We start from the raw sequence: 72,089 nt of genomic DNA, 5'->3' as shown, positions 1-72,089 counted from the left end.
TCTTAATCATTGCTATCATATTTGCTTCCATCACCTCCCCTGGCAGCCTGTTCCAGGCACCGACCACTCTCTGTGTGAAAATACTTACATTGTAAATAGAGTCATAGAGTCACACAGCACAGAAATAGGCCTTTTGGCCCAACTGATTCATGCCAATCAAGATGCCCATCCAAGCTAGTCGCATTTTCCCACTAAATCTCCTTTAAACTTTCCCCTTCTTACCTTAAACCTATGCCCTCTGTTATTTGGCATTTCCACCCTGGGAAAAAGACTCTGACCTACCTATCTCTCTCATAATTTTATACACTCCTATCAGGTCACACCTCAGCCTTCAACATTCCAGAGAAAACAATCCAAGTTTGTCCAACCTCTCCTTATAGCTAATCCAGGCAACACTCTGATGAATCTCTTCTGCACCCTGTCCAAAGACTCCACATCGTTTATGTGATGGGGCTACCAGAACTCCACACAATACTCCAGATGTGGCTTTACTAAAATTTTATATGGATGCAACATGACTTGTCAACTTTTATCCTCAACACCCCAACAGATGAGGGCAAGCATGCCATATGCCTTCTTTATTACCCTATCCACTTGTGCTGCCACATTCAGGGAGCTATGGGCTTTCATTCCAAGATCCCTCTTTACACCAGTGCTCTTAAGGGTCCTGCCTTTAACTGTATGCTTTCCTCTTACATTTGACCTTGCAAAGTGTAACACCTCACACTTGTCCAGATTAAACTCCACCTGCCATTTCTCTGCCCACATTTCCAACTGGTCTATATCCTGCTGAATCCTTTGACAATTTTCCTCACTATCCACCACTCCACCAGTTTTTGTGTCTGCAGTCTGCAAACTTTCTAATTAACCCACCTCCGTTTTTGTCCTGAACTTATCACAAACAACACTGATCCCTGTGGAACACCATCGGTCACAGACCTCCAGTCTGAATAACACCCTCCACCACTACCCCTCCACCAACTCACCAAGGATCCCATGTGTCTTAATCTTCTGGATCAGCTTGCTATGAGGCATTATGTGGCATTCTGCAGGAAGACCTTCGCCCACACTCTTGTGCCTGGGCTGCTCTCCCTGTGGAGTTCAAGTTCACGTTGATCCTCAACCCTCTCGCCACAGGATCTTTTCAGTTGGCCACAGAAGGTCACTGTTGTGTCTCACAACCTGCTGGACGCAACACTCCTCTGTAAATCTCACAGTTGACGTTCCAATGCTTCATGCCTCTTTTGCAAACAGCATTACAATGTCGCACAAAGCTACTTCAATGCCAAAAGAATGACATGAAGCATTTTAGGCCTCACTCTTTTTCCAGATGGGATGTAGGATAACAGCAATAGGAATTAGGATTCATATGGGATTCGGCAGGATCCTTTTCCTTCTGGGCACTCTATAGTCTCACACTTATGCCATGCTTTTCATAAACCTGTGTAGCCGATTAAGTATTTTTGAAGTGTAGTTATTTATAGGGTAGGAAATACCTGACCCAAATTTCTGCACCCACAAACAACAATTTGGTAATGACCACGTTGTCTTTTCTTCAGTTTTATTAGCTGAGACTAGAGTTGTAATTCATCTGCTCTTCCCGACAGAGTGCCCTCTCAAAAGAGCAGGGAGGGCCTCAATTTCATGTCACATTCATCATTTCTGACAGTGTAGCATTCCCTCAGTACTCCATTTATAGCATCAAAATAGGGTTTTCCATTTAAGTGTCTGCAAATTGAACTCAAACCCACAACCTGCTGACACAAGAGATTCACAGCTATTCCTGCAATAGATTTCTGATTGGTGGCTCCTGCTGGAAAGTAGGCAAGCTTGATCAGACTACACTGTTGTGAAGTGGTCTGCTGGTCTGTGCTCACTTTTTAAATTGACAACCTTGAAACCAAACCCCAAGCACTGTCCTCAGATCCACTACCCTCAGTAACTGTGAACACGTCCACTTCTAACACCTTAACCCACACCCGGTCACCCCAACACTGGTTAAGCAATGCAAAATTTTAAAAGTCCTATTCTCCTGTTCAAACCCCTCCATATCCTCAGTGCTCCCGTCTCCGTGATTACCCCCAACTCTACAATCTTTTGTGGAGGAACTGCTGGAGGAACTCAATGGGTCAGGCAGCATCTGTGGTGGGAAATAGACAGTTGACGTTTCAGGTCGCGACCTTTCAGGTCAGACTGAAAGAAATAGAGGAGAGAACATTCTGTGTTCCTCCAGTCCCGGCTTCTTGTGTTTCTGCATGCTCCTCAGCTCCTTCACTGGTTCTTCCAGCAGCTCAGGTCCCAACATTTGAAGCTCCCTCCCTAAACCCACGCCCTTGTCCTGCAAGATATTCCTTAAAACCTACCAATTGTGCTCACCTAATCTATCGAATTATGTTCCTGTGAAGCATCTGGGCATATTTCAAAGGCGATATTTTTATACACACAAATTATTGATGATGCTGAAGGTGGGAGAGGAAGGGGAACATTTCAAGAGGAGTGGTTGGGGAATGAGGAATTTTGTTAGCTCCCTGTCCTAATGTGTGTATGTGATATATGCGCCCAGTGTTTGCTTCAATAAATCCAATCAGTCTCTTGCGGAAGAAAAAGCAGCAAGGATTGTGGTTTGCAGACTCTGTCTAGAAAAACAAGCTTTCCTGGTTTATTTTTAGACTGCCTGACCTTTTTAAGTGAGTGTTTTTCATTACTACATTCCTCTTGTCTGGGAGCAGAGCTCTCCTGTTACACAGCCTGTCAGCACTGTTTCATACTGGAGGGGAACAGATGTGAATTTCTTTGTACAGCCTGTTTGGGAGGAAGTTTATTGCCGAAAAGATCCATATGATCCAATCAGTTCAAGAGGAATAAGTGAGTGCTTTTGTACAAGGGGAAATAATTAAGCAAAAAGGCAATTAGTTACCTCAGACCTGCCTCCGAACACTTGCTTTAATTTAGGTAAATCCTGGTCTGGCTCAGACTGTGAAACAGGGCGGAGCACAGCTGGTTTGCACTGGGTGTTACATCCTTGTGGATGAAGACTGGGTAATTTCCACCACCAAATTAAGTAACGGTAATAAGGGATTGATTTATGCAGTGAATGGGAACCTTGACCTTTCACCTCAGGCAAACTGGGTTCAAATGCAACTGACTGGCAGGGAGAGGTTGGTTTTTCATTTATTGCTTGTTCCTGGCACCCTGTCCTGAAACAGCCACCTCCGCGGCGGCAATAAAAATGGAAAACACCGGGAAGAATTCATCAGGTCAGGCAGCAATTGTGGAGAACAAAATGGAGGTAAAGTTTCAGGTCCACAATTTTCCATCAGTGCAGTTCTGATGGAAGCTCATTGACCTAAGGTTTAACTTCCTCTCCCTCCACAGGTGCTGCCTGACCTGCTGAGTACTTCTGGTGCTTTTAACCCCACTTCCATCACTGAAACAGGTTCCTTGATCCTCTGGGATACTTCTTGACTGCCCGATTTTTGGAAGAGAATCACTGCATGCTGGGCCAGGTGCTGTATTGTTGCAGGTGTGAGGCACACATGCAGGTGGATGCAATTCTAGAAGCAAATTGGCTGCATTTGCAACAGCTGCCACCAAGCAACATCCTGTTTACACCAGGCCCACTTAGATGGCAGACCCGTAAGCAAATCCTATGGCACTGATACCAGGAACACAGACTGGGGAGCAGTGCTGCTAACAGTGCAGGGTAGCAATGTGATATCTGTATGAAGGATTACTTCGCCTGGTTCATTCCCTTCCCCCACCTGATTACATTTGCCTTTCACCCCTCCCTTATCTGGTTCCACATCAGCTTCCTTATCAGGTTGCAGCATCCACAGTGCCTTGTGCTCTGAAGAAGGCCTTTGTAAGCAACATACAGGATGCTGGAGGAACTCAGCCAATCAGGTAGCACCTATGGAGGGAAATGGACAGTTGATGTTTCGGGCCAAGACCCTTCATCCGTACTTTGTAAGGTTGGCCAGTTGTGACCTAACTCTGCCTTGAACTAATGACTGAGGTTCAAAATGATCAAGTCAGCCTTCTCATTCAGAGGCCAACACCTTCTCCTGTGCATCCACCAAACTCATGAATTCCCCCACTGGCAGGTGCAGTGGTGTTGATTTACTTAGTGAGGATGGGGAAACTCCTGCTACAGACCCGTTAGAGCCCTTTGGAATTGGAGCAAGCCAGTCAAGTTTCTCACTCCACTCATTTAACTCATAGCTGGTCTGTTGCTTTACATCTGGCGGTGGAAAGAGTTAATTTTATAGGTTGAAGATCCTTCATCAGAACTGACGAAGGGGCTTTCACCTGAAATGTTAACTCTGTTCCTCTCTCCTCAGATACTGCCTGAGCTGCTGAGTGTTTCCAGCACTTTCTGTCTGTGTTTCAGATTTCCAGCATCTGCGTTTTTTTGATTTTTGCCGTGCCCGAAGAAGTTCTATCAATTTCAGATTTGGAGGTTTTCATTGGTTCTTGGCCTTAACAGCTGTTTGAACCCAGGAGTACAAGAAAATAGGAGAAGGAGTAGGGCCCCTCAAACCTGCCCCACCATTCAATGTGATCATGGCTGATCCATGCTGCCCTCAACTCCTGTTCTGTGTAATTTCTCCATTTCCCTTAATTCCTTGATCTATCAAATATTTATCCAACTCCACTTTCAATACTTCTAATGATCCAACTTCCACCACCCGCCGGGGCAGAGAATTCTAGAGATTCACCACCCTCTGTGAGAAGAAATTTCTACGTACCTCGGTTTTAAGTGATCATGTATCTATGTTCCCTTGTACAAGACTCTTGCACTAGTGAAAACATCCCAATATCTACCCTGTCATGCACCCTTAGAATCTTATATGTTTGAATAAAGTCACCCCTCATTCTTCTAAACTCCAGGATGTTTTCATTTACATCTTCTGCCCTGGCTTATCACACTATGACTGTCAGTTTCCCCCTCACTATCCTATGCACTGCTCTCTCCTTTCCTCCTGTTGAACTTCCTGTTATTGGACCCTTCCCTTCTCCTAGTTAGTTTTACTTCATGCACTCACATAGTGGGCAGAGAGTTCCAGATTCCCACTCCCTCTGAGGGAAGGAGTGCTTCGCAGCATCACCCTGAACAATCCAGCTCTGACCTTAAGGCTAAGGCCCCTTTTCTTTCCCACCAGAGGAAATGGTTTCCCTTGCTAACTGCCCTATCAACATACTTAATCACTTGAAGCAGCTCAATCAGATCTTCTCTTAATCTTCTGACTCAGGGGAAAACAAGCCTCATCTCCGCCCTTCACCATAACCAGAACTCTGCACAGCTGTAACTTAACCTCTTCCCCCTTACGACACAGGTCCACGTTCCATTGAGCTTTTATGTACCTGACTCAACAATCTTTAATAATTTCTCTACTTGGATGCTTAATTCATGCTCCTCCATGGAGCCTGGTTTGTGACCATTTAGAAAATATTCTGATTTTGGGTCCAATGTTTTCCCACCTTTGCCAACAGTGAATCTCATCCAGCACAGTGCTATCAATGTCCTGCAAGCACCATTTACTGCATGACCCATTTTGGGTGTTGTCAGCAAATTAGGGGCCTTGCATTCCAACAAAGTCATTTATAACTATGGTGAAAATCAGTGGCCTCAATACAGATAACTGGGGGCCTTGCTAGTCCCTTCCTGCTAAACGGAATACATATCCTTTATCCTTATCTCTCACCGCTCAGTAATTGCCTATCCATGTCATAAGGTCAGCTCCAACTCCACGTGCATTCATGTTGTTTCAGAGTATTTTGTCGGGAACTTTATTGAGCAGTTTCTGGAAAGCCGCATAATACCAAACTCCCTTATCTATGCCGGTAGTATCTCCTTAAAGCATTCAGCTAAGTCTTTATACAGATGCATGTTGGCTTCCCCTGACCAGCTCACACTTGTCCATAAAAATGGCTGGTGGGGGAAATTGAAATACCAGTCATGAGTAGTGAGATTGGGCCATATTATTAGAACAGGGAAAAGAAGACTGCTCTCATTCTTCTGCATATCCCTCAATAGCAAGATGGTCCTGCCCCAATGAGGAGCTCAGACCTGTTAGGTCTCACTGAGGAGAACATTAGTGAGCCAGTAAGTCTTATTTACACCACAGCCTCTGTACCACCCCTCTTAAAAAGACCAGGATGAAATGGTGTGGTGGTTTGCAACACCTCACCTTTTGCCAGGTCCTCCCGGTGTTGATACTAATGAGATTAAAGGGTGGAGGACACATTTGCCTTTGACTGCTAGCACTAAACACATGTTAGGATATGGTCTGCACATTCCACTCAGTGGGAACTGAACTTGCTGAGCTCAGCATAATGAACAAATGGGCTTCCTGTATGTCCTTGGAGCAAGCTCCAAATGGATTCCCCCCAACACTCCTGTAACCCAAACACAAATGCCTTCTGCATCAAATCCAGTGATACATTTTCAAAATATTTTTGGTTAATCTTTTCTGTCCCAAAAGGCAACAACATATTTTGTGTCAGCTCTTGACTTGAGACCTGAGAACGGGTTGAACAATGGTGAATACCTACATTGAGGTGGCAGCAAATGTGTTGTTGGTTCTCAGTACTAAACTGGAACTGCATGTCCAAAAAAATCCCCTGGTCAGTGGATCAATACGTGGCATAGAAGTTGCAGCGTACCGTACACTGCTTTCAAAATTTGATCCCTTTACTGACACAAGTGCAGACCGGGTTTAGAAAATCAACAGAACTGCAGATGCTGAAAATCTGCAATAAAACAGAAAATGCCAGAAACACTAAGCATATCAGGCAGCGACTATGGAGAGAGAAACTGTGTTAATGTTCAGGTCAGAGAACCTTCGTCAGAAAGGTTTGTGAGGAAGGGTCTCCAACATGGAATGTTAACTCTGTGTCTCTCTCCACAGACGCTGCCTGAACTGCTGAGTGTTTCCAGCAAGTTTCATTTTATTAAAGTGTTTTTAGTGCCACTGACCTGGCATAGAGTTACAGGCAATAGCTGCCAATGAATGATTCAATATTCCTTTCCATTCAACGTTTGGTTCTGCTGAACTTACTCTGCGCTATGGAAGTGTTTTTAACCACATAGGGATATAATTGACCTGGGTGCCCATAAACAAATATGGCAAGGAATGCAAAATTTCAGGTAAAGGAAGCTCCGTAGATAATGTTGAGCATTAACTGTAAGCTCTTGCAGTGAAGAGGAATGTTCTGCAAGTGGTAAACGTGTTTATCTATCTCTTCATTAGTCCAGAAGACTAAAGTTAGTCTTGACATAGTATTGAGACGCAATAAAACAGGTCAGCTTTGGAGCATTTGGCAGCTGTAGTAAATTTTGATCTCGACCACTAAGAGTTCTGACCTTATGAACGACTTCAGCAAATGTGCCGTTACCACTGAATGCCAGGAACTGAAGTAACAAAGACAGATTATCTTTGTTGGAAAACAAGCCAACAATCTCAGCGGAATGGAATGAATTCGGCAGAGAAGATGGATGCCCACCTCAAAGCCTTATAGCCTTTGTGGCATCAGGCGTGGGTAGCTCTTTGAAATGCTGATTCATACTCATCGTATTTCCTGACCTTTGAGGAAGAGCAACTCCATCTCTGCCGGTTTTTAGCTGGTTATAAGAACATGCAGAAGAGCCTGGGGGTGAAGTATGTCTTTGGTCACATTGAATGTGAGAATATTGAGCATCAGTTGCAGTCACGCATTTGTTCCAAGCAGCCCAGACAGATTTCTTCCCTTTCCTCTCCCCTGCAGCTGGGGAAGATCAGAAGTGCCTAATTCTGTCCATCACTCTGTGGTAGTCTCATCCCCTATGTTACCAGCCTTACGTTAATTGTTTAGTGGCAAGTAATGACAATGGTATCTCAATGTGAGTCTCAAATTTTAGAGTAATAGATTTGTACAGCACAGCCCCTTCATGTCCATGCTGACCATCAGGTACCCGTCGATACTAATCTCCTTTTCTGATGGACCTGGGTTGTGCTTCAATTAAAGTGTTTTTAGTGCCACTGATCAGACATAGAGTTACAGGCAATAGCTACCAATGAATGATTCAATGTGCTTTTCCATTCAACATTTGGTTCTGCTGAACGTACTCTGCACTATGGAAGTGTTTTTAACCACATAGGGATATAACTGAACTGGGTGCCAAATGTGACTCAATTTACATGAATATCACATGTTCATGGGATGCCAAATCATGACTGAGTTTAAAAAAATCATATACCTACCATTACCAATCAAGTACTTGGTTGACTAAGTTGCTAAAATCTAAAGATGGCAAACAAGTATTGATGATGAATGGGTAACAAACATTCAGAAAACAAAGTATTCTTTTTCACAGCTTGCACTCTAGTAGGATAGTTTCAGAACAAAGGGGGTGGGGGAGGATTTTAATTCGATAAAATGATGAAAGTCCCATTCACCAAGTACTGATGATGCTAAAACTCACTTTACTAAATCCACAAGGTCCATCTAGCTCAGTAAATAGCCTTCTTGGATCCAAGACCACCTTCCCATGAGCTAAAACTCTCCAAGTTCAATGTCCTCACAGCATAGAGAGAGCAGTGGTAGTACAATATGGAAGTTGCAATGCCATAACATCATGGTGACATCACAACCCTCTTCATCACCCTTCAGATGCAAAATTTGTTAACAGCAGCTGCAACTTCCTATCATCCAAGCCAATATCAAGTCCCAGATTCCAGACAGAAGGAAGCACTTCCGTGACTTCTTACAGACCTACCTTTCCAGCATTCCAAAATCAAATTTCCAATGATGAGGGATCTTGACCTGAAACATTGACTGTTTATTTCCCTCCATTGATGCTGCCTGACCTGTTGAGCTCCTCCAGCATTTTGTGTGTGTTTTTCCAACATTAATTTAGTGTTTTTCTTTTCAGCATTATGTAAATGTAGATGTGTTTGTTAGGTGGTGATAGAGTCTCAGAAACAGACCTTTTGGCCCATTGAGTCTGTGCTGACCATTGACCACCCATTTACACTAAACCTACATTAATCCCATTTTATTCTCTGCACATTCCCATCAACTGCCCTCAGATTGTACAACTCACCTACACGCAATGGGCAATTCGCGGCGACCAATTAGCCTCCCAATCTGCACCTCTTTGGGATGCGGCAGGAAACCGGAGCACCTGGGGGAAACCCACATGGTCACAGGGAGAACATGCAAACTCCACACAGCACCAGATTGGTCAGGATTGAACCAGGGTCTCCGAAGCTGTGAGGCAGCAACTGAACCAGCTGCATCACTGTGCCACCCTATGTGAACGTTATGTTTTCTGAATTTGTTCATGGAATACAGGTTTGATCAGCGAAGCAGCATTCGGTACTGGAAGTACAAAACAGACAAGGCTGGAGATACTCAACAGGTCAGGCAGCATCTGTGGAGAGAGACACAGAGTCAATATTTCAAATTGATGAGCTTCCACCAGAACTGGTCAAGGTTCTGTTGAGAGGTTGAAATGTTGACTCTGTCTCTCTTTCCACTGATGCTGCCTGACCTGCTGAGTATCTCCAGCCTTGTCTGTCTTTATTTCAGATGTACAGTGGCTGCAGCTGTTTAGCTTTTCATTCATGACCTGATCCCAGTTACCGTGAGGGCATTAAGAATCGGCTGCATGCGATTAGATTTTACGTAGACCAAACGAGGAGGCTGAGGCAAGTTTCTTTAAGAACCTTAATGAAGTAAATGGGTGTTTAGAAGCATCATTTGTGGTTGCTTTCCCAGTGCCAACCCACTAACAACCACACTCACTGAATTCAGTTTCACATCTTGACCTAGTGAAATCTGAACTCATGACCTCTGGCAAGTATCAGAACCTAGTCGTTATGGTACTGTACTAATGGCCTGGAAGTTGTTATTTTATTTCATGCAATTTTGCCTGCATTCATTATGCTGATTAAAAAACTTATCAAAGGAGTTATTGAAGTGAAATAATTGCTATGTTTATTTAGTGCTCCTCATGTGCCTTGCGGGACAACCCCTTTTGAACAAAGTCCTTTTGAAATGTAGCCTCGATTGTAATGCACTATATTGCCCAGTGCACAGTACACAGACAGGTGTACAGAAGCTGTGCACTGTGCAGTGGTGGCATGGAAAACCTTTCCATCCACCTGAGAAAGTAGATGAGCCTTGGTTTCAGGTCTTCCCTCCTGCGATGCAACCATCCCTCAATAATGCACTGAAGCAGTGGACGGGAATTTTGTACCTGATAACCTGGAGTGGGACTTGAACTCCGAACTTGCCTTGACTGACAAATGCTTTGATTGATTGTTTTGGTGGTGTACAGATGGTTAAAATGAACACAACATGAGAAGTAGAACCAGGAGTAGACCATATGCATTGCCATTCAATAAGATCTTTGCCTCAACTTCACTTCCCTCCCTATTCTCCATGAACCTTGATTCTAATACAATATCATGCCTCAAAATGTATAATATGTGCAATAAAGTTTTGCCTCAATTGGGTGGAATTGCCTCGTTGCATGTTTGAACATAAATGGGAAGCAACTCTTGCACTTATTTGTGGCAATGCATAACGTAAGAAAGCCAGGCTTAGGATTCTTTTCGTGCTGCTCTCTCCCCCCAGTTGTATTGCCTTTTGTTGGCCAAGCAGGAGCGAGTGGTGAAACACACTGATGGTATCGGAAGATTCACTGGGAGTGATAGCTGCCTAGTGTCTCGAATCTTCTCTCAAAATATAAATCTTAGTCAGGATTTCACTGGTAAATGCCATTCCAAATGAAATTGCCAGCATTTACGAGAAGCAAGTCTTATCTTGGAAGTCCTGAGCACCAGATCAATCAGTTTTTTCCCCCACTGGACTCCACATGACTTTTGCTGAGCCCACCCAGGTTGGGTACAATGAGGAGTTTCTCTCAGACCTGTTCCAGGTTAGTTCTAGCTTAGGATCTGTAGCTCCTGTTAATTTCCATGGCGATTGTAGGGCAGTTGACAAAACTGGGGAAGACACATTCCTTTTTACCTATTATTTAAATTTAGATTAATGATTGCAATTATAAGTTTTTAGATGTTTCTGCATGTGAACCTAAAATTAGGAGCAGAAATGAGCCACTTGACCCCGGTTCACCATTTAATAAGATCGTGGCTGTTCTGACTGTAACCCCAATTTCACATTCCCATCTATCCACTGTAACTTTTCACTCCATTACTCAACAATCTTTCTACCTCAATATTCAGAGTTCAAGTTTTTTGTCATAGGTATACATACACAGGGTATAAATGCTGTGAAAATTAGCTTCTCGCAGCAGCAGCATTGTACATTATAAACATGAAAAACATAAGTTAACAAACTTAAATAAACATAAATTATACATGACTTACACAACAAAATAAACATAACAACATTAGTGCAGGTTGAAGTGAGAGAAAGAAATATAGCCAACAGTAGTGTTAGGGCTTTTCAGGTCAATTCAAGAACCTGATGGCAGTGGGGAAGAAGCTGTTGCTGAACCTTGCGGTGTGGGTCTTTAACTCCTGTAACTCCTGCCTGATGGCAGCATCAAGAAGAGGGCATGGCCTGGACGGTGGGGGTCCCTGATGATGGATGCCACCTTCCTGAGACATCGCCTCCTGTAGATGTCCTCAGTGGTGGGGAAAGCGGTACCTGTGATGGAACTGGCTGAATCCACATCTTTCTGTAGCCTTTTGCATTCCTGTACACTGGAGTTTCCATGGCAGACCATGGTGCAACCACTCAGTCAGTCTACTTCCACCGCCTTCAAGGAAGAGAGTACCAGAGGTTCACAACCATCTGAGGGTAAAACATCAGCCTTGGTTCTAGGCTCTGCAAATGGGTAGACCCTTCTTTTTAAACAGCGACCCACTAGTTCTAGATTGTCCCTTGAGGAGAAGCATGTTCTTGGCACTCTCTCTGTCAGAATCTTTTAGATAATATTTTCCATATATTTTAAAAATATGAAATCTTGTTTTTTTATATATGCACAGGTTGAAACTCTCTAGATCGGCAACTCGTGTGGTCCAGCATGTTTTGAATCTGTAGTACAGATCTGCACTAATTAACTAATTCTAGTTAAAATCTAAAATTAACTAAGATCTGTACTAATCTGTAGCTAATTAACCTACCAGTGCAAGTTTCGTGATCTCAGCCAACAGTTTTTCCGACTTACGGAAATTTCAGGTTATGGTCAGTTCTTGTTACCCTTATATGATCTGGGAGTGTCTGTACTTAAAAAGAACAGTTGTCCTGCTCAGTGGGGGCTGATCAGGGGCAATTTCTGTGATCCTAATGGTGCCAGACCAGGCAGTTTCAATTTGTTGTACTTTTAATAGTTATTTGTGGCTGGGAGCTCCCCCTGTGCATCACTGGGACCCCTTCCGCCATGCAAGCCTCTTCTCTGGATATTTTATGTCAGTAAGGTTGTCCCTAAGTACTGGTCCTGGGAGACAAAGGACAGTGTCCTATTTGCTGATGGGCCAATAAGATTCAGTTTATTGCTTGCTTCACCACTGGGCTGAGTCAGGGTCACTTTGATGAACAGTCAACCTGCAAAATATTAATTCCATTGGTGCAGTCTGACCTCTTGACCTCCAAATAATCATGCTCTCTTCTGATTCTTCTTGACCTGTGACCTGTAATTAAGCTGGAGAGGAGGCAGTAAAGATTCACAAGAACATTGCCAGGACAGGAGGGCTTGAATTATAAGGAGAGGCTGAATAGGCTAGGACTGTTTTCCTTTGAGCGAAAGAGGCTAAGGAGTGACATTAGAGAGGTTTATAAAATCAAGAAAGGCCTAGATAGGGTGGACGGTCATGGTCTTTTTCCCAGGATAAACCTAGAGGCAATAAGTTTAAGGTGAGAGGGAAAAGATTTAAAAGGACCTGAGGGGCAAGTTTTTCCACACAGAGGGAGGTGGGAGAATGAGACTAGCTCTGGTAGACAACTTGGTCCACATGGTTAAGTTGGGCTGACTGGCCATTTTCCGTGCTATGTGACTCTATGATCCTATGAGCTGAAAGCAATCCAATTGTACAATCACAGAATAGTTACAGCACCAAAGGAGGCCACTGGGTCCATCACAACTGCAAGTAAACCATGCCACTGCAAGTACAGTAGGTGACAGTAACCATCGCTAACTTGGGCATTACAAAGCCGTTACACTGACTGCAGGAGAAGGAAGGATGCTGTTTAAGCAGTACTGAAGACAGGTATAAGCCTTTGATAAAATCCTACAGAAGGTCTGAATATCAGACCAAAGACCCTTCCTCAGAACTGAGAAAGAGAGAAAGTCTGGGCAGCACAGGAGGTGGAGGGTGATGATGGGTGGTTGGGTGGAATAATGTAGTCGTTAAAAGGACAGTTGAGATCCTTTGTGTGATGTGGTGTTAAAATTGCAAAGTCATAGAACATAGAACAGTAAAAGAAACAGGCATTTCGGCCCATGGTGTCTGTGCCAGCCATGAAGCCAATCCAAACTAATCTCATCTGCCTGCACATGGTCTCTATCCCTCCATATGCTGCCTGTTCATGTGCCTGTCTAAATGTCTCTTAAATGTCTGCTTCCACTGCTTCCCCAGAATTATATTCCAGGCAGCTACCACTCTCTGTGTAAATAAAACTTGCCTGGTAAATCTCCTTTAAATTGTCTCCTTCTCACCTTAAAGCTATGTCCTCTAATATTTGAAATTTCCATTCTGTGAAAAAGACTCTATCTACCCTATTTATGCCTCTCCTAATTTAATACACTCTATCAGGTCACCCCTCAGCCCCTGACATGCCAGAGAAAACAATCTGAGTTTCTCCAACCTCTCCTTATAGCTACTACTCTCTAATCCAGGCAACATCCTGGTGAACCTCTTCTGCTCCCTCTCCAAAACCTCCACATCTTTCCTGTAATGTGGCAATGCAGTAAGTCTGGCCTATCGGGATATGCCCAGCAGGGATGGCAAAAGTAGCTTGCCCTGATACAAACAGCAAGAAAGTGCAAGTTATCTAAAGTTGTAGAAGTCAATATTGAGTGGTTAGTGAAAGTTTCTGTTTTGATAAATTTGGGGAATCAGCATCAAGGCACTAGATTTATTATTTTCCAGGCAGAAAGCAATACGTTCACTATTTTGCAGGGCTGTTGATAGATATTGCATCAAATCACACATCCTGTCACCTTGTCCCACATAAGTGCAAGCTCCAATTTGTATCAATCTCAGCCTCAAGTACATCCAGATCTTATTTTTTGAAGATAAAAATGGTCCATTTTTCAGCTTGTTCTGCCTTTTCAGCTGCAGTTGAGTGTCTGGTCAGTTGGACCCTGTGCAAACAAAAGATTTAGTGAAACAGAAACTTACAACGTTCTGCTGTAAAATGGTGTCAGCCATCAGGAAAAATCCAGCAGATTCCACCAGGATTTCCCAACAGAACAAGTTAAAGATGCCCTCTTGTTTTATCCCTGGCTTATTTGTTGCTGTGAAGAACTGTCTCAGTGGGGAATAGTGAATACGAATTTACATAATTTGGTCTGTATGATTGACCTACAGAAGGAATCTTTACAAATCCCATCTTGATTCAGATAATGATACTATTTCAGAACTCCTGGTTGACATCATCCTTGTTGATTACAGCTTATGCTAATAAGAGGGTTAAGGGTTCTTTCTCACCCATGTTTGTCATTCCAGTGTAAATATCAGTGGATCTATATGTGACCATGATTAGGGGGGGCAAGGACTAACTGTAGGGTGCTTCGAGTATTTGCCAGAAATGCTTTAATTTCCTCGTGAGCAGTTCCATGGCAACTCAACGAAGCTGGAACTAATTTCTGAATCAGTTCACACCGCATGGAGTGCGAGACAAGTTGCTGATTCCTGAGAAAACTCTGTAACATCATTATGTTTTGTACTTTGCATGGAGTTCTGCAGAAATGATAGCCAAAAGGTCAATGTTGTAGTTAATACCATCCTCCTTCAGCTTAACACATCAAGGTATTCTGCTATGCCTTCCTCCATCTTGGCCTCTTCTAGATCTCCTCAACCACTCCATGTGATAGCAAGCTCCACGTTCAAGCTACTCGTTGGTTAGAGAGCTTTCTCTTGACTTCCACTAGTGATCTTATAGCAGCTGCTTAGTACTTATAACTCTTGTGAAATCTCATGCAAGTGAAAACATCTTCTCTGTATCTATCCTTGTAAACCCCTTCATAATTTTAAAGTATATTTGATAAGGTATCACTCAACATCCAGTGAAACAACTGCAATCTTTCCTGATATTTATGAACTTAAAAGTTTTGTTATTGTTCTAAATCTTTATTGCACCCTCACTTGTTTCTATTCTTTCTTTACTATAAAAGCTAGAACTCTGCACAAAGCCCAAAATGCTTGCCACATCAATTTTTGTTTCTGAACCTTCACCCTCTCAATTTCCCTTGCAAAGGCAACAAAAGCAAGGAGAAAGTATGGACAATAGAACTTTTTGCTGTTTTCCCTTGTCAACAGGTTTTCACTGGGTGAAATTACAGCTGGATAAGCATCCCTCCTTCTGCAGGAGGTAATATATTGCAACCAGAATGTGCTTCATCAACCATTTTGCTAAAGAACCAACTGAATTCTGTCAAGATGATAAGTAGAGTAGAGATGGACCAATAAGTCTTTCCTTGTCATTTTTCAGATCTACATTAGTAAGTGAGAGGACGATTGTTTGGTGAGTGTTACCCTCTTTTTTCAGCTCTTACTAAATGACTCATTTTCATCTCACTAATGTGGATGCTCCAAATGTGTTCAGCAACAGTCACAACATGTCCAAAGTCCTGACTTTAACCACAACCTCTATTATCAGTGCTAGCCCAATTTTCCATGTCTTAATGCAATATTGAAGTTTTGCCTATCCTTACTGAACCCATGTTTCCCACAGGACCAAACACAATGTTTATCCTTATCCAGCTTCTATGTTTAAGTCAGCCAATTAGCATCCAGCTCATTCAAGAACATTTTATTAACAGGATTGATTAAGCATTGGATCTCTCCAGCAGAGAAGCACAAACACAATGGGCCCTACTGTTGTGAGAACAGGTTCTTTGGTGTTGCAAAGGTAGAGGACTCTGGACACAATCTTTGGAGTTTTTCAATGATGATTTAATCACAAAGACAAACGTGGGAACAGAATGAATGGGAATGGATGCACACATGCACAGGGGTGATCGTGAAACACAGGGGAAGTCGCAACAGGGTGAAGTGCACACACACACGGCAAATTGGTTACCAATGATATGAAGTGCCACTGCTTTCCAATACTGTTTCACGTTTTTCCGGTGGCTGGAGCCCTCCGTGAACCAGGCGTGCAGTTTTTGTTCAGGGTCGAGGGAGTCGAAGGGTTGGCGCCCTGAGATATCCTGCACCAAAGTGACTATGTCGGGTACCGCGAAAGTGAGTGGGGGGCCGCTGTGTTCAAGTGTCGGTAGTCCACTGTCATGTGCCAAGTCCCGTTCTTTTTGCAGATGGGCCAAATGGGGCTATTAAGAGGGAAGCTGTGGGTCTAATGACTCCCTCCCGCAGCAGGGCTTGAATGGACTCTGATGTCTTGGTGTCCCCCGGCGCCCTATACTGCTGACTGCAGATGACCTTGGAGGGGGGGGGAACAATAACCGGTTCCCACTTGGCCACCCTGACTACCACCGTAGCCTTGGCGACTCCAAAAGTGAACTTGCCCCAGTTGGTGTGTAGGGACTGTCCCTTTAAGACATTAATCCCCAGTATGCATTCCGTGGAGTCTGTGATTAAAACAGTTACAGTTCGAGGAGGTTGGTTCCTAATGGCCATGCGGACCCTGACTTCCTTCGTGGACAAAAGAGAACCTCCCAACCCCTCTATCTGCATCTATGCCCCCTTCCACGCGGCGGGGTTCCCTGGGACGATGGTGTGCTGGGCACCCATGTTGACAAGTGCCATCCACCTCTGCACGTTCCCCTTTCCCCAGTGTACCGCTACGGGTATGTGTGGACTCAGGACCCCCAGGCGTGGAAGGGTGACAGAACAGACGCGCTGGGGACCCCGGCCTTCATCCTATGGGAGGGGGGTGGAGGTCTGCCACCCTGTGGGTGAGGGTTCCTGCTGGTGGGACTGGGACATTTCCTGTTGCAGCAGGTCCCAGAGCTGAGCCCGGAGGACAGGGAAGGCTGTTTCAGGTAGGGGAGGGGCAGAGGCAGTGGCAGTATCAGTGTCTGCGGGGGCAGCCCATGTGGTCCAGTGGTTGGGGGTACCCCCTGTGTTAGACTTGGACCCAGGGTGGTCGTGGGTCTTCCCCTGGCTGGGCTTTCCCCCACAGAGCTCCTTCCATGGTGCGTGGAGAGCAGAGGTTGGGACCCCATCTATGCTAGCACGGTCCACCCCTGTGCGCAACAGGTCCCAGTACAACTGTTTGCATGTGAGACAAGAGGTGGTGTCCCCAGCCCTCATCTCCACTCTACAGACCTTGGTGGGTGCCGCCCGCTGCATGTACTCTAGCCCTTCCAGGAGAGTGATGGCTTCCCGTACGGTCTTCCCACCAGCCGGTCCCATGAGGGGCAGGACCACTGGCCTCAGGTCGGGGCGCGTGGTGGCAACCAGGTACCCCGCTAGCGCACTGGTCATTGTGGTATTCTCTAACAACTCGAGGTCACCCATCCCCGCATAAATGCCAGTCACTAGTGCCCATTCCCTGATGACTCTGGTGCCCTCACTAACTGTGCTCCACTGTGGTCGCCCGTATAAATCCCACTCGAGGAAGGTAGGGTACCAGGCCCTCATGGCAGCCACTACCCAATCCCACAGGGTAGCGGTATCCCCGATCTCCCCCCTCCCCCGGTGGCGCCCGCAGGCCATTATTAATGCTCTGTTGGTCCGACAAGCTCCCCAGGCACTTGCTTCCTGGTGAGAGGAGCTCACACTGGGGGCCCCCTCATCCCACGGCTGGAGTAGCCATGCAGCCAGCTGTTCACCCGACTGCCGGTGGTACTGATCCACCAGCTGGGTAAGGTCCTTAACAGAAGTCCAGGGTCTCCGTGGTCTCGGAGGGACCGCGGGCACCTACCCCTGCGGAGGTCCCATTCTGACTCTCTTCCCTTCTGTGGCGGAACTGGGACCACATGGTGACGGGTCGAGCCTGCAGGGGCTCAGGTGCGGGGGGTGGGGGGTGCGCAGGTGTGATGGAGCTCAGGATCTTTGGGTACCCCCTTCTCATCATTGACCATCCATATGTCCCCATCCCCCAGTCACACGTCCAGCTTGTCACCACACTGGACCAAGGCTTGGATTTTAAATGGGTCTGGCTGCCAGCCAGACCTGCGGGCAGCCTGTGCCTGCTGCATTTGAATTGGTCGGCAGGCGACCTTGGTACCCTTGGCCTCAAGGTCATTGGCCCGGGTCTGGGCAGTCTGAACCGCCTCCTGCAGTGTACAACATCGCTGCTGGAGCGTCTCCATCTCTTCTCCCTCTGGAGACATGTACTCTGCAACTGGCTAGTAATCCCAACCTGGCATCTCAGGAGGGACGCCAGGAGCCAGAAGGCACCCCTTTGACTCCCTTTGGCTCTGGGGAACCCCGACTTCTGGAGGAGGGCCACCACATGGTGCCCTAGTTTCTCACCACGTGGATCTAACTGCTCAGCTCAGTCCACTGGCTTACCGTGGTCTGCCAGCAAGCTGGCCAAGCTCCCAAATCCCTCACTCTCATCAGACCACCTGGGAACCCTCTCCTCCGTGCCTGCACTCGCCTTCTTTCCCCTGTTCCAGAACATCCTACCCACGTCTGTGTCCAGCTGAGAACTTTAAGACCCTGCTCGCAGCACCAAATGTTGTGAGGAAAGGTTCTTTGGGGTCTCAAAGGTAGAAGACTCGAGACATGTCTTTGGAGTTTTTCAAAAATGATCTAATCACAAAGACAAACACCAGAACAGAATGAATGGGAATGGATGCACACACGCACATGGGTGATGGCAAAACGCGGGGGGAAGTCACAATGGGGGTGAAGTGCGCACACACACACACGACGAACTGGTTACCAATGATCAGGGAAAACACAATACGATGCCTGAACACCCTGACTCTGAACAAGCATCGGCTCTATGCTACCGGGAAGCTACTTAGGATACTCCTAAACCCCTGTGGAAGTGCACACTCTTACCAATGGTCCCTTCAGCATGGTTTCAACTCCTGCAGCAATCAAAAAAAAGAGGGAGAACCATGCACATGTGGCATTCTTTATAGTGCTGGAGAGCTGGGTGGAGTCAGTTCAGGTAATTCAACAGGTCTAATAGGTCATGGCCAGGTACAACAGGTGTGTGCAGGAGCCAATGGTCAAGAGTGTGCACTAATGAGTGGGTGGAGCCAAACCTTGATTGACAGTGATGTCACTTTCGACCAGTGCTCAATGGTGTCACGTGACAGCCATGACCTTTCACACTGCACCTACTTTAACGTAATACATTAACATGACTTGGTAACCTTTCCTCTTACTTGGTAAAGTGCTTTGCAATTTTACCTCTTGTTTTCTCGCCTGATACTTTGAATTGACTGCTCTGTTTTCTCCTATAGAACTGTTGATTGCAGTCAAAGTGGGAAGACTAATGCAATGGCTATCAATATGAATCAGCACTGGTGATAAGTTGTCGACCTGAAACATTATTTCAGATGCCCTTTCCACAGATGCTGCCTTGTCTACTGAGTATTCCCAGCATTTCCTGCTTTTATTTCAGATCTCCAACATCTGCAGTTTATCAAAACTCAAAATAACTGCAGGTGCTGGAAATTTGAAATAAAACAGAAAATGCTGGAAATATTTATCAGGTCTGGAAGCATCTGTGGATAGAGATACAGGATTAATGTTAATTCTGTTTCTGCAACTGTTTGTTTTTCTTTCATGACAGCTCAATGTTTCTGTTACTGGGCTGATATTCTATCCATACAGCTGCAGACCCTGTTATTACTTGGATGTCAATTATTACTTGGATGTCAATTAACCCTGTTATTACTTGGATGACAAACCTATTATGAAACATCTTATCAAATGCTTTTTGGAAGTCCATGTTGCACATTAACTGCATTTCCTCTTTCACCCACTTAGTTACTTCATCAAAAAGCTCTACCAAGTTAGTTCACACATTTTGCCTTCAATAAATACATGCTGATTTTCTGTAATCAACCCACATATGTCCAAGTGACAAATGCTATTCCTGGGTAATGTTGCTGCAACTATCCTCACTGTCTGGTTGAGCTGCAGTTACCGGATGTGTCCCTACACCCTTTTTTTGAGTGTTCCAGTCCTCAAGCATCTTTAGATGTTTGAATGATATCTGCAATTTCTTCCCTGCCTTCTCTCAGCAACCTCAGATAGAACATAGAACACTACAGCACAGGAACAGGCCCTTCAGCCCACAATGTTGTGCCGAACCAATTACAATTAGGAATAAAATGTCCAACTAAACTAATCCCTTCTGCCTACACAATGTCCATATCCTAGCATTTCCCTCACATTCATGTGCCTATCTAAGAGCTCTTTGAATGCCCCTATCATATTTGCCTGCACCACCACCCCAGGCAGTGCATTCCAGGGACCCACCACTCACTGTGTAAAAAACTTGCCCTGCACATATCCTTTGAATTTACCCTCATCACCTTAACTACATGCCCTCTGGTATTAGACATTTCAACCCTGGGGAAAAGATACCGGCTGTCTACTCTATCTATGCCTCTCATAATCTATCTCTCAGATCTCCCCTCAGCCTCCGCCGCTTCAGAGAGAACAACCCAAGTTTGTCCAACCTATCCTCACAGCACACGCCCTCTAATCCAGGCAGTATCCTGGTAAACCTCTTCTGCACCCCCTCCAAAGCCTCCACATCCTTCCTATAATGGGACAACCAAAACTGAATGCAATACTCGAGATGCGGCCTAACTAAAGTTTTATAAAACTGCAGCATAACTTCCTGACTCTTGAATTCAATGCCTTGACTAATAAAGGCAAGCATGCCAAATGCCTTCTTTACCACCCTGTGTAGCCACTTTCAGGGAGCTATGAACTTGGACCCCAAGATCTCTCTGTTCATCAACACTGTTAAGGGTCTTGCCATTAACAGTGCACTGTCTCTTTACGTTTGATCTCCCACTGTGCAACACTTCACATTTGGCTGGGTTGAACTCCATCTGCCATTTCTCCGCCCATACCTGCAACTGATCTATATCCCACTGTATCCTCTGCCAGTCTCCTACGCTATCCACAGCACCACCAATCTTCGTATCATCTGCAAACTTACAAACCATCCATGTACATTTTCATCCAGGTCATTTATCTCCATCACAAACAGCAGAAGTCCCAGTACGGATCCCTGTGGAACACCACTAGTCACAGACCTCCAGGTAGAATAAGTCCCATTGACCACTACCCTCTGTCTCCTATGGGCAAGCCAGTTCTGAATCCAAACGGCCAATTCACCGTGGATCCCATGCATCCAGTCTGGGCCAGGCAACCTTTACATATATATTCATTTAAGGGATGTGGGCTTTGCAGGATGATCCAGCTTTTAATTACCCATCCCTAGCTGCCATTGAGAAGGCGGTGGTGATCTGCCTTCTTGAACCACTGCAGTCCTTGAGATGTGGGTGTTAGGGAGGGATTTCCAGGATCTTGACCCAGCAATCGTGAAGGAACAGCGATATATTTCCAAGTCGGGATGGTGAGTGGCTTGGAGGGCAACTTCCAAGTAGTGGTATTCCCACACCTTTGTCCTTCTAGCTGGTTGATGTTGTGGGTTTGGAATGTGTTATCTGAAGAATCTTGGTAAGTTGCTGCAGTGCATCCTGTAGATGGTACAAACTGCTGCTACTGTGCGTCGGTGGTGGAGAGTGAATAGTTGTGGATGAGGTACCTATCGAGCGGGCTGCTGTGTCCTGTATTATTCACTTTATTCACTTCAAGTGCAGTTAGCCTTTCTAGTATTTCTTCATTACCAATTTTCAACCCATCCAGAATCTCACCTACATCTCAGCAGGCCAGGCAGCATCCATGGAGAAAAGCAGGCCGTCAACGTTTCGGGTCGGGACCTGAAGAAGTGTCCCGACCCGAAACGTTGACCGCCTGCTTTTCTCCACGGATGCTGCCTGGCCTGCTGAGTTCCTCCAGCATCATCGTGTTTTTCATCTAGATTCCAGCATCTGCAGTCCTTTGTTTCTCAACTACATCTTCCTTTGCTAAACCTCCTCGGTGAAGACTGATGTAAAGCACTCATTTAGGTCCTCAACCCTTCCTTTGCCGCTATGAAGACATTTCCTTTCTCATCTTGGAGGGGCACCACCGCTCATCTTAAAACCCTATCCGGCTCACGTGCCTCCAGAGTATATCTTTGACAGGGTGAAATAATAGGGCGGTTAAGATAAGATTAAGATCCTTTGACTGTGTAATGTGTTGCTAATGTTGTATAGTCTGTGTCATGTTCTATTGTCAGACAAACATTACACACACTGTACATCATGCACAGACTAAATAACATTGGCAACAATTACACAGACAAGAAAGCTTAGAGTCATAGAGTCCTGTAGTTGTACAGCACACAAATGGGTTCCTCAGCTCAACTCATCCATGCCGACTGTGATGTCTAATAATGTTAATCCCATTTTTAATCTTATCTGAACTGCCCCGTCGCTTCACCCTGTCAGAGAAATTGGAGACATAAGATACTGCGGATGCTGGGATCTGGAGCAAAGAGTGAACTGCTCGAAGAACTCAGTGGATCTATGGAGACAAAGGGATGGTCGGCATTTTGGGTTGAGACCCTGCACTTTGCTCTCAGAGAAATTCCCTTTATTCCACCCCTTACCCTCTTCCACCTTCTCTGCTGCCCAGACTAACTTGTTTCTCTTTAGCAGTTCTGACGAAGTGTTCAGAACCTAGAACGTGAACTTCTTCTCTTTCCGCAGACGACGCCTGACCTGCCGGGTATTTCCAGCGTTCTCTGTTTCCAGTTCTTGTTTTAATACGTCTGTTGTGCTTATGTACATGTGCTGTGATGCTATGTAAATCTCTCCAAGAGACATGGCTGAAGGAAGTTAAGGAGTGAAATTACCAAAGGGTGAAGAAAGTTGGATGTTGAATGAGGGGCTCATTGAGACAGAGGGGAAAGGACAAAGTGTGTGAGGTAATAAAGGTCTATGGCAGAGCCACAGTGCAGGGTAAAGAATGAATCATCAACTGCGTCTCAGAATGAACGATTTGCGAAAACCTGATGCAACATATAAGCAGGATACATTCTCGGAAGAGATTCCTCTTTATGCATGTATAAATTAGTAAACTTTAGGGATAATACATGGTTTAGATTTTTTGGATTGGTTTGTTTATGATGTGGTTTATATGCCTTTCACTGTCTGTTTGGATTCTGTGTCTAGTCATGTATCTGTGATATTAATTATCTTTAAGCTAACATAATGAATGTGTTTACTTGCACTGAGTGACATAATCTGCCAAAAGTATTGTCCCACACTGAAAGTACAAAGCTTGGTGTTCTGCTGAGCTCCCTAAGGGAGGCAAAGAGTGCAATATTCCACCAGTAAAATTTCCTGTTGGTTGACAGCAAATAAGCCACACCTAATTGGTTTTGATCTTTCAAATCAGATTTTGGGAACCAGCTTTCAATTTGCTAACTCCGGGGTCTGGAGATCTGTGGATTCATAGATCCAGTTCTACTGGGAAGCTGGGGAATTTATGCCACGGATTTAACAGCAGAGATGCTGGAATCTGGCTCATGAACATCCGTTTCCCAGAATATGACTGAGTAGAAAAACAGCAGTAAAGACCGAAGTGAGTCCCACCTTGTTTATAAAGAACTGGATGAGTAAAATCAATATAAAGTGTCATTAAGTGTGAATGGTGTGGTTTAATCTCATGCTAAAGGAATGCAATTAGCAGGCAGGTGATTGTCTGTGAAAACACTGATGTGGTTTCTTTAGTGAATTAGGAATGTTTTATGATAAATTGATGATTGGCAGTGTTAGTGCAAGGGCCACCTGCAGTTTCTAGGGAGCAGCTAACTCCAACCCTGTCCCACAGCCATGTCCCACCTCATTACTTTTTCCTGTTAGTTTCCTTGCCCTTAGTCTCATCTTTGTCATAACCTTGCATTGTGCTCAATCGTCAGATGGGGGATAAAGCAACCTGTGGTAAGAAATAAACTTAAAATAACCACTTGTGGCGACTCACCGTCTAGTCGGGTGAACCGGCTCGGCAGTCGGGTTGCGCGGTGTCGGAGCGATGAGGCCCAAGATGGCGGCGGGCCTCATCTTTCCGAGCGACGGGGAGAACCTGCGCACGGGAAAGTCCTGATGATGTAGGACTTACGTCATTGCCGGTTGTTTTGGGCGGGAACATTCTCCCTTAAAGGGCCCGACGCAAGGCGGGAAAATAAACCAGTTCTGTTTGGCAATCCTCCGAGTAGAGTCTTGTTTTATTCCGCGGTAGCAACCGCTACACACTAGTCAATTTTACAACTGGATATATTTATCAGCTGTGTTCTAATGACAACATCTTTTATCTTTTAGTCAAAAGGTTGTAGGTTTCATTGAATCATAGAATCGTATAGCACAGAAATGGGCCTTTCTGGCCCACCTCATGAATGCCGACTTTGATGCCTCTCAATGTTAGTCCTGTTTATAAGATAAGATAACTTTATTAGCCATATGTACATTGAAACACACAGTGAAATGCATCTTTGCGTAGAGCGTTTTGGGGGGCAGCCCGCAAGTGTCGCCACGCTTCTGGCACCAACATAGCATGCCTACAACTTCCTAACCTGTACGTCTTTGGAATGTGGGAGGAAACCGGAGCACCCGGAGGAAACCCATGCAGACACGGGGAGAACATACAACCTCCTTACAGACAGAGGCCGGAATTGAACTTGGGTCGCTGGTGCTGTAAAGCGTTATGCTAACTGCTACACTACCGTGCCTGCATTAGGCCCATATCCCTCGACTCCCATGTAAGTACCTGTCCAGATGCCTTTTAAACATTGTAATTGTATTCACCTCTACCAGCTCCTCTGGCAGCTTGTTCCAGATAACCATCACCCTCTGTGTGAAAAACTTGCCCCTCACGTCCCCTTTAAATCTCTCCAAGAGCATAGGTGCTTATATGATGCTTTGTGCCTGTGATGCTGCTGCAAGTAAGTTTTTCACTGCACCTCTGTATACATGTACTTGTGCAGATGACAATAAACTCGACTTTGACCTTGACTTTGAGTTACAAGAGTCATTCAGCACTGATGCTGGCCCTTCAGCCCCCCCCCCCACATCTATGCTGACCATCATGCCCATCTGTACTAATCCCACTTGCCTGCATTAATTCCATATCCACCTATGCCCTGCTCATCCAACCACCTGATCAGATGCCTCCTAAATGTTGTTACTGTTCCTGCCTCCACCACCTCCTCTGACAGCTCATTCCAGATACCAACTACTCGTTGTGTGAAAAACTTTCCCCTCAGATCCCCTTTAAACCTCCTCCCTCTCACCATAAACATATGTCCCCTAGTTTTAGACTGCCTACCCAGAGAAAAAAGGCTGTGACCATCCACTTTTTCTGCCTCCCTCATGATTTTATATACCTCTATCAAGTCACCTCTCAGCCTCCTTCGCCCCAGGAAAAACAGACCCAGTCTATCCAATCTCTCCTGAGAACAAAAGCACTGGCAACAGTCCTGGCAACATCCTTGTGAATGTTTTCTGCAACCTCTCTAGCTTAAGTGTATCCTTCCTACATTGTGGCGACCAGAACTGCACACAGATCCTTGACTTTCTAACCAACAGACCGTAATCAGTGAGGATAGGCAGCAATACCTCTGGCACAATTATTCTCAACACTGGTGCCCCACAAGGCTGCGTCCTCAGCCCTCTACTCTACTCCCTATACACTCGCAACTGTGTGGCCAGATTCTGCTCTAACTCCATCTACAAGTTTGCAGATGATACCACAGTTGTAGGCTGCATCTCAAACGGCGATGAGTCGGAGTACAGGAAGGAGATAGGGAGCTTAGTGGAATGGTGTCATGACAACAACCTTTCCCTCAATGTCAACGAAATGAAAGAGCTGGTCATTGACTTCAGGAAAGGGGGCGGTTTCTACATGCACCTGTCTACATCAATGGTGCTGAGATCGAGAGGGTTGAGAGCTTCAAGTTCCTGGGAGTGAACATCACCAACAGCCTGTCCTGGTCAAATCACGTAGATGCCACGGCCAAGAAAGCTCACTAGTGCCTCTACTTCCTCAGGAGGCTAAAGAAATTTGGTTTGTCCCCTTTGACTCTCACCAACTTTTATTGATGCACCATAGAAAGCATCCTATCTGGATGTATCATGGCTTGGTACGGCAACTGCTCTGCCCAAGACCGCAAGAAACTGCAGAGAGTTGTGGATACAGCCCAGCCTTCCCACCTTGGACTCTGTCTTTACCTCTCGCTGTCTTGGTAAGCAGCCAGCATAATCAAAGACCCGACCCACCTGGGTCATTCTCTCTTCCCTCCTCTTCCCTCGGGTAGAAGATACAGGAGCCTGAAGGCATGTACCACCAGACTTAAGGACAGCTTCTACCCCACTGTGATAAGACTATTAAACGGTTCCCTTATACGATAAGATGGACTCTGACCTCACAATCTACTTTGTTGTAACCTTGCACCTTATTGCACTGCACTTTCTCTGTAGCTGTGACACTTTACTCTGTACTGTTATTGTTTTTACCTGTACTACCCCAATGAACTCTGTACTAACCCAATGTAACTGCACTGTGTAATAAATTGATCTGTATGATCGATATGCAAGACAAGTTTTTCACTGTACTTCGGTACAAGTGACAATAATAAACCAATACAAATACCAATATCAATAGCAATACCCTAGGTGTGGCCTCACCAGTGTTTAGTACAACTGTAACACAACATCCCATTATTATTGGGTGTGTTGGGGAAGTCAGTATTGCAGAAGTTGAGCATTAGCTTTCTGACCCACCTGGTGCTTGTGATGAGGCAACCTTGACACCACTGTTCTGGGGCAAACTTTGGGAGTGGGAAGGGGCAGACAAACCTCCAAAAAAGTTAGTTGTGTAACTTTGTCTATGCTGAAATGAATAGTCGGATTTAGAAAATCCCACCTAGAGCGATGGTTGGGAACAAACTAGTTGGCAAGCCTGAAAGTTCTGCTCAGCTACCTTCCGGGTGTTCACTGGAGCACTGAGTTCACTGCAGGGTATCGTATATGAGGAAGGATGTCACGGCTTTGGAGGAGATTTACTGGAATGATGTGAAGGACTCAGCTATGTGGAGAGGGTGGAGATGCTGGGGTTGTTCTCTTCCTCAGAGCAGAGAAGGTGAAGAATGCTGGTGGGATAGCTAGAGAGAAGATGGTTAGGCAGCCTAATTGGCAAAAGGAAAACAAAAGGTTGAGAAGGCATTTAGTTACAATCTGGAAGGTGCAGATGGAAGGAATAGAGGGAGCTGGTTCAGACATATCTATCAACAGAGAACTGAATGTATGTTTGGAAAGGAAACGGTTGCAGATTTCTACAGGAAGGAACAACAGACTAGATATGATGGGCTGCAGACCCTCTTGTGATGGAAGATGCTCTGTATCTCTGACATGTACAGCTCTGCCTGACAGTGGCCAAGTACAGTGCCACTCTCCCCAAAAGGTTCATCTCACTCCTGCTCAGGAATGATTCTTCTGAAGCTTAGAGTATTAGAGTGGCCCCACCAGCATGACATGATTTCTATCATGGCTGGTGGAGGAAAATTCTCAGTGACCTGCTGGGAAGGATAAATTCCTCCATCACAGGCTCAAGGGGAGTTGTATATCAGCTACTCTGAGGAGCTCAAGAGCTCAATGCCACAGTAAACTGATGCACATGAACTCAGTTGTGGAAGTTGAAAGCCAATTTGAGATTCATGCACTGAGTGAGCACAGTACACTCATCAACAGATACACTCCCAGACTGGTAGTTTTCCACATAAGGTGTGGAGCAGCTCCGCCCAGGGCTCTCTGATGTCTCTCTCAAGCCAACATGTGATCTGTCCCTGAATGAGGAAAGGCTTGGATCCATTAAGAATTTTTACAGGGCCAACAGAAATATGAATTCCCCTCTGCAATCCCTAGGAATGCTTTGCTACATTAAAGAGATTAAAAGAATAAAAGCTGTTGTCGATGACCTTAAAAGCATCTAAACTGTCTATGGCCTCCCCCTTGTCAATTTATAATGCAGGCTTGGCCAGCCCCTGGGATTCCTGGCCCGAATCCCCACATTCCAGAACCCACCAACCTCTCAACGACTCCACCGATGGCCAGATGTTCAACATCCGCAACTCACTGGCATGTGCAGGGCGTTGTTGAGTCAATTTGAATTTAAATTTTTAAATTTTTAAAAATATTTTATTTACAGCGTGGTAACAGGCCCTTCCGGCCCAACGAGTCCGCACCCCCAATTTTAAACCCATATTAACCTACCTGTACGCCTTTGGAATGTGGGAGGAAACCGGAGCACCCGGAGGAAACCCATGCAGACACGGGGAGGACGTATAAACTCCTTACAGACAGCGGCGGGAATCGAACCCTGATTGCTGGCGCTGTAATAACATCACGCTAACCGCTACGTTACCGTGCCACCCCGCTACGCTACTGTGCCGCCCCAATTGCCAGGGATGATTTGGAGTCCACAAAAACAGTCAAGAGAAGAAGAAATAGAAGGTGAAATGTAGAAAAGTGGGAAATTGCTCATGGACCAGTTGGGCTGAATACCCTCTGTGTTGTATACAAACTGATCCTGAAAATGGTCCAGATTTTCCACTGGCAATGTCCAGTGTACATCAAACTGCTCTGTGTCCCTACTCCCCAAGATAGTCTGGGCCTTATTGTATGGATTACACAGAGGACTGTCTGATTAGCTGATATGTCTGCCCTTCTGTGCACCAGTAGCTAAGTGATCTGTTTATCAGCTGGTCTAGCTGCTGTGAATCATTGATTCCACTGTGAGCGTTGTGAACAGCACGTCCCAACAATGTGTGCTTTATCCACGCATTTGGGAAACTTTTCCTTCAAAAAGGAGCAGTGAGTAATTCAATTTTAGAATTATCCATAAAGACAAAGATACTTCATTGAGCTGGCAATCTTCCAAAGGGGGAAAAAAAAGACCAGCATGCCTAGTCCATTGACACCACACTGCTGATGTAAATGGAAACAACAAAAGCAGCTAATTTATATTACTTGGTCACAGCATTCAGGGAATGAAAAGGCCTTGCGTTATTCTCTTTAGACAAGCTTCTTCAAAAGAGTGTGGTCGGCTCAGCTGTGTGACAGAGACAACTCACTGCAATGGCAGCACTTGTTTGCAAGTGATATCCTGGGGTGGTTGCCCCAGACATGGGCTGCTTTTCTTTATTTCACTGACGGACTGAGAGAAAATGCTGAGAGTTGGTGTGAATCGGGTCATTGAAGGCAAGAGAGAGGCTGTGAGACACTGTGCAGGCCTGGAACTGCTAGCCCTTTGGCTCACAATGGAAGCTGGCTGGCTGCCAAAAGGCTGAGCTAATTTCTTTTTCCAAGTAGATTATCTTAATTTTGTGCACAGTTCTCAAGTTTTAAGTGGGGTATGCTTTTCTAGAAGTTGATTGCTCAGGTGTACTGCCTGGCAGCCAAAACGGTTGCCATAGAAACAGTGACAGCATTAGCTGTTCCTGTGCCTTCCTTCTCCACTTACAGACCTTTCTCTGCCCAGTGGGGCTCCTGGTTGGTGGGGCAGACTCCAAGCTTTGGATCTGGCCTTGCATTCTGCTCTAATTCGACTGAACTCCCAGTGTGGATTAGAGCCTTCACTACACCATTAAGACATTACACATAACTCCCAAGGTAAGCTACTGATGTATGGTTTTACATCAGTCAAGGACCAGAGCTCCAGTGTTTCACAATACTTCTTCCTTTCAGTTTTCTGTTATTCCCGTACTGACAGTACACAGTCTAAGATTTAATGCATATTACACGGTCCTTTAGAGCTGCATGCTGTGAGTTGGATAATGCACTGTTGTGCCAGCAAGGAAGGCTGAGGGAAAGTGTGAGGGGAGGAATATGTGAAGGAGGGAGAGGAACCAAGTTTTCCACAGATATTCATCACAAAATGCCTGTCTTTCAAGCTATTAAAATGCATTATAGTGCCACTAACGTTCAAAGAGTGAACACGTCATGTGGTTAAGTAAAAACAATAAACAGAGTCTGTAAAAGTCTACGGGAAGTTTGTGTGACATTTACGGAAGCATGCATGATACTTGCTATTTCTATTATTATGGATTTCCATTACACAAAGGAAGTGTGAATGCCAGGAAATACTTGACAAGAAATTTTAATCTATGGTTATTTTCACTAATGCCTTGAGGGGGATTTGCTTCTTTGTTGAAAAGGTAGCAGTACTGCAGATGGCATGTAAACATAAGTTGATGGTAGCCTTCAGTGATCGTATATTTGGGTCAACATAACGTTGCATGTCACAGAGTAAACATTCCACTGTCATTCTCAGGTTGTGAAAACTGTGAGGTTAATGCACCTTTCTACAACCTGCCTTCACTCCTGACTGCACACCTGCCTCCTCTCCGAGTTGCATGCCTGTTCTTGCTCCTGGTTACACACCTGTTCCCCTCTCCTGGTTGCATACCTGCCCTCACTCCTGATTTTACCATTGTCTCTCTCCCAGATGAACACCTATCTTTGGTGCTGGTTACACACCTCTCCCTCTCTCAGTTGCACATCTGTTCTCATAGAATGTAGAACAGTATGGCTCAGAAACAGGCCCTTTGTCCAACGATGTCTGTGCTGAACATGATGTAGAATTAAACTAAATCTATTCTGCCTGCACCTGATCCATATCCTTCCATTCCCTGCAGATTCATGTGTCTATTTAACAACCTCCTAAAAAAGCCACTATCGACCCAGGCATCTACCATCTCTGTGTAAAAAAATTTGCCCCACACATCTCCTTTAAACTTTCCCCCTCTCACCTTAAATGCATGTCCTTGAGTATTTGACATTTCTACCCTGGGATAAAAGATCTGGCAGTCTATTCTATTTATGCCTCTCATCATTTTATAAACTTCTGCCCAGTCTCCCCTCAGCCTCTGACATTCCAGAGAAAACAACCCAAGTTTGTCCAACTTCTCCTTATAGCTCATACCCTCTAATCCAGACAGCACCCTGCTCAACCTCTTCTGTACCCTTTCCAAAGCCTCCACATCCTTCATATAATGGGTGACCAGAATTGTACACAATGCTCCAAGTGAGGCATAACAAAAGTTTTATGCAGCTGCAACATGACTTCCTGACTCTTATACTCAATGCCCTGACCAGTGAAGGCAAGCATGCCATATGCCTTCTTCACCACCCCATCTACTTGTGTAGCCTTTCAGGGAGTTATGGACTTGGGCCCCAAGGTCCCTCTGTACATCAGTGCTGTTCAGGGCCCTGCCATTAACTGCATATTCTCCCCTAACATTTGATTTCCCAAAGTGCGATACCTCACAGTTGCCTGGATTAAACTCCGTCTGCCATCTCTCCGCCCATATCTGTAACTGATCTTTATTCTGCTGCATTTCTTTAATGTCCACAACTCCACCAATCTTTGAGTCATCTGTAAACCTGTTAACTCACCCACCTACATTTTCATCCAAGTCATTTACATATATTGCAAACAAACAGAAGCCCCAGCATGGATCCCTGCAGAACACCACTGGTCACAGACCTTCAGCTAGAATAATACCCTTCCACCACTATCCTCTGTCTTCTGTGGGCAAGCCATTTCTGAATCTAGACTACCAAGTTACCATGGATCCCATGCATCTTAATCTTCTGGATCAGAGGAAGAGGTGTGTAACCAGGAGTGAGGACACTCCTGGTAACATGCCTGTTCCTATCCCTGTTGCACATCTAGCCTCACTACTAGTTACACACCTGTCTCCCTCTTGGTTACATACCTGTCCCTCACTCCCCATTACAAACCTACCCCAGTCCCAGCCATACTCCTCCCCACTCATTGCAACACACTACCCATCTAAAGGTAGAATAGAATGATATTCACCAATAGCCACCTGCAGGTAATATGCAGGGGGCAGCATCAACCACCCTATGTGGCCTCTTTGTCCTTACAAATCCTTGATTCTGTCAAGAGGGATTGTGGAGCACCCTTCTCAAATGGAAACTTGTCTCCATCATGTATCTGCTTCATGATGCATGCAAGCCATGATCTTAACCAACAGGTTCATAACAGGAACAACCTAAGTACAGAATAGTGTCAAACAAGGCTGTGTCATTGTCCCGGTGTTCTCCACACTGCTAAAGCGCACCTCCAACATGCTTGCAGTTGAAATGGAGGTAATCTATAGGCCAAGTGAGAAACTGTTCAACTACAGCTCCTCCACACTGGAACCAAGGTCAATGTAATGGCTAACATAACACTATTATAGTGCCAGTGACCCAGGTTCAATTCCAGCCACTGTCTGTAAGGAGTTTGTACGTTCTCCCTGTGTCTGCATGGGTTTCCTCTGGGTGCTCTGGTTTCCTCCCACTTTCCATTGACTAATAAAGATACCTTATCTTATCTTGTCTTATCTTTGGCGTCGAGCTGGATCATGCAGCCTTGAGGTTGAGCTTCAAGTTATCGTTGACTTTTCACTGAAGTATACAAGATAATGTACCTTACACTTGACACGTGCAGAATAAAGATCATTCCTGTACAACACCAGCCTCTGCCAATAATGGTCCATGACAAGACCATTGAAAATGTGGAACTGCTCCCCGTATCGCAAGAAGTATATCTAAGCAAAAGCAGACATTGATGATGAAATTCGCCATCACCTTCAGTGAACCAACACAGCCTTTGCCACCGAGGAAAAGATCAAGATCTCAAACCTGACACAAAACTTGTGGTCTACAGGGCAGCAGTGATCCCAGACCTCTTCCATGTTCCTGAGACGTGGATTACCTCCAGCACTGGAGAGATGCCACCAATGGTGTTTCCACAAAATCCTCCAAATCCATTCGCAGGAAAAGCAAACTAATGTCAGGATCCTCCCTCAGACCAACATCCTTGGCACTGAAGCCCCAATTACAATCATTAAAATCCAATGGGCAGGACACATTGTTTGCATGCCTGACACCAGTCTCCCAAAACTGAGACTGAGCTCCATCATAGTGGACAAAGTGGACAGAAGAAAAGATTCAAAGGTTTTCCCAAAGCCGCTCGGTAAAGTGGAACACCCCTGGCCCTTAACATCCCTAAATGTAGAAGGAGCATTTAGGATGGCGGGTCGTTCGGGGGAGTCTCCTGGTCGGTCTTCACCTGGGCCTGGCCAAGCTGGCCATCCACGGGTCCAGGCGTCAGGTGGTCAAGGGTTCCGGCTGGGTCGCCTGCCTGCCCCTCTTCTGGGCTTACATCCATGCCCGGGTGTCCTTGGAGAGGGAGCACACGGTATCTGCAGGCACCCTGTGTGAATTCCGCGATCGGTGAGACCCCCCCCCCCACCCCCCCAGGGGATCGCATGTGTCGTAGATGGTTTAAACGAGATTCTGATTTGCGGCCGTTTAGTTAGCATTCTCTGCTGTAGTTATGCGTCTGTGTAGTTCTTTCTTTTATTAGTTGCTGTAGTTTTGACACTGTATGTCATTTTGTAGTGCTTTCAGTGAATAAACTTTTGCATATTCATGAAAACAAGGAGCATTCAGGATGGTATTGAAAAATTTGAGTCCATGCCTCAGGAGTGGGCCACCTCACAAATTACCCAGTCACCTGCCCCGTTTGTGGAAGAGTCTGCAGTTCCCTCAATGGCCTCATCAACCAACCCCCAACCCCCTGGAATGGAAGCAAGTCATTCTCGATCCTGAAGGACTGCCTAAGATGAAGAAGTTAATAAATACAAGTTTGCTTCTTTATCCATAAAAAGGACTATTTTCATGTGGCCACTTGGGGCAAGTTGGAACACTGACCTCCACTCTGGTGTGATGTCTGTGGCAGGATAAAATTTTGCAATGCTTTGTGTGGCTTCTTTAAATTTGTTCCAAACTTTTAACTGAAGTTTTTTTTTAAAAGCTGTTGATATAGCGTATAGAGCAATGGGATATGCAGAAAGCAAATATCTATTACTTTACCAGGACATTAATGTTCCTTTAAAGACTGTCCAACAAAAGGCTGACATTTACTGGATAACTGAGTGACATGTAAAGATGTTCCATTCAAAACTAGTGCCTCACCCATTGGATCTGGATTACAAATCCCACCACAGCCAACCACCCCACCAGCGAGACCCATTTATCTTATTTTACTGGCCCGGTCGACTTGAGCTTGGATTAGACCTTTGGCTCACCCCAGTCTTGGGTGGACCTGCAATCACTGGTGACACATCCACAACACATCATACTGTGAGCTTCCAGTGAGAGGGACCTGCAGACAGAGCAAACATCTTTTGGTCGTTCAGTTCTGAACTTTGCTATTTTCCTCAGTCCCTGAACAAAGCATCTGTTAAAATGATTATTGAGATATTTGTGTTTTGAGGCTGTTTGAGAGGATTAATTACTTTGCGTCGATATTCTGAGAACCTGAAGTTTTCCGACACTTAAAACCAGCATTAATCGTGAAAGAAGTTTGCATAGAAGGCCAAATCCCAGATTCAAGTAGAGGCTCAAGAGTGATGGAGACACTTCTGACTCTGGCCTCTGTGTAACATTGTTTTTATTGACTTTGGAGACATGGACATTGTTGGAAAGACCAGCATTTAATGCCTGTCTCACCTTCTTCTTCCTCTTATCATATGACAGTGGAGCAACTTATATAGTGATGTATAGATTTTGAAGCCTGTGTAGCTATGTGTATATTGGCTATGTGCCCTGGAAATGATCGGACGAGCAGCCTTTGATGAAGTGTACATTGCAAGCAGGATTTGATTTGAGTTTCCAGTGAGAGTAAAAGATGGACACATCAGCCTGCCCTGTCCATATCCAGTGCAGAGTTGTCATTTGTTTCTTGGAAGGTGAAGTCCGAGTACTGGTTCTGTAAGGTCAGTGATGATGCTTTTGTTCACCATATGGTTATTGTTCCATTGAGATCTCCTTTGTTTCTCATGGTTCATAAGACATGCAAGAATAAAATATTTATTTATTAGTCACATGTACATCGAAACACACAGTGAAATGCATCTTTTTGCGTTACTGAGAATGTGCTGGGGGCAGCCCGCAAGTGTCGCCACTCTTTTGGCGCCAACATAGCACGCCCACAGCTCCTAACCTGTACGTCTTTGGAACGTGGGAGGAAACCCATGCAGACACATGAGGAGAACGTACAAACTCCTTGCAGACAGTGGCAGGAATTGAACCCGGGTCTCTGGTGCTGTAATAGCGTTACACTAACCGCTACACTACCGTGCCACCCACAATATTGTAATGCAAGAAATTTTAAAGTATAACTATTCCATTTTCCCTTACAACATAGAAGGAGGCCATTCAGCCCTTTAATATGCTGGGTCATAGTGCAATTCTATTCCCCATTAATTTTCCCTGTAATCTAATTCTCTCCACATTTCCATCAACTCCCTTCAGATTCTCTCACTGATCTACACACTAGGGGCAATTTTATGTCTTTGGGATGTGGAAGAAAACTGGAGCACCCAGAAGAAACCCATGCGGTCATAGGGAGAACATGCAAACTCCACACAGGCCAGCACCCGAGGTCAGGTTTGAACCCAGGTCGCTGGAGCTGCGAGGCAGCAGCTTGACCTGCTGTACCACAGTGCCACCCACACTGATCAGCAGCAAAGGCAATGTCCCCTCTGCTTCTTCATATGATTTTTTTCATACCTTCGTGAGGAGGGTAATCTGTTCTCCGTTGATATTTCATTTGAAAATTAGTGTTACTGCATTGAAGTGACATCCTGGACCACTTGATCAGCTCCATGTGTGGCTTGTGAACCCATTACCTTCTCAATCTACCTCACTGTGGCCCTTGCGCTGCACTTTTTCTGTACCTACAACACTATTCTGCATTCTGTTTTCTTCTTACTTCCTCAATGTACTTATGAATGGCATGATCTGTCTGGATAGCGCCCAGACAAAAGCTTTTCACTGTATTGTACATTGTACATGTGACAATAATAAACCAATACCAATACCAACAAATGTCACCACTGACCTATGGCGAACTAAAACAGTCTTTCAAAGGAAACATGGATCATGAAGTTGTCAATTAGTATCTAGGGGTGTGCCAATAAATTTTAAGGGTCTCTCACTAGAGTTCCCTCTCTGGAGGCCTGAATATATTCTGACAATGATGCAACCACATAAACCTAGTGAGATAGGTGACCAGGCAAAGGGATTCACACCAGCCAGTTTGAAGTAAGACTATTTCATGGTTGCTAATCTTTGTTTTATGTCACCAGATAGCATCCAATCAAGGCTGTTGACTAATATAATCATTTAAATTTACAGTAAGAGTACATCACTGGAAAGCAAATATTAAGAAAAAGTACTTGATGTAACATTATGCAAAGTTACCAGATGAAAACTAATAACTAGCATTCATTCCTTTGATTATCTGGCTGTGTAACTTTACCCTTGGCCTGAAGCCCAGGCTCTGATATATATATAAAGTGATGGTTAAGACCAGCAAACTATTTTACAGACGTCTATCCAGACTCCGAATACTAGCAGTTGCAATAAATTATTTTTAAAAGTTGATTCAGCTGGCAAGCCGATATATTAAAACTCAGTTTTGTGTCAGGAAGAACATTCATTTAGAATTGAGATATGAGGAAATAAAAAGATCCCCAAGGAGCTCTGACCTGTTGGTGACTCCAGATCACTTTAACTGGAAACGGGGGGAGAAAAGAAGAACAGAGTCAAGTTGATGGATCAGGAAGATTAACACTTTTCTTCTCTTCACAGCTTCTGCCTAACCTGCTGAGCAGTTCCATCATTTGCTGTTTTATTTCAGATTTCCAGAACCAGAAGGGTTTTGACATTGGTAGGTGGAACCCTAAGGATTACCTGGATACTCTGACACACCACACCCCTTCATCACAGTATCCCCAAAGTTGCTGTAAGATCCACCACAACAGACTGAGTTACTCTGATCCTCTGCCATAACTCAGTGGATCGCAAGGGTTCTAAGCCTGACTCCACAGACCTGGACAAAGAGAATTGAGGCTGACACTACTGTGCAGTACCGAGAGAGTGCTTCTCTGTGAGTGAAGATGGCACTACAATAGGTGGTGTAATAGGTAGTGAAGATGGTTATCAATAATTACAGAGGGATCTTGATCAGCCGGGTTAAGTGGGCCGAGGAATGGCAAATGGAGTTTAATTCGGATAAGTGCGAGGTGGTACATTTTGGGAAGAAAAATCAGAGTAGGACTTTCACAGTGAACGGTAGAGGGAACGCCCTGGGGAGTGTTGTAGAACAGAGGGATCAAGGAGTACAAGGACATGGACCCCTAAAAGTGGCGGGTAGACAGGGTGGTAGAGAAGGCTCTTGGCATACTGGCCTTCGTCAGTCAGGCCACTGAGTATAGAAGCCGGGATGTTATGTTTCTACAAGACATTGGAGAGGCTGCATTTGGAATATTGTGTTCAGTTTTGGTTGCCCTGCTGTAGGAACAATACTATTAGGCTGGAAAGCATGCAGAAAATATTTACAAGGATGTTGCCAGGACTTGAGGGATTGAGTTATAGAGAGGGTTTAGCAGCCTGTAATTTTATTCATTAGAGTGCAGGAGATTGAGAGGTGATCTTATAGAGGTGTATAAAATCATGAGGGGCATAGAGAGGGTGAATGCACTCAGTCTTTTTCCCAGGATTGGGGAATCAAGAACTAGAGGGCATAGGTTTAAGGTGAGAGTGGCATCTTTTTCACCCAGAGGGTGGTCAGTATATGGAATGAGCTGTCAGAGGAAGTGGTTGAGGCAGGAACATTAAAAACATTTAAAAGCACTTGGACAGGTACATGGATAGGAAAGGTTTAGAGTGATGTGGACCAAATGAGGACACATGAGATTAGCTTAGATGGGCATCTTGGTTGGGCCAAAGGTCCTGTTTCTATGCTGTATGACTTCATGACGCTATCAGGTGAACCAGGATGAGTCCGCTTCACGTTTGTGACTTTTGTTGTTTGTTTGGGTTTAGAGATTGTGTAAAAGGACGAGACCATCTTGGCTCTAAATGGTTCCCTGGTTCTGTCACAGCCCACATGAGTAATGATCACATGATAGAGGCTTCCCGCTGGCTGCTTGGTGTCTGCAAAGCTGCAGCCCCCACTGAGTCAGAACCTTCTGGAGAGAGGGATAAAAATGTGTCTGAATGTTTAGGTTGCAGCATCCAAGCAGGACTGTTGGGCTTGGTGGAGGCTGGGGGATGAAATGTTGAAACCAGACTTTCTTTTTCATTGAACAAAAACAGAAATGCTGGAAGAACTCAGCCCGTCATTCAAGCAGCATCTGGAGAGAAGCCAGTTAACATTTCAGGTGAGGGACCCTGGCTCAGAACTGGGGGGAAAGTGGAGGGGTGACAGTTTTCAAAGCTAAACTGGGGGGCGGAGTGAGGTGGAGGACAATAGATCACATGGAGATTAGTTAGGGCAGGTCAGGCAATGAGGATCATGAGCACTGGCCGTTAGGGAGGTACTTTAACAAAACTAGGTGAGAAAGGGCCATCAGCACGATAATGGAAAATGATGAGAGTGCAGTTTACCTGAAGCTGGAGGATTCAATGTTCATTCCAGAGGGTTGCAAAGTGCCCAGATGGATGATAAAGTGTTGTTCTAGTTTACATTGGACCTCACTATGGCAGTAGAGGAGGCGGTCACAGACTGACAGGTGGGAATGGGAGTGGAAATCAAGAAATAAAGTGGCACGGAACAGGAAGCTCTGGATCACCCCTGTGTACTGAGCGCAGGTGCTCTGCAGTTCTTGAACCACTGTGGCCTCTGTGTTGAAGGTCCTCTCCCAATTTTTTTTTAGGTAGGGAGTCACAGGAATTTGACCCAGTAACGACAGAAGGGCAACTATATACTTTCCCAGCATACATTGGGACATGTCGTGGGGTTCCTATACCTCTGCTGCCCTGAGTTTATGGTGGCAACGTGAGGCCCAATACAAACTAGAACAACATTTTATCGTCCATCTGGGCACTTTGCAACCCTCTGGAATGAACATTGAATCTTCCAACTTCAGGTTTGAAACTTAGCCAGTTGCCGCAGCATATCTTGAAGGTTACACAGACCACGGGCACTTCATTGCTGCAGTCAGGATTGGCGGTCAATCAAATGAGCTGTGCCGAACTGGATGTTATTGAGCTCCTTGAATGTTACCGGAACTTTGAAGGTAACTTCATAACTCAGTGAATAATATCTGAACCAAAAGCCTGTGGATATTAAGCCTAACTCCAGAGACAAAGAAAACTGAGGCTGACACAAGCAGGCCCAGGTTACGAATGCCTGACTTAAGGGCACCCCTAGATATGGACAACTCCTCTAATATTAGATTCAAAAGTCCGCTGTATGTTATGTATGTTTGTTCGTATGAACAACAAAACTGTTTTCCTCTCTCTCTCTCTCTCTCTCTCTCTCTGATCTTTAGTAATTGTTCTTTCTTATCAGTCTTGTGTGCTTTTGATGCCATTCATTACAATACTGTGGAGGTATGGTTACCATATTGAATGATTTTTGTGTACTTTCTGACTTATGGACCAAATCAACTTATGGCCATCTGTAAAAATGGAATCCATTCGTTACCTGGAGATGGGCTGTACTGAGAAAGTGCTGCATTGTCAGCATTACTCCTCCTCATAGCCACATGCCCCAAGCCTTCAGTTTCCAATGTGTCCGATACACAGAGCAGACGTTTATCCCGGAATCTTTCTTCCACAGATGTCCACACGTGACAAGCTGTCTTGGGTCATGAAAAATCACTTGAATGCCACCTCAGGCTAGGTTGCATAAAGACCCAGCGGAGAAGCAGCAGGGGGTGTTGCTGCAATGAGGACACATTGGGAGCCAGAGAGCAGGGGACTGAGGAGGGAGGTTTGGCAGTGAGACACAAGGTAACTGCGAGCTGGGGGCACAAATTGTGGAGAGGTCACAGAGGCTGGGTTTGTTCCCCCAGAGCAGAGGTTGAGGGAAGATTTAATTGAAGTGAAAGGCATTAAAAGAGAAAATCAAGAGAAATTGTTTACACTGGCAAAAGGATCTGAAATCAAAAGATACAGACTTGATCCAGAAGGCAGATGAGAGAATAGTTTTTTTAGGTAGAAATATAGTAAGATGTGGAATGTTTGTTTGAAGGGCTGGTGGAAAAAAATTCAATGTTAATTCTAAAAATTAATTGGATAAATGAGGTTGAATTGGTTAAATTGGAAGAGAAATCAATTGCAGGGCTATGTGGTGGGGATGGGAGTGGGGTTGGGGTGGGCCCAGTTGGAGACAGGTATAGGAACAATGGGCTGAATGGCCTTTCCCAGGCTATGTGATTCTAGGATGCAGTCCCCTGCTGCTGCCTTCCAGTCAGTTGATCAGAGTTGGAGCTTGGTTAAAAGTGGTGAGTTTTCATGCTTATCGTTGTTTAATCAGTGGGCACGGAGTGACGGGAGCTTAAATGAAGCATAGCACTGTTGACTGTGTTGCCTCGACTTCACTCCGAGAACGGGGCCCGACCACGGATCTGAGCTGACCCATGTAACATCCGTCACTTCTCACAGCACCGAAAGTTTCCCAGCGTAACTGAGGTGTTGCCATCAATTATTGCGAAATTGGGCTTGCACTGTGTTGTGAGCCCCAAGGTCAACCGTGACTGGGTGGAAACGGTTGAAATTCATTCAACACAAGTGCCCAACTGCAGAAAACAACAAGAAAAAACTTTGATCTGTTCCGTCTGGGCGGAATTCAATCCAGGTCGTAAGGATAAAAGGATCATGCACTCGGGCACTGCGTTACTCTGCTGTTGCACAGAACTGAATCATAGTCACACTATCATCTCATGCTCCCTGGAGCAAAGGATCGTCACTTTGATCTTTCTATTTTAAGTGTTCCTGATTAAAGTTACTTGTTTCATGATACTTTCACTCATGATATTTTTCCACTGTTTGAATGAAACCTTCCTGGCACCACAACAAAGGAGACCAGGGGACTTAAGAACCCAAGAAAGTGAAGCAACAGTAGACCATTCAGCCCCTTGTGCCTGTTCTACCTTTACATCTGATGCCTCATCTCCTATCTCGCTGTTACTTTCCAGCACTAACCCCATATCTCTTGATTCCTTTATTCCCTTAATTTACCCAGTATCCTGAAAATATTACCCTCAATCAACATTCGAAAAACAGTTTTTATCAACCTGAGTGGGATCTTGCTATGCACAGTTCAACTACTGAATGTCTTGAAGCCTCTTAAATGTTGTACAGTTCCTGCCTCCACCACCTCCTCTGGCAGCTCATTCCAGATACCAACTACTCTTTCTGTAAAAAATTTTCTCCTCAGATACCTTTTAAACTTCCTCCCTCTCTTCTCAAATATATGCTCTCTACTTGTAGATACCCCTACCATGGGAAACAGGCCATCTCCCCTATCTATGCCTCTCATAATTTTATATACCACTATTATGTCTCTTCTCAGCCTCCTTTGCTCCAGGGAAAACAGACCCAATCTATCCATTCTCTCCTTATAACTGAAGCCCTCTAAGTCCAGTTTGCACATTCTCGCTGTGCCTGCATGAGTTTCCTCCAGGGGTTCCGGTTTCCTACCACATCCCAAAGATGTGCACGTTGGCAGGTTAGTTGGCCGCTGTAAAGTACCCTTACCGTGTAGGTGAGTGGTAGAATCTGGGCGGAGTGAATGGGAATGTGGGGAGAGAAGAAAATTGGTTAGCGTAAAAATGAGTGTTGGGTGGATGGCAGGGAATTAGTGGGCCAAAGGCCTGTTTCCATGCTGTATTTCTGTCTGACTCTATAAAAGTGACATCCATCATTAAGGACTCCCACCATCTGGGCCATGCCCTCTTCTCGATGCTGCCATTGAGCGGGCGGTACAGGAGCCTGAAGACCCACACCTCAAGGTTCAACAGCAGCTTCTTCCTCACTGCCATCAGGTTCTTGAACTGACCTGAGGAACACTAATTCTACCTCAGACTATATTTCCTTCAACATGCACTGATCTTGTTATGTTCTTCTTTTGATTTTTTTTGTGTCTTGTAAGTTAAGTATAACTTATGTTAATTTATGTTGATGTAATTTATGTTTGTCATGTTTGCAATGTACTGTGCTGCAGCTGCAAAAAGTTAATTTTCATGGCATTAATACCCTAGGTCTGTATGCCCATGACAATAAACTTGAACTTGAGAAGGTAATGATTTAAGCACCACTGGACCTGTCAATGCTAACAGCTCACTAAGTCCCAGCCTTAGATAAATTCCTCCCCTAATTGAAAGAACTTCCCTTAATTCAAAGCTGCTTAATTCAAACTAATGGATGAAATGGATAAAATGGATTCCCTTTAGCACTGCACTGGCACTTAGCGGCTGGGAGATGGGATCAAACGCAGCACAGATTGATGGGATGTCATTGCTTATCCCATGTGAGTAGATGCTGAGCAGTCGTAATCCAATTGATTGGGAGCTAAGTGGCTTCTAACAGGTAAAGCCACGCAGACCGGCCTGAAGATGAGGGAAAAGGAAATAAGCACTGGGGCAGGATCTGTGACTTTTATCTACCGAGTAGGGAGTGCTTGATGATCAGATTGTGCACCTAACCAGGCTGCACTCCATTCCTCAGCTGCAAACCATCTCAAGAGCACAAAAGCCAATCAAAACTGGACTTACAGAACCATAGGGAGGTACGGCACAGAAGAAGGCCACTGAGTCCATGCTGGTCATCAACCACGCATTTACACTGAAGCCATGTTACTCACACTTTCCCATCAGCTCCCTCCAGGTCCTACCTTCAACGTACACACAAGGGGCAACTTACAGCGACCAATTCACCTACCAATCTGCACATCTTTGGGATGTGGGAGAAGACCGGAGCACCTGGAGGAAACTCACCCCGTCATAGGGAGAACGTGCAAACATCACACAGACATTCTGCTTTAAAGGTCAGGGTTCGTGGGTGCACAACGATACCTCATTGGTAATGACACATCTGCTGAGTTGCTCACATTAGAAATATTAATGCAACAGGCAAACTGCTGGAGGAACTCAACGGGTCAGGCAGCATCCATGGAGGGAAATGGACATTTGACGTTTCAGGTTGAGACCCTGGTGGTGACCCCACTGTCTCCCCTTCAGAGCACTCTGAGCAAGGTGTGTCAATCCTCCTTCCCGCCAATAGCCCTTTCTCTCCCATGGTGCCTTCCCATGCAACAACAGGAGATGCAACAGTTGCATTTCTACCTCCTCTTGACCCGCTGTTCAGAGACCTGAACCAGTGATTCATTCATACTTCTCTCAAGTTCGTGCACTGCGTTCAATGCTCACAATGCAGCCTCCTCTACACCAGGGAGACAAACTGTAGACTCCTCTGTGGAACACCTCTGTTAAGTTCATGAGCATCAGCTGAAGCTTCTAGTTGCCTGTCACTTTAATTCACCATCCACTCCCACTCCGACCCCTCTGACATTCACCTCCTACACTATTCCGATGGAGTTCGAAGAACAACACTTCATCTTCCAAAAAAGACATATTGCAGCCTCTGGACTCAGCATCAAGTCTAACAGTCTCAGTTTCCATTTCTGCTATTCCCATAAACACCTCCTCCAGACGGACCTGTGTTTCCTCGTTTGTCGCTATGCCAACATCCTTCACCTTCTTCCATCATTCCTTTTGTCACATAGATTCTCCTGCACTTAACACAATCACAGCCTCCCCTGTGTCACCCGCCCCTCCTCCTCCTCACTAGAGCGCTCAAAACTTATTTATCGCTAACTTTCCCTGATTCCGTTGAAAGGAAACATTAACTTTGTTTCTCCTTCCACAGATGCTTCCTCACCTGCTGACTAATTCCAGCATTAGTTCTGTCTAATTTATTGGAATATAAACGAACAGAAGAGGAAATTGATTAACAGTAAAATGGGAAGTTCCTTCCAATAGCCAGAACACAGAAACAAAAAACAGAAAATGCCGGAAACACTCAACAGGTCAGGCAGCGACTGTGGAGAGGGACACAGAGTTATTGTCTCAGATTGAAGACCCTTTGCCAGGACTGGGACAGGGAGAAAACAAGTTTGCTTTAAGTTGCAGGGAAAGGTATGGGTAGGACACAGAGAGCTGGATAGTTTTGGACACTGCAATAAGAAGGAGGAAAATGCAAGATATATTGTATTTAATTGGATACATGACTCAGTATGAAAGCAATTTTGGGTTGATAGTAATGCATTACAGCAAAATAATTGTTTTCAGCGTAGGGTGTTTACTGGTTCCAGCTTGGCTGAGTGGTGGTGCTTAAACCTCAGAGTCAGAACGTGCAGGTTTAAGCATCACTTTGCAGTTTAAGCATATTTTACAAGCTGGCAGATCTACAGGGAATTTCAATTCCAGTACCTGCCTGCAAACTGTCCAAATGCAGTATAATAAGGAGAAAAAGAACTCCACTCATATAGCACCTTCTGTTATCTCAACACACCCCAAAGCGCTTTACAGCTGATTAAGTGCTTTTGACATGAAGTCACTGTTGTGATGGAGGAAATGCAAGTCAGTTTACATATAGCAGCTTTCTGAGTTAGCATTGTGATAAGTTGCCAAGTAATTTTTTGTAGTGATGTTGGTTGAAGGAAGACTATCTGGCTTTGGTTTGGACTTCATGTGAAAAGTAGCACCTCTGAATGTGCAACACTTCCTCATGTCAGCACTGAAGTCTTATCCTAAATTAGCTGCTCAAGTCTCCTGAGTGGACTTGAACTTACAACCTCTTACCCCAGGGAAAGGTTCAAACCCTTGAGGATTTAAGAGGTACTTAGTGTTCCATTGTATATCATTTCTCCCTCATGTGTCACCATCGCTAAAGAACAGATTGACTGCCATTTATCTCATTGTAAATAGTGGGATCTTGCTGTGCTAAAACCCACTTCCAGCATTAGTCTTGCGTAAGAACAGTAACTGTACTTCCAAATGGCTCTGTTTAAATGAATGCCTTTAAGACATTGTTGAGAGATGTAATGAGGTGCTTTATGAATGTGTAAAACACAAAGAAATGAGCCGAAACAGCCAACAGATCTTTTAACAGCCATTAAAAATAGAAGGTTTTTTTGCGCAGCTGCTTGGGTTGGAATGGTGAATCAATGAGCTGAAAAGACCGGACTCTGACTTCTAACTTGATTTGCAAGAAAAGTTTCAAATACCCATTACCAGGATGACTGCAGGTTATGCAGCCTCTCGATGTTCCATTATATATTTAGCTAATTTTATTACTATCAACATACACACACCCTGGTGACATCACACTGTTCCTAGCAACACAGAAAATACAAGAAAGCTAATTCTCCAATAAATATTCAACCCAGGCAACGTGATATGCAAGGTGTTGGTGAATGTAGTGGGTGTGAGTAATGAAAGTCTACCTTATGTCTCGTTGCACAGATGCAGGTGGGGACACACAGAGAGGTTTGAACTTCCATTGTCCCGGCAAGCACAAACGGGAGTTAGATTAATGCTCCATTTCCAGGGGCTGAGAAGAGAGAAAAAAAAATTACCTCAATCCATTACTGGTCATTGGAATTATCCAAGCCTTTGCACATCCGATGAGTATATTCAGGTCGGACGCTTTAAAGGAATATGGGAATCTGGTGGATGGGTGGAAAAGTGGAGAAGTGGTATAAGGTCAGCCATGATCTTTTTAAACAGCAAGCAGAGTCCAGGAACTGTATGTCCAGCTCCTGCTCCGATTTGTCATCTCCTTACGTGCAAATAGGACCTGGAAGCTCTTTGGAGTCCAGGGAGGTGTTAAACAGATAGTGTTTGTCAGCAACCTAGTGCTTTAGTCAGGGCCCACTGCCGTAAAATTCTCCTCAGGCTCAAGGTGAGAGAGACTGGCGGATGACAGGGTGAAGTCACAGGCAAGAGGGCCATGGGCAGAGGGGTGAGGAACGTTAGGGGTTCTACAGGACAGGTTTTTAAGTTAAAGTTGATCTGCCTGACATCATTTCCCTGCACCATAACCCACAAGCTGGCACCTGCTCAGTCTTTTAACTTGCACCAAAACAAAAGCCTGATATGGATTAGCAAAAAGCTGCAGATGCTGGAAATCTGAAATAAAGACAGAGAATGCTGGAAACACTCAGCAGGTCAGGCAGCATCTGTGGAGAGAGAAAACAGAGTTAACGTTTCAGATCAAAGACCCTTCATCAGAGCTGAGAAAGTGAAAAAAAGCACACATACTTTAAATTATGGAGATGGGGATATGTGGCAGTGGCAGAGGAGTTACTGTGTTGCCTCATTGCTCCAGAGACCTGGGTTCAATCTTGACCTCAGCTGCTCTGTATGGAGATTGCACATTCCCCCTGTGACAGTGTGAGTTTTCCCCTGGTGCTACGGTTTCCTCCCACATCCCAATGATGTACTGTAAGTTGCCCCTAGTGGAAGTAAGTAGCAAAAGATTTGAAGGAGAGTTGATAGGAATAGGAAAGAGAATAAGATTCAGGGCCACAGGGAAATAAGGAGCTGGGTAGTGGGACTCACACACTTACTCTGCCTGGAACTGCCATGGATTTGATGGGCCAAATGGCCTCCTTCCAGTCTTGAAGCCATGCAGAACAGAAGTAGACCCTTCAGCCCACCTTGTCCATGCTGGTCATCAAGTCTTCATCTATACTAATCCTATTTCCCCTGGTCTGCTGTCTTCTGTATCATTGTAACAAGTAAAAGAGAATGAAGGGTGTGGACCAAAGCTGTCAACTAGCTGTTTCAAACAAAAGAAACAAAACTGAAAGGTACAGCCATATCATTGGAGAGAGCCAAAGTCAGATGTCAGAGTGGGAGCGGGATGGAGAGTCAAGGTGACAGATGACTGGAAGCTCAGGGAAGCAGGGATGTGGGGAGATTTGGGGCTTCTCTCACTTCCTTGTAGTCTCTGGATGAAGAAACTGAAATAAACGCCACACCCACTATTTTCTTAGAGTGTTTCGGTCAATGCTGTGGTGCACATGTGTGGTAGAATTACTATGAAAATTTACCCCTATTTACAGAAGACCTTGGTGAGACTGTGCCTGGAGTATTGAGTGCAGTTTAGGTCTCCTTGCCTTCGAGGAAGTGCAGTGAGTATTCACCCGCTAGGGATGTGGGTTTGCTCGATGAGGAGAGATTGAATAGATTAGGCCTGTATTCTCTGGGGTTTAGAAGAATGAAAGAAGACCTCATTGAAATGTACAAAATTCTTATGTGGCCCGTCAGGGTGGAAGCAGGGAGGACGTTTCCCATGGATGAAGAGTCTAAGAACCAGGGGTCAACATTTCAGAACAGGGCCATTTGGGACTGAAAATGAGGAGAGACATCTTCATTTAGAACAGTTGCAAAACTTTAGAGTTCTCTACCTTAGTGGATGGTAGAAACTCACTTATTGGATTCACTCAAAACAGGGATTGATGGATTATTGGATATTAAAGGAATTAATGCTTAGGGGGATGGTGCAGGAAACTGGCACTGAGGGAGATCGACCATAATGAATGGTGCAGCAGGCTTGAAGGACCAAATGGCCAACTCATGCTCCTAATTCTTATGTTCTTTTGTTTATGTACTTATCCCACTCTCTCATCAAGAAGTGTTTGTTTTCAGTCTGTGTAATTTTTAATTATTTTTATTTTGTTTACCATATTAATATACTAATAAAATTTCAAGTTGTATATCCAATATTTACTTTGGCAAAAAAGTATCATTTACTGTACGTTGAATGGGAATTGTGTACATTTGTTCTGGCAAGATCCCCTGTTGACGCTTTGTGGTCCAAGGCCCATGCGGTTTATTGCTTAATTAGACCATTTCATAGTCAACAGTCAATGCACGATGTTATTTTGTTTCCCCAAATAAACTGATGAAATCATTGCCAGAATGACATGCTTTTATTATGTTTGTACAGAATATCCGCATGTTCTTTGATAAATCCATTAACTGCACAAGTCATAAAAGTGATTAGCAACTGCATGCAATGAGATAATTCAAAGCAACCCAGTGACTACAACATAAGAACACTTAATGTAGAACCGATGGCAATAAGTGTCTTGTATGAGGAACCTGCATTTCAGTGATGTACACCATGGGGCGAAACGTTATTTCACTTTATTTTAATACTTTTAATTGCTCAATTTTTAAAAATATCCTTTAAATTATTTAAATCTCTTTGAGCAGTTTTTAAAAGTCTCCATCGGAACTTTTTAAAAATTGTTAAAAAGTCTTTTAAAACCAGTGAGCTCTCAAAGGCTGTCAGGCTCTCCAGGGGAAGTTCATCAGGGTGTGTCACCTGAGGCCTAGATGTCACTCAGAGCTCACCTGAGGGAGGAGACTTGTTTTAAATTCTCTTAAAAGAAGACATCACCTCTGAAGTGGGCTGCTGTTCTTTCCAGACTGCACTGAAGTTCAAGCTAAATTTTTTTGGTTCAAGTCGCTGGAGAGGGAATTGAGTTGACAACCCCTTTCACGTGGGCTAGTGTGTACTACAGTAGCGCAGCTGGCAGAGCCGCTGCCTCACAGCTCCAGAGACCCGGGTTTGATCCTGACCTCGGGCGCTGTCTGTGGATTTGCACGTTCTCCCTGTGTGGGTTTCCCTCTGGTGCTCCGGTTTCCTCCCATGTCCCAAAGACATGCAGATTGGTAGGCTAATTTACCACTGTAAATCGACCCTAATATGTGGGCGAGTGGTAGAATCTGGGGGTGTTGATGGAAATGTGGGGAGAATAAAATGGGATTGGTGTAAATGGGTGCTTGAAGGTCAATGAGGACTGAAGGGACTGTTTCCATGCTGAATGAGTCCAAGATTAGCAACTGAACCACGACTGACAACTAAACTAATCTCCTTTAGCACTGTTTTTTAAACGACAGGTAAATCAGGCATAGCTAAGACCCAATGCAGAGTAAGCACCCTCTACACTGCAATGTGAGATTCCGTTCAAAGCATGAGTTAGATAGAAAATAACTGCACATCGATCAGCACACCTCTTAGTGCCTATGTGTAACACTTCCATTTTCTGTGGCAGCTGTTCCCTTGCATTTTAGTCAGATTAGGAACAAAATGTGCTGCAAAATTGATCCCATTGTGCAGATTGTAATTGGATTAAAACCCTGCTTCAATAGAGAAACATTCTGATAGACGCTTCACAAGGACAGTGACAATCTCATGACATTTAGTGTCAGCCGAAGCTGAGCAGCAAGTAGATAGAGCTGGGTGAGCCTCCTGAGATCATGGTATGGCTAAGGACAAGAGGAGTAGGCTGAGAAGGAAAGAGTCAGCAATTCGGACATTTGTCACCAACATTTCCTGAGTTATTGCCACAGTAAAGGAGGTCCATCCTTGGGTTGCACAGCTGCATAGACACCCTCTATATCCTGGGCTTCACTCAGCAACAACTTCCACTTATACCACCATCAGTTCATCTGGAGGGTCAAGTGACTGCAGATGAAGAATGCAGTTCTTCCAGCAGTTTATTTTTTGCATCAGATCATCTGGCTTCTCATGGATGCTCATGGTTCTCATGGGATCCAGCTGTGTGTGAGTTAGCTACATTACATCAGTAGCTACATTGGTCTGTTGAAGGCACTTGTATAAATCCAGCTTCTTTCCTTCCTGGTTCACCATCAGTGGTTACAATGGGCATAATTTGTGGGATAATTGGCTGTGTGTCTCTGTAATAATTTTCACTGTCTGCATAAAAATCTCATATAGTCTAAAGACGCAGTCAGTCAGTCCTTGACAGGGCACAGAGCACTGCCTAGTTGGTTTCCTTTTACACATTTTGCAGAGGTCTAGTCATCAATTTACTGCTAGACCAAAGGTCAACAGTTCATTAGAACATCCCAGCTGTAGATGCCAACTGTGATCGGAAGGCCCAGAAAAATACAGAGTTATGTAAACTTAGTTTACCTTTATTATTTATGTAAGGTATTAGGTGTTTACAATGGTTCATACACTGAGGCACAGATACTTGAGCCATATAGACTAGCAGCGTCTTGGTTGAATTTCTGGTCTGTAATCAGGTAGCTGGGGTGATGGTCTATTCCACAAGCCTCAAAATAATTTTTATTTAAGTCCCAGTCTTGTAGCTCTTGTGGGGAGAGGCTTGCTCAGGTATAAACTTCACTGAATGGCCCATCCAAACCCTTCACATGTGGTCAGGTCCCATTCAACTGAGGCTGATAGATGGGTTCTGTGGTCAAAAAAAATCTGCTTCTTGTGCTGCTTTCCCTCTTTTAGCTATTGTCTGCAGTCATAAGGTCAGAAGGAGGGATGTTCACTGATAATTGCACAATTTTCACCACTCTTCAGACAACAAAGAAGTCCACAACCAAATGCACCAAGACCAGGACAATGTCCAGTCCTGGGCAAATGGGTGGCAAGTAACAGTTGTGCCTCACTGCCAGTCAATAGTGATATCCAACAAGGGAAAATCCAGCAATCACCCCTTGACATTCAATGACATTCCCATCACTGAATCCCCCACCATCAATATCCTGGGGGTTACCATTGACCAGAAGCTGAACTGAGTAGCCATATACACAATTTAGCTACAAGAACCGGTCAGAGGCTAGGAATCATGTGGTGAGTAACTCCCCTCCTAACTCCCTAGAGCCTGTCCATCATCTACCATACTTATGTCAGGAGTGTGATGGAATTCTCTCCACTTGCCTGGATGAGTGCAGCTTCAACAACACTCAAGAAGCTCAACACCATGCAGGACATAGCAGCCTGCTTGATGGGTACCCCATTCACAACCATTCACTCACTCCACCACCGATGTACAGTAGCAGCAGTCTGTACCATCTACAGGATATACTGCAGCAACTCACTAATACTCCTTATACAGTATCTTCCAAACCCACAACCGGCTAGTAGGACAAGGGTAGCAAAAGCATGGGAACACCTCCATCTGGAAGTTGTCCTCCAAGCCACACACCATCCTGACTTGGAAATATATCGCTTTTCCTTCATAATCACTGAGTCAAGATCCTGGAACCCCCTCCCTAACTGCATTGTGAGTATCCCACACCTCAAGGGCTGCAGCGGTTCAAGAAGGCAGTTCATCACCACCTTCTCAAGGGCAATTAGGAATAGGTCATTAAATGCTGGCTCAGCTGTGAAGCCCACATCCCTTGAATGAATATTAAAAAAAAGCTCCACCACATCCCATGACGTGCTTGACTTCATTGGCTGGGGCACTGAGTACAAGAGTTGGGACCTTATGCTACAGTTGCACAAATCGTTGGTGAGGTCACACTTGGAGTATTGTGGGTAGTTCTGGTAGCCATGGTAAAGGAAGGATGTGATTAAGCTGGAGATGGTGCAGAGAAGATTCACACGGATGTTGCTTGGATGGGAAGGCTTGAGTTATCAGGAGAGACTGGATCAGCTGGGACTGTTTTCCCTGGAGTGGAGGAGGCTGAGAGGTGACATGATAGAGCCTTATAAAATTACGAGAGGCATAGTTAGAGTAGAAAGCCAGAGTCTGTTCCCCGTGGTAGGGGTGACTAAAACTAGAGGGCATAGGTTTGTGAGAGGAAGGATGTAAAAAGGGGATCTGAGGGGGCAAATGTTTCGCACACAGAGTCGTTGGTATCTGGAATGAGCTTCCAAAGGATGTGGTGGAAGTAGAACAGAAACAACATTAAGGAGGCATCTGGACAGGTACTTGAATGAGCAGGGCATAGAGGGGTATGGAATTAATGCAGGCAAGTGGGATTGGCGTAGACAGGCATGATGGTCAGCATAGACATGGTGGGCCGAAAGGCCTGCTTCTGTGCTCTATGATTCTATGACACTCAAGATTATTTAGCTAGCTCCAGCATGTCCATCCAGAAACACCCTACAGCACCCTCTTCTGCTGTTTCCTTGACAGCTCCTACTTTCTGCAACCTCTACCTGCTCCATTGTTACTGGGATCATTGACTCTCACTTTACACAGCTCATCGTTCGTCCTGCTTCCATTGACTTCATCAAACATTGGACATTTAACACCATTGTTAAAAATGTTACAGTAACCACCTCTCTGTGAAGAGCAGCTTCCTTCCATGGGAGCTAGTTTCATCCTGCAGTACTTTTCGATGTTGACGGGAATGTAGACGGAATAAAATAGGATTAGTGTAGGATCAGCGTGAATGATTAGTGCTTGATGGTTGGCACAGAGTTAGTGGGCAGAAGGGCCTTTTTCCATGCTATATGGTTCTATGATTCTACTTTTAACCTGAGCTCCTGTCTGGTTTAGTCTTGAGGCATGTCCTGAATATCCATTTTATTTGCTGTTTATAAATACATGGAAACTACAACAGGGACCCTGTGGTCAGGCCAGGCTGTGTTGAACTCTGATCTCCACAGGGGCACAAGGGATTGGAAGCCCAGAATTCTCCTGTCCTCCCTTATAGCTCAGGCTTGGCATTAGAGATCAGCTTGGTGACTTTTCTGTGAACCAAATCCAGATTTTGAATGCCACACTTCTGCTTTAGTGATGCAGAGATCTGACCACAGATTTGTACGCTTCGAGAATGACGGAACTGGACTATTTTAGTACAGTGTTGCTTTGCTGATTGAAAACATTCACTGCACTTGCAAAATAATTCAGTGTGAATCGCTTCGAGGCACTTCAGAGACACAAGCTTCTAATATTTTAAAATGGAACATTGATTGCGTTTATCCCATGATGTGGGTGTTACTGATAAGGCTGGTATTTCTTACTCATCCTTTGCTGCCCAGGGACCGTAATCTTAAACATCTGGGTGACGTGGTAACTATCTTCAGAGGGCACTAGTGTGGTATCTGAGTCCCAAATAGATCAGGAAAGCATGGTGTTTTAAATGTTAAAAAGAGTCAAGAGAAAAGTGACTCAACCTTATTATTAGAGTTGTGCATTTTGAGGGCACTTGGCAGGGGAGATTCCGTGGAGGTGTTTCCTTTACCTGTAATCAGGAAGCACATTTCACACACAGGGAATGGAGATCTGGAATCTCTCCCAAAAGGCTGTAGGCTTGGAGATACCACAACTTGGACTGGTTGGCGAAGGGTGATGAGGGGTTATGGGTGAATGATGAACCAGATTGCCCATGGTCCAATTGGGTTAGCAAACAAGCTGAAGGGGCTGATTGCTATGTTCTCAGAAATTCACAATGCAGATAAGAGAAAGTGATCAATGCTTGCAACACCGCAGAGCTGATTTTGAAATGGACACGTTTTGGTTTAAGCAGAACCACCAGAAATAGTTCTGCAATGCAGGGCTGAGTCTTCTCTTCTCCTCTCCTACCCTCCCGTTCACTTTCTTTTGGAGGAGTTCCTGCTTTTCCCAGGAATGGGTTCACTCACATCAGTCATCTCCCCCAAACCCATGGAGATTTTCCCCAACTATCTGGTGAAACTTTGGCTAACTCTAATTGGACACACTCCTGGAAGTTGATCAAATAACCTCTGGCTTCGAGATGTCCAATCTGCCTTTTCCCTCCTAACTAGTAGCACGCTCACAAAATGTGAAAAACACACAACTTTGTCTCACGTCCTTATGATTTGACACCTGCCCTGATGCAACACCTACCTTTACCTTGAGCCCTATTTCCCATCCCAATATCTACCTTAACCCATCACCACCACCAAACCCCGCCCCCCATTCAACCCCCCCCACCCCCACCCAATCCCTCAGTGTATCTGGGAGATTGATCTCCAATCCTTGAGGTCGCCAGTACAATCCTGGAGTGAGAGCAACAGCAGAGTGGTTGTAGAAGGTCGAGACACAAAGTCACACACTTTGGCTTTCCCAATGAACTGCACTTAGCAACAACAAAATCAATAAAGTCAACATGTAAGCAGCAAGTGCTCCATAGCATTCTTTAGCGAGTTAAGTTGATGATGGTTACCAGCCCCATTATATGTGCTAGCAAGAATTTTATGTGAAACAATTTCATACTGTGCAGTCAGCAGAAGGATGGTGCCCGATTCTTACAATAAGGAACAAGAAATAGGAGCAGGAGTAAGCCACTCGGCCCTTCAAGTCCCTCTATCATTTCATAAGATCATGGGCTGATCTGATCATGGCCTCAACTCCTCTTCCCTGCCCGTGCCCTGTAACTGCGGGAACCATAGACCGATGCAGCATGGAAACAGGCCCTTCAGCCCATCGAGCCTGTGCTGACCATCTGCCACCTCCTTCTACTAATCCTACACTGATCCCATTTTAATCCCCCCACATTCCTACCAACTCCCATCCCCATCCCACCCCCACCCCCTAATTTCTACCCCTCGTCTACACTTGGGGTAACTTACAACAGACAATTAACCGACCAACCTGCACGTTTTTGGGATGAGGAAGGAAACTGGCGCACCTGGGACAACATGGAAATTCCACACAGACAGGACCAGAGGTCAGAAATGAACCCGGGTCAGTGGAGATGTGAGGCAGCAGCTCCACTGGCCGCACCACTCTGCCGTCCATAAACTCCTCTGCCACCTAGCTCCGATAGTCCAAAGATCTAAGTCGGCCCCCAACATGGTCAATATCTCATTATTGGAGCAAAGAAGAAATTTCTCCTCATCTCTCTTTTAAATGGGGCACGCCTTATCCTGACAATATGCTCCTAATTCTGGGCTCCTGCATCGGGGAAGATTCCCTCAGCGTTTATCCTGCCAGGCCCCCCTCAGAATGCTTCAGTAGGCTTGCCCTTCATTCTTCATTCCTCTTAAGACAACACCTTCATACCAGGAATCAGACCAGAATGTGCCATGAAGTCACAATGAGTGCAGCTGTTTGTAAATAGGGCACACAGGACATTGTTTGGTTATAAAAGCAAAGTACTACTGGAAATCTGAAATAAAGACTGATAAAGCTAAGATATTTCCAGCATTTTTGGTGTCATATAATATTCAACACAGGTTGCTCTGAGGACCAGGGGACTAGGAGATCAGTCTGCAATGATGGATGTGTAACTTTTTTGAGAAATTTCAGCTGCTTTGCTGACCACACAGAGAGTTCTTGGTTACATTTGCTGTTCCTTCAGTTGGTTGGGCCACGTTGATTTGATTGCTTTTAGGATCAAATCCCAAATGGCTAATTCTCCTCAAGAAGCTCTGATCTTATTCAAGGCCGACGGCAGCAATTAAAGTAACTTCCAGCTGATGATTCTGGCATTGGAGCGCTTCTGTGTCTCACCAATAGAGCAGCTCTTTTGTCTTTGATAAGTCATGGTACAAAAGCAACAATTATAAGAAATCTAATGTAATAATAGCTTATCAAGTTGACTGATGTTCCATATTCTCTGTGTCCAGAGAATAGTCTGATATCAGTCGTATGGTCTGCTGTTTATTTTGCATACCTGTTGTTTTCTTATGACAGAGAAGGGGATCATTTGGCACACAGTACCATTTATTGATGGAACCAGGATTGATCCTTCAGCTAATTTCATTAATGTTCTGATAGCCTCAGAGTTGTTCAGGATGCAAGGATACATCTGACTCTTGTTCCAAGGGAGATGCATAAGGAAATATTTTTTTCACTGAATTTACGGGTTCTATAGGCATGTGCACACACTTTTCATGTTTGCGTCTGTGCATGTGCACGCATGGCAGTCCAGGTCAAACATCAACTGTCCATTTCCCTCCACAGATGCTGTCTGACCCACTGAGTTCCTCTAGCATTTTGTGTGTTGCTGAAAAAAAGTGTGCCTGATGGCTGGCACAGAAAGAAAGAGTGGGTTACCTGGAGTTGTAGAATTCAATATGAGGTAAATAATAAGATATTGGAAGAACAGAGCTACATTATAAAGAGATGGAAATGAGTGATAGCAATGGCATCAGCCATGAATTAGTGAAGGGATAGGGAAAGAATGTATGTTAAGGTTCACTGACTACAGTGTAGAAGGATAACAGTCATGGAACATACTATATAATTGCTAATGTCTGACACTAATGATAGGGAAGTTATTGGAAAAACTCTGTGGGACAGGATTAATCTACAGTTGGAAAGGCAGGGATTGATCAGGGATAACACCTGTGAGGGGAAAGGAACTGTCGATGTTTTGACCTGAAACATCAACAATATCTCTCTCCCCCACAGATGCTGCTCGAACCGCTGAGTTCCTCCAGCAGACTGTTTGTTGCTCCAGATTCCAGCATCTGCAGTCTCTTGTGTCTCAATTGATCAGGGATAGTTAGCATGTTTTTTTTGTGGGAGATCCCTTCTGACTAATTTGATTGAGTGTTTTTGAAAAAGTATGAGGTTTAGTAGGGATCTGAGGAAGAATTGTTTTCACCAAGAGGGTGGTTGCAATCTAGAACCCACTGCCTGAAGGGGTGGTGGAGGCAGAAACTCTCACAACACGAATCCACCAAGTGTGGGTAAATGGGATTGGTATAAGCAGGTACTTAATGTTCAGCATAGACGTGGTGGGCTGAAGGACCACTTTCTGTGTTGCATGACTCTGTGACTCTAAGAATAATGCCTGTTTTTCAAAAAACTAAGAATAGTGAGATCAGGAAGCCTTGTTTAAGGAATAATTACAATTGCTTACATGAACAATTTGCTTTCAATGAAATTAGTAATGACGTCTTACTTGTGACATTTGCCTTTTGTATAAGCAAATGATGGCAAATAAAGGAGCATAATTTTCAGTTGGTTTTTTGGAGAGCTTAGAAGGAAGTAACAAGCCAAATAAAGATTCTGCCTTTATATTTTAAGCTGGCCATTGTGTTATATTTTGTTTAAGACTATTCAGTATTCCATCTCATCAAGAGCTTGTCCTTTTTTTGTTTTTATTTCAGATTTCCAGTGACTGCAGTCTTCTACTTATGGAAGGGTTGTGAGGTATTGTTTGAAAGAACAGGTGAGAAGTCAGGATAATTTGCTGAATAATAGAAGTACAACAAATCAGGATGTTAGGATACAGAATGTTAGGATAGGGGATGAGGTATATAGGAACATGTCTAAGATAGTATGTAGTGAAGATGGTAAGAAGGATAGACAGGTGGAAAGTCAGGATAATCTGCTGAACAATAGAAGTAGAACAAAATCAATAGCAGATACTGGACTAAACGTACTATATTTAAATGCACGTAGCATTAGGAATAAAGTAGATAACCTAGTGGCACAACTACAGGTTAATAAATATGACATTGTGGCAATCACCGAGTCATGGCTTTATGATGGATGTGATTGGGAACTGAATGTCCAGGGGTACACAGTGTATAGGAAGGATAGGCGGGTAGGCAGAGGGGGAGGTGTGGCCATGATGGTTAGTAGTGATATAAAATCAATAGAAAGGAAAGACATTGGGTCAGAGGAGGTGGAATCCTTATGGATGGAGCTAAGAAATAGCAAGGGTAAAAGGACAATAGTAGCAGTCATATATAGGCCCCCTAATAGCGGTCAGGAAGTGGACGATAAGTTGCAGTTTGAGATAGAAAAAGCATGCCAGAGTGACAATGTGAAGATAATTATGGGGGATTTTAACATGAAGGTGGACTGGGAAATCCAGCAAGGCGGTAGAACTCAGGAGAGTGAGTTTGTGGAATGTCTAAGGGACGTTTTCCTGGAGCAACTTGTTGAAGAGCCCACCAGGGGATTGGCTGTTTTGGATTGGGTGCTGTGTAATGAGCTGGAGGTGATTAGGGAACTAAAGGTAAAGGAACCACTGGGAACCAGTGATCACATTATGACTGAGTTCAGTTTCAAGTTTGAGAAGGAGAAGCTGATAACTGGTGTATCGATATTTCAGTGGAACAAAGGAAATTACAATGGTATGAGAGAAGATTTGGCCCAAATTGATTGGAAGAGTAAGCTAGCTGGAGGGAAGGCGGAGGAGAAATGGAAGGAATTTCTACAGGAAATAAGGAAAATGCAGGATAGATATATTCCAAGAAAAAAGAAGGTTTTGAATGGAAAAAAGGCACAAATGTGGATAACGAGAGAGGTGAAGGCTAAAATAAAAGCAAAAGGGGCAGCGTACAAAGAAGCAAAAATTAGTTGGAAAACAGAAGACTGGGAAGCTTTTAAAAACCTGTAGAGAGAAACTAAGAAGGTCATTAGGAAAAAAAAGATGAATTATGAAAGGAAGTTGGCGGATAACATTCGAAAGGATACTAAGAGTTTTTTTAAATACATTTAGGAGTAAAAGAGAGACACGGGTTGATATAGGACCAATTGATAACGGTGCAGGAGGTATTGTAATGGACGATAGAGAGATGGCAGTGGAATTGAATGAATATTTTGCATCGGTCTTCACCGTGGAGGACATCAGCAATGTGCCAGTTAGTCAGGAGTCTCACGAAATGGAACTGAGTTCAGTTAAGATTACTAGGGAGAAGGTGCTAGGAAAACTAAATGGGCTAAAGACTGATAAGTCTCCCGGACCGGATGAGGTGCATCCCTGGGTTCTGAAGGAGGTGGCTGTAGAGATAGCGGAGGCATTGGCGATAATTTTCCAGGAATCGATAGATTCCGGCATGGTTCCGGAGGACTGGAGGGTCACAAATGTAGTTCCGTTGTAAAAGAAAGGTGGGAGGCAGCATAAAGGAAATTACAGACCTATTAGTCTGACGTCAGTGATGGGAAAATTATTGGAATCTATCTTCAAGGATGGGGTTACGGAATACCTAGAGGCGCAAGGCAAGATAGGTCCTAGCCAACATGGTTTTGTGAAGGGAAGATCCTGCCTGACCAACCTATTGGAGTTTTTTGAAGAAATCACAGGTAGGGTGGATAAGGGAGAGGCGGTGGATGTTGTGTATTTAGACTTTCAAAAGGCCTTCGATAAGGTGCCTCATAAGAGACTGATTAATAAGATGAGAGGTCATGGAATTATGGGTAGGATAGCAGAATGGGTGGAGCAATGGCTGGTTGGCAGGAAGCAAAGAGTGGAAATAAAAGGATCTCGTTCTGGTTGGTTACCGGTTACTAGTGGTGTGCCGCAGGGGTCGGTGTTAGGACCACTCCTTTTTACCTTGTACATCAATGATTTGGATAATGGAATAAATGGTTTTGTGGTTAAGTTTGTGGATGACACCAAGATAGGTGGAGGAGTAGGGAGTATTGAGGAGATAGGAAGGTTGCAGAGGGACCTAGACAGTTTAGGAGAATGGGCAAGGAAATGGCAGATGAGATTCAATGTTGAGAAATGTGCAGTTGTACACTTTGGAAGCAGAAATAAGCGGGCGGATTATTATCTAGAAGGAGAGAAAATTCAAAGTACGGAAGTACAAAGGGACTTGGGGGTACTCGTGCAGGATACCTTAAAGGTTAACCACCAGGTCGGATCGGTGGTAAAGAAAGCGAATGCTATGTTGGCATTCATTTTGAGAGGTATAGTGTATAAAAGTAAGGAAGTGTTGATGAGGCTCTACAGGGCACTAGTGAGGCCTCATTTGGAATATTGTGCGCAGTTTTGGGCCCCACATCTTAGGAAGGATGTGCTGACGTTGGAGAGGGTTCAGAGAAGATTTACGAGGATGATTCCAGGAATGAAAGGGCTTACGTATGATGACCATTTGTCGGCTCTTGGACTGTACTCACTGGAGTACAGAAGAATGAGAGGGGACCTCATAGCGACATTTAAAATGTTGATAGGAAAGGACAGAGTAGATGTGGCTAGGCTGTTTTCCTTGGTGGGTGAGTCCAGGACCAGAGGGCACAATCTTAGAATTAGAGGGCACAGTTTCAAAACAGAGATGAAGAGAAATTTCTTTAGCCAGAGGGTGGTGAATTTGTGGAACTCCTTGCCACGTACAGCAGTGGAGGCCAGATCAGTGGGGGCATTCAAAGAGGAGATAGATAGATATCTAAATAGTCAGGGTATCAAGGAATATGGGGATAAGGCCAGAAATTGGGATTAGAATAGGTTTTTTTTTCTCCCCATTCCCCATTTCTTTTTCCCTTTTCCTTGGAGCAGACTCGATGGGCCGAATGGCCTGCTTCTGCTCCCTTGTCTTGTGATCTTGTGATCTTGTGAACAGCCTGGAGTTACCTCCAGTCATGGCCAGTATCAATCCCTCAGACACAATCACTAAGAAATAGCCCTGGTCCCTTTCCTCAGTATTGATTGTGGGAGCTAGCTGTGTAAAAGTTAGCTGCCCTCATTATAGCATCGACATTTCAACAGTGTCTTACTGATTGTGAAGTTGCGTCCTGATACATGGAAGATGCTGAATAAATGAAGCTTTTTTTCCTTGCCCTATGGTGTTTCTGCCTTGGTTTTCATTTGTGCTTGATCTTTGCACCATTTGATTTTTTGCTATATTCCCCTTAAATGTGAAGGATTGCAATGAATAAAGTAAACAGTTAAAACAGTCTGCATCAACTTGTTCAACTGTTCCTGGACTGTATCTGATTCATGCTTTCCTTCTGTTCCTGAAGTGTGAAAATATCCCATTTCATTCTCAGAAGAGAAGTCCCGAGGCAGCAGTAGGAAAGATTTCTGTCCCATAATCTGTGCCACTGGAGTCAACGCAATGGCTGACACCTTTTCTCAGCAGGCGTTTTGGAGCTGAGGGCTTGGTCTATTCTCTTGTCAGTTCCTCCACGTGAGGTATAACTGATCCTCCATCTGCTTCACAGTCATCCTGGTGTCTGAACTTTGAAGGTGCGGGGCTGTCCAAATTACCTGAGTTAGGCATGGAGGGAGACCTAATTAATAAAAACATTATGCTTCATGAAGATCCCATTAACATCAGTGTATCACCTGAGGTAAAATCCATCCCAAACTCATGAAATGGATAGTTGATTGGGAAACCTGATTGGATGGTTTGGAGCAGGCACCTTGAGATATGCAATCTGCCAAGCTATGAAAGGATGATCCGATTGATACAGGCACTCAGAGATATCCCAGGATGCCGCAGATGGGCAATGTAAGAGGCACACTGGTACTATAGAGCATTGTTGGAGGTGCCAACTGTTCCATGAAACTTTAAACTAAGGCCCCATCTGCCACCTCAGTAGGATATAGAGGATCCCAAGGCATTCTTTGAAGTTGCGTCGGGGAGTTATCCCCTCAACCAACATGGTGAAAAGAGATTATTTGGTGATTATCACAAATGTTATGGTACAGATTGGCTGCTGCATCTCTTACGCATCAAACAGCAATTCCACTTCAGAAATACTTGGGATTTTTCTTGTTCCTTGCAATTTACTTGTGTTGTAGCAGTTAGTGAATGAAAATCAAAAAACTGCAGCCGCTGGAAATCTGAAATAAAAACAGAAATGCCAGAAACACTCAGCAGGTCAGGCAGCATCTGTGGAAAGAGGAAGACTTAGACGGTTCAGGTCAAAGGTCCTTCGTCAGAACTGGGAAAGAGTGAAAAAAGTTAGTGTTCAGTAGCAGAGAAAGTCGGGAATGGGCAGTAGAACAAAGGGAATATCTCTGATAGGGCAAGACCAAATAATGTAGGAGTTCAAGTCAGATTATGCTTCTTTGTCTGTGTAATGCGTTGTTAATAGCAAACCTGTAGGACATGCCCAACAGGTCAGACTATGCACAGAGAAAAAGAACAAAAACTGAGTTCAAAATGATGACAGGCAGAAATGGCCAGTTCCGATACAGAAAGAAAGAGTGAGTTACCTGGAGTTGTAGAATTCAATATTGAGTCTGGAAGGCTGCAACGTGCACAGACAGAAGATGAGGTGTTGTTCCTCAACCTTACCTTGGGCCTCACAGTGCAGGAGGCCACAGACATAAAGGTTAGAGTGGGAGTGGGATAGAGAATTAAAGTGGTAGGCAAGGGGAAGCTCAGGGCCACTCCTGTGGACCCAATCTACATTTGATTTCTCCAATGTAGAGGAGATCACATTGTGATCACCAAATGCAGTACGCTAGATTGAAAGAAGTCCATTGAATCACTGTTCCGCCTGGAAAGTTGGTTCGGTGCGTGGACAATGGGAAGGCAAGAGGTGAAAAGATAAGTGTTGCGTCACCTGTGGTTTCACTGGAAAGGGCCATACGATGGGGAGTGGTGGATGGGGATGGAAGAGCGGACCAGGGAGTCTCGGAGGGATCGAGCCCTTCGAAATGCTGAAAGGGAAGGAGAGGGGAATATGTATCTGGTCATGGAATCTTGTTGGAGCTGGTGGAAATTTTGCAGAATGATCCATTGAATGTGGAGGCAGGTTGAGTTTAAGGTGAGGACCAGGTGATCTCTGCACAACGGTAGAACAGCTTCTAGCACCATCACCCAGCATAGCTCCCTGTTCACTGCTGTCTTTGTACTGAATGGACATCATTCCCTGGTTGCAAGGTATCTGTATGTGGCATTAATTGACATACAACAAGAAGCAGAAAATCTGCCCCTGGTATTGATCATTCCTCAGCCTTGGACCTGATATCGACTGTCCTTTCCTACTGGGAGACGGAGCCAAGGCTGATGTTACATGACGCAACTGCATGGGCGTAACACAATCTGTTTGTCAGAATTTGCAGCAGTTAATGATGCCACTGAAAGAAATGGACTCATTCCAGCCGCCAGTTTTAGCTCAGATCATGGTCTGCACTGAGATCTGTGCCTGTGATTAGAACTGACTCTGACAAAGTCAAACAAAAGCAAGGAGACATCTGATCCTGGGAACAAGAAGCAGCTTGCACTTAGTCCGATATTTAAACCGTCCATGGGTTCTCTGGGCCTGAATACCTGTACTTATATATTTATGCCATGCCGATCTATTGATAGAGTCTGACTGGCTAATGGTGATGTCACCATGCAGCAACATGTCAGCTTCTCTTAACTTAATAGTAACATTTTCAGGTAATATTAATCAGCTCAATCAAACCATCCACAGCTTTTATTAATGTACAGTAGTTGGAGTTATCACAACACCATTGTTCTCATTCAGCTCTTGTGTTATCTACATTCACTAGCTTCTTGCCTTATGGTTATGATCAATCTTTTTTCTCTGCCACTATTTGACCCTTGTTTAATTATCAGAGCTGGAAGATCCTTCAGAGACACAAAAGACCCAGATGCTAGAATTTGGAGCAAAATACTGATGCAGGGTCTCGACCCCATATATTGACAATCCTTTTGCCTCCACAGATGCTGCTAAACCCCCTGAGTTCCTCTAGCAGTTAGTTTCTCGCTTGGAGATTCTTTCATCTCAGTGTTTAGCATAACGCTATTACAGTGCCAGCGACCCGGGTTCAATTCCGGCCGCTGTCTGTAAGGAGTTTGTTTGTTCTCCCTGTGTCTGCGTGGGTTTCCTCCAGGTGCTCCGGTCTCCTCCCACATTCCAAAGACGTATGGGTTAGGAAGTTGTGGGCATGCCACGTTGGGGCTGGAAGCGTGGCGACACTTGCAGGCTGCCCCCAGAACATTCTATGCAAAAGATGCATTTCAGTGTGTGTTTCGATGTACATGTGACTAATAAAGATATCTTATCTTATCTCATCTCATCTTATCTTATCTGAAGTCTCTCTATTAACTGATCTTGTTATGTAACCATACTGTGCAGGTGAACTGGCTAAGCTCAGCACAACAAGAATAATTACCATTGAAAATGGCAAAAAATGACATCTGCTTCAATCATCCGTTATTATTATTTTGGAATTATTGACATAACAAGGGTGATTCAAGATTGCATACATCAGGGAAGCATGATTTGGTTGGGTAGAGATGGTTGAGGGCTGAAGTAAGAGAGGTTTCTAATGTTACGAAAGGTTTTGATGGGGTGGGCACAGAGAGAGTGCTTCTACTGTGGAGGAAGAGCAGCATCAGAGGTGTTAATGTATGATGGGGAATTCATGAGAGAAGCACTTAACCAGAGATTGGTGAGAACATGGAACACACCAAAACAGGGAGTAACTGAGATGACTAGTATTGATGAAATTAAGAAGAAGCTGAAGAATCATGGGAAGGAGAAGGGAATGAGACATTATGTTGATGGAGTCAGGTAAGGAAGGATAAACCTTGGCACGGATTTGTCCTTCTGTGCTGTGTGTTCTATGTAACAGTTGTCTATTGATGTCTGTTTGCTATGATACATACCTTGGTTAATCATTTCCCACACAGTCTCTGTGTGTTATCCAAAGATTCAACTAATTATGTCCAGTCATGCAAGCTGACAATCTATTGCCAATCTTCCCTTGAGTGTGGATAAGGCACAAGCCAGTTCTTCTGGTCCATCAACTACTGGTTTATTTCTCCAGACCCCTCCACTGATACTCTGCTAATTGTGTTCCTGCAGGGAAAACATTTGGCATCAAATAGGCTGCCCATCCAGTGAACCTAACGGGACAAATAGAGAATTCAGCATCAAGCATTTCACATTCCCACAATGTGAAATGCCTCTTGCTGGGAAAGGCTTCAGAAGAAGCACACACATAAAGTTGGTTTGTGCAGGGTACAGAGCAAGGATTTTAAAGAAAACTAGAATTCAATTTTATCGAATAGCCAATACAGATGCTTGAATCTATGCTATGTAATATCAAGGTGTAATGCTTTTAGAGCAATTCCACCAAGGTATTTAAGGCTATGAGCATATAGCACAAATTTTGTAAGAAAAATGAATGGAAGGTTACTTTGTCCACTTCTTCAATGTCCAGACTGGCTGATGCAACAGTGAGTTGGGCATTCTGGGCAGTCTTTTACTTGCACACCAAAGAAACAGAGTGATGATGGCACAATCTCCTCAGATCAGCTGGCTGCTATTATATATTGTCCTGGAATGGCTGCCTAGGAGATTATTGGTTGTGGCTGTCAAACTGGACGTACGTTCAGAAGAGGAGAGAAATGAGAAAGAAGCTGAGTGCACCTCCAACATTTCTAGCTTTAGTCATTCCACCAGTGATATCCATGTGATTGCCTGGGCTGTAGGGCAAGGAACTCCATCCCAGAATCTCTCTGTCACTCTTTCCTCCTTTTGCGATGCTCCTCTTTTGGTCTAAATGGGTGGTTCTGCATCAAACATTTTTTCATGGAAGCACTTTGGGGATTTTCTTCTATTATTCTGTAAATGCAGGATGCTCCTGTTTTGAAGTGTGGGCCCAGACCTCCCACTTCACTGGTGTTCTATACTGTGGGGCCTCAGTCTTTCTCACTGGACTTTCACTATTTCTTGCCAAACCAAAGCCTGTGACAGGCCACCTGCTTCAGGCTTCTGCCAATACCAAAAGCTTATGAGGTGAAATTTATTAGAAGTTAATGTTATTGATGCAAAACATGATCTTTGTAAGTCTAGTGTTTGTAAGAAGTAGGAGAAAAAATACCGAGGTTGTCAAATTTGAGGTTCTGGGGTTAAAAATGAGCTGAACATGGCAGTCTGACCTTCTGGTATCTTTGGAGGAATGAGAGGTGGGTGTTCCATGGAGTGCTGACAAGAGGCTGTGTTGATAAAGTAGGGAGAGACTCGCTGAGAATGAAAGTAACTTCAATGTTAGTGGGTGTTGATGTTGCAGGATGCACATGCCACAACCCTGGAGTTTCTACAGTGAAAGCCAGCCATGATCCAGCACGTATTTACATCAGGGAGAGGTACCAAGAGCAGAGGGGGAAAGGAGGAAGAATCACCTCAAGTCACCCTGATGCCACTCCTGCCTGACAGTTTTAGGGCAGCAAGAACTGAGGTTGGAAGTACGTGGATTTGCTACATGCAGTTGGAGCACCAAGAAAAAGGCAGCAGAGAATAGTTCAGAAAGGTTTCCCTCCTGTCACCTCTCTGCAAAATCTTGACATCATTGCTGTCCCTCTATTCTTGGAGACTGCAAAAGAATATTAGCTCCTGCTCCCAGTTCCCATGTTTGTTAAGATAATGCTTCATGTGGAATAGCAACTTGTAGGCTGTTGGACTGCCTTGTTCTTGGCAATGTGCCATTTGGAAGAGCGAGCTGTTTACTACGCAAGGGCCAGGTGTATTGAGTTACCCAACACTGCATTCCTCATGAAACCACCAGCTTCACAACCACAATGGTTTTACAATCGGCTCACTATTTTTGGTCGTGACAAGCATTCGTGGCATGGCTCGATGTCCAATGTGATTGTGGATCAGTGGAGCTGATTTAACACCGTGCTGGAGGACAATTGAAAGGCCCTTCTTCAGCGCCCATGACCTTTCTCTTCCCTTTACTGCAGAAACTCAGCAGGGAGCAACTCATTTCATAGTCAGGCACTTTTCTTTATTTACCCCTATAAAGAGTCACGGCAAAACATGGTTCATAGGCAGAGCCTCTCCTCCTGGAATTTAATCAGGAAAACATCCTCCTTGGGACATTTGGGTATTGGCAACACATTACTCAGTTTGGGCTTCTGCTAAAATCATTCTCCAACCAGAGCATAATGTGGGAGGTGCAAGAGAGAGAGGGAGAGAGAGAGAGAGAGAGGGGGGGGGGGGGAGAGAGAGAGAGAGAGAGAGAGAGAGAGAGAGAGAGAGAGAGAGAGAGAGAGAGAGAGAGAGAGAGAGAGAGACACCTAGTTTGGCTGCCCTATTAGCAGTTTAGTTTGTTTTTGAATCATTAAAATATTAATGTTACTTCCAGCAGGGAGTACCAATTGAGGAGTAAGTCTTGGCTGGTGGTGAGAATAAAGCTGCCCACTAGCTGAACTATATCCCTTCAGTCTCAATCTGCACTAGACCGTGTTTACATTGTGGTTGTCGATCTGGAGCTGGGGTTTGAAACCACCAAATGCTGGGTGTTCCACAACTGGGTCTGGAGATTTGCTTTGATCAACCATCTACTTACTTTTCACACTGGTTCTGAACTATTTCATTCATTCATTTGCAGCTTGGCAGTGCCAGTGTTTACTGCTCATCCTGGCGGCTTTGAACTTGACTCAATCAAATGGCTGACAAGGTCACCTTGGAGCAACAAACAATCTGCTGGAGGAACTCAGCAGATTGAGCAGCATCCATGAGGGGTTGGTGTGGTGGGGGGGGGGGGGGTGGGGTGGGGAAGTGGGTAAGGAATTGTCAGCATTTCGGGTCAAGACCCTGCATCAGGATGTAGGTCAATTAAGAGGAAAGCATGCTGTTCAGTGCCTAGGACCACACATTGTTCAGAATGGACCGGTCTAATTGAGATTGTTGGGATATTTGGCTATCTCAGATTTTTTAAATTCTTTGTTACTTCTGAATTTTTAAAACTAGCTTCTGTAACCATGCTGATTGGATAACAGGGAAGGGAGGTCAAGGAACCAGTCAATAGATAAACAAACTCAGCAGGACTGCATTGCCAATTCCTACCGTCCCCTCGATCCCCTCTTTCCTTAAATGTCCTTACCTCGGGTTCAGCTTTCCAAACATTTTCCTGAAGTAACTGGCATCATGAAAGAAGCCTCCTTGTGCATCCTTTCATTAAGCGGAATCACAGAGTAGTTACAGCACAGAAGAAGACTATTTGGCCCATTGTTCCTTCGCCAGCACCCAGTAGACGACATTCTCAGTCCCATTCCTCTGCTGTTTCCACAATGTCCTTTATTTTGTCCTGAGTGCTTATTCAATTCCCTTTCAAATGCAATGATTGTTTCTACGTTCCTTATAAGAATTCAAGATCCTTACCACTCGCTGAGTAAAGATGTTCCTCATCTTCTGTCTCGTTCTTTGTCTAAAATTTTACATTTGTGTTATCTTAATTTCCTGTGGATGAGAACCAAAGTTCCTGGGCTAATGGTTATGCTATGTTACTAAAGGATCAACCTTCAATGGTGCTTTGGAGTACTGCACCTAATTTACCCAGGCCTGGAATATTGAACTCAGCCCCACAATTCAATCTTCCAGGAGGGTGAAATGAACCTATTACAATCTTATAATGAAACTCAGGCTTTGTACCATGCTTAAACAAACAACAGTGGTTATGTTGCAATTTTGTGTGTTTATGGACAATGTTAGGACATTTTATAGTCTTTGGCTCAGTTACCAGAACCAATTACATTAACAATTCTGCATCCAACATCAGCAATGAAATGCAAACCAATCCATGGGAAATTGCACATCTATACATAATGGCATGAAGTCCTGTAGATATTTTGCCAGTCTTCTGCACCTTTCACTGGATATCTTGGAATGTCTAAAAAAGGACATTTTTGCTGTTTCCTTCGGAACTTGGAATGGGACGGGGGGAATCCCAATGGAGTATCAGGCCTATCTCCTTAGAATACCTCCTTAATCTGTGGGATTCTGCCCCAACCCTGCTCCCATCCCCGCATCTCCACTAATTTTGATTTAGATAGAGGAAGAAAGGCAGAAGGGTATTCCATTTCAGTCATGTTGGAGACTGTAGGCTTTAAACCCATTGGCTGCACCCAACCTTCTTCCCCCTTCATTGTTGTCAATCTCCCCGTTCCCAGGACAATACTGGCCCCTTTAAATATTCTCCCAGGAGAGGCTGGTAAGTTGTAAGGGTCTGCTGGAAACCACCAGCAAAACAACATTTAATTCAGTTGACTATATTCAAACACAATGCACGTTGTTATTTCTCCCAGCTGTCCTGCTCTTTGGAAAGCTGCCAAATAATTGTTGAAAGCTGCATTGCTAATTGTGATTGGCTTTCCGGCTCATTGGTGAACACAGTAGACAGAAAGGAACAGGTGTACTTATAGTAAATGCTGCCTCAGTCCCAGTGGTCAGAGGGTCAAACAGGCCCTTTGGCCCACTAAGTCCATGCTGACCACCAAGCGCCCATCTACACTAATCCTACATTAATCTTATTCTTCCCTCATTCCCATCAACTCCTTCCAGACTCTACCACTCACCTACACATTTACAATGGCCAGTAACCTACCGAGTTGCACGTGTTTGGGATGTGGGAGAAAGCCAGAGCACTTGGGGGAAACCTGCAGGGTCACAGGGAGAACGTGCAAACTCCACAGAGACAGCACCGGAGGTCAGGATTGAACCTGGGTCACTGACATTACAAACCAGTGGCTCTACCAACTGCTCCACTGTACTGCCTCTTGCATTGTTGGGATTGGTGTCTGCAGTAATGAGGTTACCTCTCTATTTAGGAACACAGACACATGCAGAGTGTTGAGGGAGGACAGAGGCTTTTATCCTTCACCTGGATATCAGTATCGCTATCCATCATGATAACAGTCTCGTTTGCCCTAAGGTGCAGGAATAATACCAAGTCGTTGGTGGAGGTCCAAAGGTGACTCACCTGTCTGCTTTGACTGAGGTCAGTGTCCACAACTAGCTCATGATGAACAGTCAGTCTCTTTTTCCCACACTCAAGCAACAGGAGATTTGATGGAAACACCCCACTTGCTTTTGGCGGAGATTAAATTAACATCTCAGCCAACATCTGGATGGGCTGCAATTTAAGATTTGATCTACTGCACACCTCGGTCCTGAGGTTTGCATCAGGACAACTGCACGCAACCCTGACACTCTCACAACTGAGGATACCCAGCTACTGATCGATCTCATAGCTTGATGAAGTGAAGGTTGAATTTTCAATATTTTTGAGTTTCTAAGTATCAACAGAATCATAAAGTGTTAATTAGTCAGCATTCTTGGTTTGGCTAAGGGGAAGATTTCAGGCCATTACTGGAGCCCTATGGTGATCTGTGAGCAGGACAATAGCTCCTTGCCACGGTCTAAGAATCTGCCTGGCTCAGCGTCAACTCTTCCATTTGCAAAGCTTCACAATGCTCTTTATTGATGGAGGTATAGGTCACATTGTGACTGATCGTGTTACAGACACAGCCATCTGACTGCATAAAAGACTTGGAACCGAATCTCTCTCCAGCAGATCAAATCAATTTCTGATTCCTCAGGAGAGCTAAGATGAATATGACAATAACTCTCAAAGCTTCTGACACATAATGTAACTCACCTAGAACTTACATAAGTAAGGAAGGTTAGAGGTCGTATAAACTTAATTGTGTTTGCAATTTGAGTAGCACATCATACAAAAGAAAATGTATGAATGTTTTGCCAAATAATGAAAACATTTTATGGAAAATCGACCAACGATGCCATGCATTTGTCACAAGGTTCCACACACAGGGATAGCCCTCAGTATTTGATACTACAGAATATTGAGCAAGGACACTATTGCCTTAAACCACCTCTAATCTGAATCTAGTCTGCCAGAAGTATAAGCAGGTATGAATTTACACTGCTCCAGAGAATTGCTTCCCTGACTCCCTCTCCACCACCACCTCCCAACCCCTCACCTCACCCATCTCCTCCACTGAAACTATACCCCACCCTGATATGACAACAAAGAGGCCTCTCTATGGGATTCTACATTTGGGTTTGGTTTTTTCAAACAGGGAGGGAGTACCCAGAGACTTTGACCTGGCTCTTGACATCTATTGCATTGATGTGGGCATCAATATTAGGCTTGGCTGTGACGCTTCCATTCCCACCCCTCCAACTTCAGTTGTGAACAACTGCCAGTAGAGTGACTCACAGTGAGGCTCAGCCCCCACCCCCAGTATGATCTCCTTCCTCGGTGAGATCAGGATAACAATTAGCCAATCAAAGGAACCCTCTGCACAGAGCTTCAGGTTCCCCATTCCACCACTGGCCTTTGCCAATACATCCAGAGGCAGGACATTGTCAGATAGAGTTAAAACACGGCAGAGCCCTACCCTTTCATAAGGTTATGAAGGCACAGTTTTTGTCTAGTCACCGACCCACACAGGAACTTGACTTCAGATGGAAAGTTCAGGTTGGGTCAGAGAAAAGAAAACGAGCAGTCAGAGATTGTTCCAGAGGCAACTTCCAAGAGTTATGTTCAGGAAGGAACTCCTGACAGACTGTGCTTGGCTTAGGCAGATGCCACACTTGGAAAGGTCCTGAGTAAGTAATATGCTTCCAGGCAACCCTTCCACTAACTAGCCTGCTTTGAAGACAAAAAGGAAAAGGCATGAACTTTTCCTTACTATTTAACCTGGCCCAGATAGAGTATGTTTTATGACTAACATACAGTGCAGTTAAACAAACTTAACTGATCACCATTTTATCATGATATTTGAGCCTATGAACAATATATAATCACTGTGGAGTTCGTGATTTATTTTTCTTAAAAACCTCCCCGTTTTAGCTGCTGGAACTCACTCCTTTTTGTTTTAACCCTGGCTATTGTTAACTCCCTGGGCCAAAGTAAATAGCTGTAAGACGTGGTCATTTAATAATTTCTTTTCTAAATAAAAATGGATAAAACGATTGTTCACAGAGGCTCAAAAAATAGATGGGTTATGGATGAATGGATTTGCCCAATATTGGGCAAGTATCAGCTGCAATACAGAAGGCCACTGTTTTAATTCATGGTTCTGGAAGAGAACTATGCAAGTCAGTGGGTTTATAGTACATGTCAGTGGATAGTTTGTCTCCTGAGATGGAGACAGAGAGATCCAAAAATGGTCCAGGTGAATTTGAGGGCAGGATGAAAGTTAATAGCAAAGGTGATAGAATTGATGAGTTCTGCACGAGTGCGGGAAGTGGCACCAATGCAGTCGCTGATGTAGTGGAGGAAGAGTTGGGGAGTGGTGCCAGAGTAGGTTTGGAACAAGGGCTGCTTCACATAGCCAACGAAAAGACAGGCGTAGCTGGGACACATGGGAGTGCCCATGGCTACAACCTTGATTTGCAGAAAGTGGGAGGAATCGAAAGTTTTCGAGGGTAAGGACAAGTTCTGACAGGCGGATGAGAATGTTACTGAATCTTTGTTCCAGAAAGAAGCAGAGGGCCCCGAGATCTTCCTGATGAGGAGTGGAGGTGTACAAAGACACGAGGTTCATGGTGAAGATGAGGAGGTTGGGGCCAGGGAATTGGAAATTGTCAGAATGGTGGACAGCATGAGAGGTGTCCCAGATGTAGGTGGGAAGGGACTGGACAAGGGGAGACAGGATAGAGTCAGAGTATGAGTCCAGTGGGGCAAAGAGGAGGCACAAACAATGGGTCTACCAGTACAGTCCTATTTGTGGATTTGGGTAAGAGTCCACCTTTATG

At 44.6% G+C, this 72,089-nt stretch overlaps 1 long non-coding RNA gene across 2 annotated transcripts; it reads right to left on the bottom strand.

The window, feature by feature from the left end:
- Positions 1-13,379: 13,379 nt before the first annotated feature.
- Positions 13,380-67,893, bottom strand: LOC127576125 (uncharacterized). Of its 2 annotated transcripts, none has more exons than XR_007957173.1 (3): positions 67,411-67,893; positions 45,612-45,718; positions 13,380-14,320 (listed from the first exon to the last, which is right to left on the bottom strand). It is a non-coding gene; the product is annotated as an uncharacterized LOC127576125 (long non-coding RNA). The 2 variants fall into 2 exon arrangements; XR_007957172.1 differs by having other exon boundaries at positions 67,689-67,893.
- Between the last annotated feature and the right edge of the window lie 4,196 nt (positions 67,894-72,089).

Source organism: Pristis pectinata, chromosome 1, assembly GCF_009764475.1.
Source record: "Pristis pectinata isolate sPriPec2 chromosome 1, sPriPec2.1.pri, whole genome shotgun sequence".
Lineage (NCBI taxonomy): Eukaryota > Metazoa > Chordata > Chondrichthyes > Rhinopristiformes > Pristidae > Pristis > Pristis pectinata.
The sequence above is the reverse complement of the archived record's forward strand: the minus strand, read 5'-3'. Positions and strand labels throughout refer to the sequence as shown.